This window comes from Nelumbo nucifera, chromosome 8, assembly GCF_055504915.1.
Source record: "Nelumbo nucifera cultivar China Antique chromosome 8, China Antique-T2T, whole genome shotgun sequence".
Classification (NCBI taxonomy): Eukaryota; Viridiplantae; Streptophyta; class Magnoliopsida; order Proteales; family Nelumbonaceae; genus Nelumbo; species Nelumbo nucifera.
Genome location: NC_142656.1, coordinates 44,735,235 through 44,796,724, shown reverse-complemented (window position 1 = coordinate 44,796,724; position 61,490 = coordinate 44,735,235). Strand labels below are relative to the sequence as shown.

The window sequence follows — 61,490 nt, the reverse complement described above, 5'->3', positions numbered from 1 at the left end:
GGCCTCTTTTAGTTAAAATTAAAAAAATAGAAAATAAATAAATGGCCAAAAACCATTTTTTTGGGTCAAACAGGTTGACAACTTGATCGTTCGGGTCAACGGGTCATTGATTAAGTCAACATTTTTTTGTCAAGATACAGGTTAAGGGTGAAACGGAATTGGTTGCTTCGACGGTTTATAGGCGGAATGCTTTGACCGTTCGGTTCAAATAGATAGCCCATTCCAATTTAAAAATAAAAAATAAAAAATAAAAAATAAAAAAAGTAATTAAAATAAAAAATGGCCAAAAAACAATGTTTGGGTCGAATGGGTTAACGGTTTGACCATCCAAGTCAACAGGTTAAGGGTGAAACGGAACTAGTTGCCTCGATGGTTTTTTGGGCTGACAAGTTTGAGTGGCCCATTCAAATTAAAAAGACAAAAAATAATTAAAATAAAAAAGGTCAAAAACCATTGTTCAAGTCAAACGAATCAACGATTCGACCGTCAGCAAGTCACTAACCAAGTCAACAATTTCCTCAATGGTTTTCGTGCTGAGCAATCCAACTATCCAGTTCAAATGAACGGTCTATTCCAAATTAAAAAATAAATAATTAAAATAAAAAGGCCAAAAACCATTTTCTAGGTCGAACGGCTAAACGGTTTGACCGCCAACGGGTCACGGACCAAGTCAATGGTTTTTTGGCCAAGATACAGATTATGGGTGAAACGGAACTGATTGCCTCGACAGTTTTCAAGCTAAAAAGTCCAACCACCCAGGTCAATGACGGTTTAAAAACCATGATATTCATCATAAATATAAAATATTTAAATTATAAAAAATCATTATCAATATGTGAACGATTATCCATTTCAAACAGTTCAATGATTATATAGTCTCGACCAAATGTCTATAGACCAAACTCAACTATATTTTACAAAACAATGGGCTAAGTGGTAATTAAATACAAAATGTAAACAATTTGAGATAAGTTCAATGGCATTTGGTAGAGGAGCCAAAGTTTTTTTTCTACGGGGACCAAAACCTAATTAAATGGATGAGGACAGGAGAATAAACATTGACTGGGCTTTGGGGGGCTAATCATTGGGTGGGGGAGAGGGGAAATTTACATGGAGATAGGTAGTATAAGTGGGGATTAAGGTTCCCCCTGGTCACCTTGGCTCTGCCCTTTCATTGGGGTTGTTTTACACCCCTTGCTTATGTTAGAGCCTTTTTCCCTCCTATATGACTGTATCCAAAATAAAGGGATAAGATTTGATTTTATGTACGAATGTCAAAAGAATCCTATATATCTTAAATATGCTTGACAAAGCCCGTGCATTACACGGGTCCCAACTAGTGATGCCTAAACCTTAGAAAGGATCCCACAGTTTACAATAATGACCTTTCTGCCAAGATTATAGTTGAAAACCTTTCAAAAAGAAAATAAAGAATATAGTTGAAGAAGCCCAACCCCTCCCCCCCCAACCCCCCCCCCCCCCCCCAAAAAAAAAACAAAAGAGTGCCGGTAGAATCCATATTTAAATTCTTGACTCATTTTAAGTGTTTGCCAGTTGTATAACAATAGTTCACATGAGCCATCTAAATATTTGTTTATTATACCTTTTTGATAGACTTCTAAAAACTTATATTTAATGTCATTGACGTAATTTTTTGGTTTACCAAAGATCACACATTGTTTTACATGGTTCTTTTGGGTTCCTTAGTGGATGTATGCCGATAAATATTAACCGACAATTCTGTTAGGAAAGCCATCCAGACAGAAGCAGATGGGCAAGGAAAGAATAATCAAAGAATACGGGGAGTCATCTGAAACTCAATATTTTTTTTCCAGATTAATGGAGTTCCCTAACATTCAATGAGTATATTTATCCAATGGATAGTCTTAAAATTGCCACATCACTAATTCACTATACGCAGTTGGGGCAGGTAAAGGTTTCTCCTTCGCTATCGTCTCCGGTCTAGAAACGTTAGAATCCGTGTTCATAGCCGACGCCTGACGATCATCTTATCTGAGTATTGGAGAATGGAGATCAATGAGCTAATAAGTAATAATTATAGTTTTAAGTTGCAGGATCAGAGCTTCTAAAATTCTGTGATCAGCCTGGTCGGTGGGGTATATTAACGTACAGCCTTAGGCCATCATCATGCTCGTGTCCTTACCATCCAATCCAATCAAAATGGCCATTTAATCCTCATAGCCGACGCGATTGGCTTCTGGTTGTGATTTAGCCACTAGCAGATAGTCAAGTGGCCACTTCTGATGGGGCACAAATCGATACTGGGACTTTACAGCGAGTTCAAATGCAGACAGTAACTAACCCGAAGTGCGTTAATGATTAAACTAGACCTGTGGCTTATTGTGAAGCCTTGAAAGAACCGAGTAGGTCCCAAGCACCTATCCTATCTGAAACTGGATGCAAGCCCACTTCAAACACCCAGATCTCTACTGAATCCTTCAAATCTAACAACTCACAAGAAACAAAGCCTCACCCACAGATCTCCAAAACAACAACCAATTTCTCAATCTTCATAACGGATCAAGCCAGTTAACTTTCACTCTAAATAAAACGTCCTTCCTTACTCTGTCCGACTGAATTACAAGTTAATAACAAATACAGGATGACGCCTTATCAACCGGCTGCCAATGTCACAAGCAAGATAAAACCGTAAGCTATGAATAATATAGAATTATTTGTATTTCTAGGATCCTGTCAATGTCACATCACATGTTCCGTACGAGGAAGGCCTTGATCTCATAGAAGGGGACAAGATGAGCACTCACCGACATCACTCGATATATCATTTCCTGCTTTATATTCCTCCCAGGATAGTGAGGCATGAAGATTGTCATGAGGAATCGTTATCATGTGGAGCATTTTGAATAAGCAACTGATCAGCCTCCGCATCACCATTCTACAAAAAAAAAATGGATTTTAGAACTAAATTAATAAGCTTAAAGTGGGAAAGGAGAACAAGTACTTGAAAAACCACCTATTCCTAGGGTAAAAGCTCTGGCAATGATAATTCAAATGACCATAAGCCAAATGCACCGGCAGCTTACCTCATTCTGGTTTGATGAAGGATTATGTGCAGGTGGCAAGGGTCCAGTTTTTGAGAGGTCTCTCAGTGTTCCCTGCAGGACAATTCAGGGAGAAATTAGAAGTTTGTGTTATACGAATATGTAGCTGCAAGGACATATGGTTCAGAGGCCAAGGCTTGTGTTGAATATATATATATATATTTGATCTATAACAGAATGTATTCATTGAAACCATTAAGAAAGATGGGATGGAGAGATAAACTCTCTTATCTCTCCCTAAAAAAGAACAAGTTACAAACAAGCCCAAAAAAATCGATTTCTTCCCACCCCTAGCTCTGCCAAAGAATCAGCAAAAGAACTAGCATCTCTTTTCACCCAATGTAAAGTGACCTCCATCCCCTGGAGCAGCATTCTAATCCACCTCTGATGAATATATTCCCACCATCCCTCATCCTCTTCCTTTTGCAGCCATCTAATACCAACTTTGCTTTCTGTATTCCTTTCATAACAGGAAGTATTTCAGCTCTTAGAGAATCACCTACCCTATTGGACTGGAGAAAAGAGCAATAACTTTTCCTTCCTCAGTTCTGAACACACCTCCCAATACCAGATGGTCCTAGGTTGCCTTCACTGCTACCATCAAAATTCAACTTAAAGAAGCCTCTTAAAAGTGGGGACAATTGAAGTCTATAAGTCACTTTAAGAGGAGCAGAACCCACAATTCCCTTCTACTTCCTCATCAACTCACCTGCTGGAATGTCTTCAAACAGCTTCAAGGTCTTTACTCAATGAACACTCTGATGGACATGGCTTCTATAATCGCCTCCCTACTCCTTTCTTTTTCCATGAATATTCTTTGATTCCTTTCTTCCCAGAGTGTCCAACAAACTGCCGCCCTTGTGCATCGCCATAGAATTCTACCTCTCTTATTCGACTATCTAAAAAAGTTAGAGGAGAATAGACTTCAAACATTAGGTGGGGGATTCCATTTACACACCCAAACAAAGAGAAACCATTAAAAAGGACAGGAGATTAATAAATGATAGCAGGACTCACCGCTAGCCTTACAGAGAGGGTACCAGGATGGTGAAAGACACCATCCAAGTCTGTTTCTTTGAAGCAAGTTACTTGTGTTGATTCTTTCCAGATATGCTTCCCAGCAAAAACCACCAATCCTAGGTGGAATAGGTGTAATCCATACCACTTTAACAGGAAAAGGCTCCCCCAAACTATCCCTCAGTTGTATCAAATTCAAGAAGAAGGAAGCACAGGTAAAGGAATCAAAGGGAGAAGGGGTCCAAATTCTGCAGTCACTTTTTGAAAGATCCAAACACAACTTTTTCAAGATTTTGAAGCAAGCTTGAGACACTACAAATTTCATCCTCCCGGAGGCCTCTTCTAAAACCCAAATCCCAGCCAACTCCAACAGTAGAGTCAGAGGGAACCAAAAAATATGAAATGGGCTCCCCCCCTCCAGTTAGAAAGGGCAAAAAGGGAAGGAAATTGTTCCTTTAAAGGAGAGCTACCCAACCAAACACGTTCCCAGAATTTAACTAGGTTTCTAGAGCAAGGGTTATACCTGATGAATGGCAAGACGGAAGGATGGCATGAATGGATTTCCACAGAGAGGCTCTTGTAGCTCTGGCCAAGATTCCAGAATCCCACTCGTTTGCCACAAGCCCATGGATTCTAACAACCTTTGCCCACAATTTATCTCTTTCCAAAGGCAACCTCCACAGCCATTTCCCTAACAAGGCAGTGTTTCTTTCCTAAACATTCCCAAGACCTAAGCCACAATGTTTCTTACTTCTGCATACCACTTCCCATTTAACTAACTCTATGTTCCTTTTTCTCCTCCCCTAGTTCCCACAAAAAATCCCTCGTTAGCTTATCAACCCTTTTACTTACCCCTACTGGAATCCAAAACACAAATAGAAAGTACACCAACAAATTAGCTAATGTGGATCTAATTAAAGTAATTCTACCCCCCAGAGACAAACAGTCTTCTTCCAAGAAGCCAATCTTTTCGTAAATCTTTCAATCACAGGCCTCCAAAAATTACTCCCTCTCAAGCTCCCCCCCCCCCCCCAAAGGGTAAACCCAAGTAATAAATTGGCAATTGTGAGACCAAACAACCCAGAATTTCTGCTCTCTAGAATCTCCCTCTTCCATATTTAAGCCCACAATGCAGCTCTTATCAAGATTAATCTTTAAATTGGACATTTGCTCAAAGGTTTTCACAACCCATTTTATATTTCTTACCCATCTAATGTCACCCTCTTCGCAAAAAAGTATTGTGACATCAGCAAATTGAAGGCAAGTGGTATCTCATTTCTTCCTATCCTCCAACCCCTAATAAAAGATCTGCCATCCGCTCTAGCAATCAACCTACCCAGAACATCTACTATCATAGTGAAGAGAAAGGGAGATAGTGGGTCTCCTTGTCTAAGCCCTCTTAGCACAAGAAAGTGGTCCACTACTGCTCCATTGACCAAAATTGAATAATGGCAAGTCCTAACACACCCTAAGATCCATTTACACCATCTATCCCCGAACCCACAATTCTTCATAAGCTCCAATAGGAATCCCTAGTCCACCAAATCATAGGCCTTTTCCAGATCCAATTTACAAACTCACTCTTTCCTTCCAACTCCTTTCATCTCCTCTACACTCTCATTTGCAATTAAAAGTTGATCAATAATTTGCCTATTTTGAACAAAAGCCCCTTGTTCTTGAGAAATTATAATTGGAAGGACCTCTCTCACTCTCAAAGAAAGCACCTTAGCAATGATCTTGTACAAATTATTAATCAAGTTGATTGGTCTAACCTCTTTCGAGTGCACAGCATCATTCTTTTTAGGTATCAACGCAATGAATGTAGAATTAAGCCTCGGATTGATCACTCCCCTCTCAAAAAATTCAAGAAACACCTTTTGAATATCAGCTTTCAAAATTTCCCAACAATCCTAGTAAAAAGCCATTGTAAAACCATCAAGACCAGGAGCTTTAGATCTATCCATAAAGAATATTGCAGCTTTTATCTCCTCCATATCAAAACATCTTTCCAACCAATTTTTATGCTCCTTAGAAATAGTAGGCCATTCCAAGCCATCAAGCCAGATTCTCCCTTCTAATGGCTTTCTAAAAATTGATTTGAAATGGCCCTCAAAAGCTCTGGCAATATCAAAATGTTGAGTGATTTACCATTCACCTCCAATTTTGATATAAAGCTTTTCCTTCTCCCATTTTCCAGTGCATGAAAGAATTTAGTGTTCCTATCCCCCTCTTGTAACCATTTGTTCCTAGCATTCTATCTCCGGCTAATCTCTTCCTTGAGCAAGATATCCTCTAGTTGCTTCCTCAATGCCCATCTCTCAACCTTATCTCCTTCCCCGAAAGAGCCCAAACCTTCTTTTGCACCCAAGTCATCAATTTTATTGATCAATTCTTGCTTCTTTTCTTCCAGTCTTCCAAAATGTTCGATATTCCACTCTTCAGTCTTGGTTTTTAATTCCTTCAACTTCTAGTGGAATTTCATGCCTTCCCAATTCACCCTTGGGTTACTTCCCTCCCACCACTCCTTGACCCTCTCAATAAAACCATTAGAACTTGACCACATATTATCAAATCTGAAAGGAGCAAGACCTCTACCTCTCACATCAGCCTTAAATAAGGAAATCGGCCAGTGATCCGACGTTACTCTTGGACGAGCTCTAGACATATTCCTCCAAATCCATTGTGAATAAGAATCTATCTAATTTGGTACAATTGGACCAAGTGAAATTACTATGAGAAAGAGTCGGTTCCTTAAGCTTTGACGTATCAATAAACTGATTGAAATTCCTCATACTCCGATTAATCCTCTGACTAGGGTTGTTTGTCTCATCTGTGAATCTAATGACAATGAAATCACCTCCCAGACACCAAGGTCCATCCCACAGACCCCTATATCCATTGGGACCGTAAACATTAGTCATCACCCATTCGAAGCCATCTATCACCTGCCTGAATTTGATTGAGATTATAAATTTACCCATTCCTCCACTCCAATTAGGGTCTCAATTCCAAATTGTCACTACTCCACTAGAAGCCCCCCATGAAGGTAAAACTCCCTAATTTAGTCCCCTTGCTCTCCAAATACTTCTGATCCATCTTATATCAACTTCAACAGCCTTAGACTCTTGGATTAACACAATATTTGGGTTCTCTCTTCTAAATACTTCCTTGATCATGGATCCTTTCCTAGTCCTTCCCAAACCTCTAACATTCCATTTAATTATCTTCACTTTTCCGACCATACTTATCCCTTCTTTCAAATCCTTCTATTTGTTCCCTCTGACCCTCCCCCTTCTCTCACTGAATTCCTTATCCCCCTCTACATCCCTTCTCAGCCTTTCTACTTCACTCGATTTCCTCTTCTTGACCTTTCTTTCCTCATTCTTTTTCTTTGGGTATTCGTTCTTTCCTCCTTATTCTTCTTTAGGTAAATTTTGAGATCATTCAGATTTTGAAACTTGCACCCCAATTTTTCCACAAATTCAGCCACTTAGTCGCTAGTCTCAAGAACTTCTTCTCTCACCCCTACTCCCTCCAAGTTACCCCCAAAATCTTGCAACACCGGTATTAGAGTCGGTCCTATTCTCCCTAACCTCCTCATTAACATCCTCCTCCGGTTCATTTCTTTTGAGGTCTTCAAGCAAACCTTCAATCATAACCCTCTTCCTCTTTTTGGCTCTCACCCCCAGCTTCTCTAACCGCCTGTACCCTATCAGCAGCTTGCAGCAATGTGGTTTCCTTAGAACCTGGAACATGAGCCACAAACACTGAACAACAATAAGTAGACAAAACTGAATTCACAATTTTACCTGGTTCCAAACGGGGAGAAAGCGCAGGAAGTTTTTCCTGCTCAGGGTTAGGGATCAGCATTATTCAACCTGATGGGTTTTAACTTGGGAAGCTTCTATTAAAAAATTAGCCTGCTGACTTCTTACTCTGGCCTGTTGTTCCACCATAACTAGGCTCTCTCTACTCGGCACCAAATGAACCTACACTATTTCATTACGAACCCCCTGCCTAGAAGCAATACTTGGTTCCGGTTTCTCAAAGTCTGAGCTTCGAAGAACTACCCCAACAGCCCCCTTGTTCTCCGCCACATTGACACCTCTAATGAGTGTTACTGGGCTCAAAGAGGAAGCTTCCTTCGATCCCAACTCATCCTCCCCAAATAGAATGTCTGTATTTAGGCCGCTCTCCTGTTTCTCACACGGTTAATGATCCTCCCCTTCATGTTTGTCAGCTGATTCGTCCTCTGCAACAGAATCTTCTTCATCTGAATGTATATAAGTTTCCCACCCCTTATCATCATCTTCAATGTCCTCCGATCTCGATCTTGAGTATCTACGGTTGAGGCAATCTGAAAGTGGCCACTTTGCATAAAAAGTGCCAAAGGTTAGGACCGTATCCACTCCAGATAGTTGAGACCAACATTATGTAATGCCCTTTTTACTTCTACTTTATCCATCTATTATACCATCAAGCCATTGGACCAACTACCACTATGTTACAGAGAGAGGGGCTCTGAGGCAATAAAACCCGATCAGTAGCTGGCCCAACTACATATTCAGATATTTAGTCTGTTGGGATGCCACAAAAAATTAAAAGAGATCATTGTAGTTGTCCTATATATACTGAGTTCACCATCTAAAATGGATGTGCTCCAATGTAAAATAAATCCATTCAGGTGAACAGTAAAGAAAATGCAAGTTCAAATGCTATGTGAAACTAAAATGCTATTATTTCATCTTATATAGCCTCTAAACAGTTTACAAGGGTTTCGAGAGTTAAAAGAACCTAAAATTTAAACAAAGCCATATAGGGAGGTACTTTGTCCTAAAGAATATGTCCTCTTCAGAGCTCATGTCAGTCATGTCTGCAGGGACAAAAGAGGGTGTCATGTTCATGTAAACCATGTATTTTTTCAAATGACACAAGAACTTTGTGCATTATTGGCACCATTGCCAGACTGAAATTCATAGCATATATAAGTTCAGGATGAGTATTAACCACATTGTAATACTTTTCATAAACAGAACAAGCAGTTAATATAGGTGTAGATGGACCATATACAATAGAAACAAGCTTCCAGTATCTACCTTGTTTGCCCACATGAGACCGCATGCATTGCAAAGGGTCCTTGGACCTTCAGGTCCACGACGCATCATTGGAGTAGACTTCTCACTAATGCCACAATGACGGCAGCTGAAAAATTTTTCAATGAGAATGTCAGTGGGAAAAAAAATCAAAGCATGGCATACAATGAAGTATACAGTCTAAATGAAAGCATCTTCATCATGCTACAAATGAATAGTGCAGCATAAATATGGACATTGCTCAAAGACAAGAAGTATTATGTGGGCCATCCTTCACAATCCATGTTCCAAATGGAAAAGACTATCCCAAAGTTCTCTAAGTGATTAAGTGTGCCATTCTTGGCTATCTATGTAACACCAAGACAGATCCTTCTACATTGTCTTCCAAATATTCAATGGCAGTACACTATGGAAATGGACATCATGCTCCCCTCTAGGCAGAAACATTACTAGCCTCTAATCATCATCACCATCCATGCCTATCCCAACTATATGGGGTCAGCTATATTGTCCTATTTTACTGATCCGTTCTATTTAAAGCCATACCCACTGTTAAGTTATTAGTGCTTAAATCATTTTCTCACTGCTTCTACCTGTCTTTTTTCATCTACCCCAAGCTCTTCTAGCCCCTTAAATGTGTAACAAATCACTTCTTCTAACTGGCGCAGTTGGTAGTCTTCTATGCACGTACCCAAACCATCTTAGTCTACTCTCTCTCTCTCATTTTATTGCTTATTGGAGCAACTCAGGTTCCTACAAATAACTTCATTTCTAATCCTATCCTTTCTAGTTTTTCCACTCATCCATCTTAGCATTCACATTTCTGCCACGACCATTTTCTGGACATGTTTCTTAACTGCCCAACATTAAATGGCACAAAACTTTGTGCAGGTACGGCTTATTTGTGCTTATTAGTTGTACAACGGCTTCAGCAATTAGCAATACTTTCTAATTTTTACTACAAAAATCTATATCTGCACAACAGAATGAAGCATGCCTAAAATGAAATGTTACTATTTCTGTAGAATAGAATGAAGCAAGTCTGGAAATTTGCAATTCTAATGGAGACTTCGAAGTGAAGAGTGTAGTCAATGTATTGATCAAAAAAAAAAGTGTATTCAATGTATTTTATTTTGATCATCTATTTCTGCACAAGTAGGTATTTTGGATGTCTATTGCCTATTAAGCCACCAATTAGGCAGCAAGCACACGTCCATGAAATACATCTATTTCTGCACAAGTAGGTATTTTGGAGGTCTATTGCCTAATAAGCCACCAATTAGGTAGCAAGCACACGCCTTTTGAAAAAGGCTGTGCCAAGGCTGTACCTAGGCCTAGGCAAGGCACATGCCTTGAAATGTGCCCTTTAAATCACTACGACAATGGTTGGAAAAGTAATTAGTTCACGAGACAAGAATCTGACTAACTACCTAGAGTGTGGTATTAACAAGAAAGACTATGGAATTACTAGATACAATAAAGAGAAGGATTAATATACATGTTTACAAGAAACTAACTGAAAGGGTGGAAACCGAAGAAATCGATGACCATGCACAATGGTACACCGAAGAAGTAAATAACAAATATGGAGTCAATAACAAAAGATAAAGATCTAAAAAATGAAATAAATGTTGAAAAGTTAAGACAGAATGATTTTAATTAGACTTGTTTAAGGTGAGGAAGCTAACATAAGTAGTGTTAATGCACCTAATTTGTTAAAAAAATGTTAAAAAGACAATTATAGAAAACATAGATGGACTCATTCAAGAAATTCCAAATGAGCAGAAGATTTTTAATGCAAGACATCCAAACAACCATGTGATGAAAGGATATACAAGACACAATAGTATGCACGGAGGATTTAGGTTTAGGGTACGAATGAAACAGGATATACAATTTACAATTTGCAACATCTTATGATATGGAAATAGCAAATACATACTTCAATAAGAAGGAAGATCAATAACATTTAAAGGAACTAAATTCAAGTCAAATAGATTTTTTTCTCACTTTTTTATTGGTAAATAAATTATTTCCTTGCTAGGAGAACAGAATGAATGATGTGTGAGGACTACAAAGTTGTTCCAAGGACAGCTTGACCACACAACAAAGATAAATGGTGGTAGATGTGCACATTAAAAGATGAAAGAAATAGAGAAAATAAAATAGCTGTCCAAGAATTAAGTGAGAAAATCTAAACAAAGAATAACATAAAAAATGATGATTTAGATATAGAATAACAAAAAACGAAGAATTAAGTGATAAAATAGGTATCCTAGAATTAAAGACAAGATAATAGAAAGAAAATGGAATTTAGATATAGAGTTTAACTACATGTGGATTGAAATATTAGCTGTATAAAATAGCAAAAGAGGTTTTAGAAATAGACAAAAGAAATGGCAAGGCACTAAAGAAACCTGGTGGTGGAATGAACAAGTTCAAAACATTATTACAAAGTGGAGGAAAGTGGTTGGAACTTCAACATAAAAAAAAATTATGATTCAAAGAAGATGGTTACAATCGGAGAGGGGCCCTCAAGAGTGGGAGGGGTATTTAGACATGAAGTCATGTAATTTCAATGTTCTCGAGCCCAATTACGGTGGGAGATTCATTTAAAGTTGAGCTTGTGCAGTGACATGAATTTAAGTAATTTTTTTATGTGTAAATAAATTACTCAATGATGGAGATTTGAAAGTAATGATAAAGTGGTTGCTGAATAGTGAGAGTTTTGTGGGACTCTGGAAACAAAATCATTAAGTTTAGATGGTTGACCAGATATATGCAAGTGAAAATCCAGTGGATACCAAATTCAGCTAATTGCATGGATGGTGCATATTAGCTAAGCAAGAGGTGGCAAGAAATCAGTTTTTTAGAATCAATTGTAAAGTAAATTGTAAGGCTGCAAGCTGGGCTGGGTTAGCCCAAACAAAATGGTCCCAACCCAAACCAGCTGGGTTAGTAGGGTCAGGTTGAATCTCAGGTTAGAGTAAGGGTTGAATAGTATGAACCCAACTTAACTTCAGGTTGGGTTAGGGTTAGGGTTGAATCCTTGACCGACCCAACCCGAACCCGACTTAACTTCATATTTGTATGTACAAAGATAGTGTACTCATATATTCATGTAATAAGATGAAAATTCTATAAAATAGTTGTAAGGCCGGCTATGTTGTATGGAACAGAGTGTTGGGCAATCAAGAAACATGTCCAGAAAATGAATGTCACAGAAATGTGAATGCAAAGATGGATAAGTGGAAAAACTAGAAAGGCTAGGATTGAGAATGAAGTTATCCATAGGAACCTGAGTAGCTCCAATTGGTGATAAAATGAAAGAGAGTAGATGAAGATGGTTTGGGCATGTGCATAGAACACCAACTGAACCAGTTAGAATAAGTGATTTGTTACACATTGAAGGGGCTAGAAGAGCTCGGGGTAGACCAATAAGGACATAGGTAGTAAGAAATGATTTAAGCACTAAAAATTTAACAATGGATATGGCTTTAAATATAACAGATTGGCGAAACATGATTCATGTAGCCAACCCCATATAGTAGTGAATTGTGACAAGGCATGGATGATGATGATGATGATTAATTAAAAATATAAACTTAAAATTTAAAATAAATGTTTTAAGAAAGCATATTGTCTCATATTAAAATACATAAACATAACATGTAAAACATATTTAAAATGAAAGCTTAAAATAAAACCAATTATCAAAAAAAAAATTTAAATAAAACCAATTATCAAAAGAAGAAAATTTAAAATAAAACCAAGCATAACATATAAAACAAATATTCAAACATGTAAACTCTTAATCTCTGTTTTTTGATAGATTTAATCTTTCTTTATTTTTTTCCCAATTGCATTATTTCAAATAGCTAATGTGATGTTAAACATTATGCATTCCTGATTCTACGAGACGCCGCCTTTGTACCAATCCCCTCGACACAAGCCCAAACAAGTCTATATCAAGGTGTTAAATTCTTAATCCCTACAAAAAAAAAAAATATGGTTTCATAACTTTCTTTTAAAAATATCTTTTATTAGGATGAATGAATGAGTTTCCATTATAACTGGTTAGACCCCATTATAAATTCCAAATAAAGTAAGAGTTCTCTATTTATTCACCAGCAAAGAACAATTATCAAGATCTAATACCCCCTTCCCAATCCTCCCCCCATCCTTTTACAAAACCTTAATAGAAGTTGGGTATTCCATACCCCTGCCCTCACATAATAAAATTATGTTGTTTGCAAATTATAGATTTTTTATCAACCTAGTTTTTGCTTTAGGCACAAAAACTTAATTTACAGCTTCTAAATTGGCTCAAGCTCAAATTCCAGAGTGAACTCATGATGTGCTTCCTCAAGAACCTCTTAATGCTACAATTTGCATACATGTATCTTGCATCTTAACTTCTTCAGCTTGCTTCACCATGTATCTTGAATATTATCCTTATTCTGGTCAAGAGTATGGGAGGAAAGGGAATGCAAGAATTTTCAGCGAGAAGTATAGGTCAAAAGAAGAACTAATGGGGCCATAAAGATAAGAATTGCACACTGGGTGAAAATAATTGAGCTCTTTCAAAGTTTCTCGGTTACTGAGATAGTAAGAGCTTGGAATGAATTGCGACACTCTTCTGAGAAAAAAGAAAGGAAGGTGATGGAGTGGAAGCCCCCAGGTCTCTCAACAATGTCAAGCTGAATTTTGATGGGAGCTCTATAGGAAACTCAGGTCTGGCAAGAATCGTTGGTGTGATCAGAGATTCCTCAAGCAAAGTATTGGCTATGTACTCAGGACCTTTAGGGAAGGCAATTCTTTAAATGCTGAACTATTAACTCTGCTACAGGGGTTAAAACTTGCCAAACAAGTAGATCTTAAGACCTTGGAGATAGAAGAGGACTCAAAAATATCGATATCATGGACCAATTCAAGGGGTAATGCTCCTTGGATTTTTAGACATCCCCTAAGGGAGATAGTAAGCCTATCAAGGGAACTCAATACCTTGTTCGTATGGATCAGGAGAGCTGCAAATGAGATGGTTGATAAGTCACCATCTGGTGTCTTTTTAAATTGCTTCAAATCTGTTCCCACCTCAAGGGCCAATGAAAAAGAATATTTAGATGATAAATTCTAAATGTCTCCAATTCCCTCCTAATGTCTATTTAGGCCATTCTAAAAATTAATCAATCTTTGTATGTCATCTTCAACCGTATATCACAACAAATGGCAAACCCTTTAAATATTTTCATATAATCTACCACACAGATATTAATTATCTCATAGATCAGGTAAGAAATTAGTCGATGGATATTTTCCTATAATTTGCTTTTCATCTGCTCCCATGTAATAGAATTTCCCTCTCTCGTGCATCTAAGACAATCTTCCATGCATATCTTCCAAGATTTAGCATTCCCTACCAAATTTGGTATGCACAATTCTAACTCTCCAATCACCAAGCATGTTGTTCCAATCAAATATCCTTCAAAATCTATTAATCAATCCAAGAATAACAGCAGGATTCTATCACACTTCAAATCTAGTGTCTCCTTCCTACAAATCTTGATAAAACTATTCATGTAGGCAACATTATAAGATCTAAATTCTTCTACCAACCATGGTCCCTTTATATGGTGTATAAAATATAATGCTGTTAATTCTGTACCTATATAATTATTACTATTAAAACCATAGCATGCAATTAGATAGAACATAGAAATTGCAACAAAGCATTAGCACCAATACCAAATAATGTAGAATTAACTATTTCAATACCAAATAAGATAGGATTTGTATGATTTAATTTATAAAGGTGATTGTAAGAGGGTAACAATTGACCAAGAAGGATTTAGGGATAATCATACAAAGGTAAAGATTGATAGGGGTCAGAAAGGTGTTGGATCAATTTGCTAAGAATTCTACATCAAGCATAATAGCCAGGGCAGCTAGGGCTTACACCAAGGATAAGGGACTTAACCTGGGCCCAAGTCTGGGCCAGCCTGCACCTAAACTTTCCACACATATGAATTATAACATACAAATATGCATAAAATTCCAGGCTAAGCGAGGCATATAAGTATTAGGCCCAGGCCTGACCGACAAATTTCTGGGCCTGGACACGGTAGGACCAGATCATTAATTCTATTTGGGATTATGAAAAATATAAAATTCAAAAACCAGATGGGGATTGATTTTTTTTTTTTTTTGAGTTGTGTGTGAAACTCTGTGATGTTTAGGATGAGGGATAGTATGGGACAATTAACTCGAGGCATATTTTCCAGATAAGGCTGAAAATTTCCTTTTGTCAGAAACTGCCAAAAATACAAAAAATAAATAAATAAGGCTTTAAATGGACTTTTAAGGGTGGTAGGATGAAAGGTAATGGAGGTCAACCTAATACTGGAGCATTTAGAGGTAGTTTGGCAATAAAAGAAAAATAATGGCTAAAATAAGAAAATTTAAATTTTGATCATAACTTAAAGGCATATCTAGATCCATTTCAGTATGTCAAGGATGTTGAATGATGACCTGAGTTGAAAAAAATGTGATTAGTTGATGGTTTATGAGAATCAATCACCTTAAGCACAATATGCAAAAAAAGGAAAGGAGAGGGGGGAGAGAGAGAGAGAGAGTTAATTATCATTCACATGTTTTACTCAAAAAACATGTTTATAGACACTTTAAGGGTGGCTGATCATACTAATAATACTAGAATTGAGAAAAGTAGAAAATACAGAATTGCCACTATCATACTACTAATAAAAAAAAAATCAATATCCTTGACTAGTCTAGGTTAACAACTTAAATTTTAAAAACAATTAAGGGCCTATTCGTTTGCTATAAAGTCTGACATGTGAAAGTGCAATAATTACATTAAGAGGTATATCGGCATTGGTGAACTTTTCGTTCCTCTGAACTCTGAATGCAGAGAATGTTGCTTTTTTTTTTTGGAAAAGGTAATGTAAATTTATTCAGCACAGAGAAACAAAAGCAAACTGCAATTCAGACCCAAGAAGGCAGTCTGAAAAGCAGCCAGGATTACAATCTCCACCAGGATCAAGACTGAAACAAAACGGGCAAGCTAAGATCTCTGAATTCCTCAGAAATGGAAATCCAAGAAATCAGCTTACCCACAGCTCTCTGAATTACATCATCAAGACCCCTAACCTATTACAGAATATTCACTATTCCTTTCAGCCAAAATGGACCACAGAACAGCAGTTGGGATTGCCTTCCACATTAGCTTCCCTCTCTTACTTAGACCCTTCAATTTCCAGCTACAAAGGTGTTCCTTAACTGATCTCGGCATGACCCACTTAGCACCCAAAGCATTCAGAAAATGCATCCAAATCTGAAAGGAGAATGGACAATGAAGACATATATGCTCTGTAGTTTCTGCAGCGGTCCCACAAAGAACACAATTTTAATCCAGAGATGTCCCTTCTCAACAGATTAGACCTGGAAAGACATTTGTCAAGGGCCATCGTCCAAACCAGAAAATTAGATTTTGAGGGGCTCATAGAATTCCAAATCTGAGTAGCTGGGAACTCAGAAAGCCCCACACTACATAATTTATCAACCATGGACTTCACAAAACAGGCAGAGAATGTTGTTCTGAATTCTGAATTCTGAAAATTATCATATATCCATTTTGACCCATATATGAGAGTTTTTGTTTATCTTTTTTGGGGTATCATTGGAAAACAAAAAGTTGTGTGATTGCACTTTAAGAGATAAGAGATAAGAGGAAACAAACAACCATTTTTCTCTTAAAGTTAAAAGATTCCTCTTAAGAGATAAGAGTTAAGAGGAAACAAACAGGCCCTAAGTATGGCTAGACAAATCAAAATATTAGACCAGACCCACACAAACATGGGAAATGACCAAAAGAGTCCTACCGAGTAAAAATACAAAAAATAGATAGAAAATTCCAGTTTTGAGTCTTTTAACTTCTTTGTTCCTTCTTTGAACTCTCTCGAGCCCTTTCTGTATTGGAAGTTTAGAAGTCATTTAATCAGAACTTCTTTGGCGGCCTACAGCCTACCCTAAATTCAGACAGTCTAACATAGAATATGGTGACCATTGGATTTATTTTAAGTTGGAATATGTTCTCATTTATATGAGACTAATGTAGTTTCTTGATGCTTCAAAAGCTATTCTCTTACCTACAAGACTCTCTTAAGTGTTTCATTTATTCTTGATCTACCATTTTCTACTTACTCATTTGATATAACCAAAACAGCTAATGTGCACAGTGAATGCCGTTTTTTACTATAAAATGCTATTTAGGCCCAGTTTGGAAAGAGTACAAATATGTACAAATACAAATATGTAAAGATACACTATAAAATGTGTTTTTGCACTATACATATTTGTATTTGTACTCTTTCCAAACCGGGTCTAAATAACATTTTATAGTAAAAAATGGCATTCACTGTGCACATTAGCTGTTTTGGTTGCATCAAATGAGTAGGTAGAAAATGGTAGATCAAGAATCAATGAAACACTTAAGAGAGTCTTGTAGGTAAGAGAATAGCTTTTGAAGAATCAAGAAACTACATTAGTCTCATATACAAATTTGTAGAGTACAAAACCTTTTATTTTGTATGCATTTGCACTGTACATATTTGTATTTGTACTCTTTCCAAACCGGGCCTAAGTAACAAATATAAACTTTTAAAACTTTTTTATAGGAAAATAAAGCAGATATGTGTGTATATATATGGCTATTTTAATGGTACTCCTTTTTTATCAGTATTTTAATGGTACTCTTCTATAGATATGTCTGCAATTTCATGTGTTCTTGTCTTGCCAAGTCACAAACCCAGACATGCATTCAAGTCTGATTCCTATTTTCATGTTTATGAAACATGGTTCTTTGTTCATTCTCCCATTGTTCTCTAGTTGTGAGGGAATTTCTTATTAATTTTGGGCATGGCAGTGGAATTTCTTGATGTTCCCACTTCCAAGTAGCAACTGGAAATAGGAATGCAACTTGCACAAGCTTGAGTTGAGCATTTCTTATATTTTGAAGGGGCCCAGCACAAAGGTTTGGGCTCAATGCAGTGGAAATTCCCCAAATCAGGAGACAAACATGTAACGTTAGTGTATCTTTATGGTGTTTAAGAAACTAAACATCAAGCAGGAGTTAAGAGCTTGGGAAACAAACTGCTGGAAGGTTGTCTGACCAATTACAGAATTTCATGAACAGATTTCAGAAGTGCAGCATGTTCTTCAATGCTCCCCAATGTCTTAAAAACCATAATTAGGAATTATTCTATTGTAAATATAGTTATAAAATAGAGATCGTTATATATATATATATATATATATAGAGAGAGAGAGAGAGAGAGAGAGAGAAAGAGAGATCAAGTGTGTTGTTATGTCATTTTGAATAATATGTTTGGGTGGAGAAGAGAGGAGGGAGAAGGGATGAGATAAAGGGATATAAAGAAAGAGTGGGACTAAGATAAGTGTACATAGTTCTTCATTGTTATTGACCAAAAATGAAACAAAAAAAAGAATGCACGTAGAGTCCATTGGATCCCTGGGGGCAGGGGAAATGTTGAAAATGGGGGTTCTGTGCTTGTTCTAAGTCACTTCTTTACATGGTCTACTCAACACTGGACATGGCCCAACAATATGATCATAAATGTAAGTACTAAGTACAGATCACAAAGTGTATTTAACACAAATCCAAGAGTAGTGTAATCTTGTACCAAGAGGGCCAATAGAGGATAAATTCCAATTAATATTCAATGATGAAATACAATTAAGTGAGAAACAGAAATAAGATAGAGTAAAACCAGTGAAGTTCCAACTTCATTTGCATCCACAAAAAAACAGAAGCATATTTTTTTCTTACTTATTGCACAAAATAAAATCATAGCAAGTTGTCCTCTTCAGAAATAGAAGCATGTATACTTACGCAGTCTCTTTTTGCTGGGCTCCATTACTCTCTGTACTCAAGTGTTGATTAGGATCTGAACTTGTTATTGGTGGCACATAATCATAATTAGTAGATTTTGAAGATGTGAACTGGCCCTTGTTTCGTTGCATTCTATAACATGAAATACAAGAACAGTTACTGACAAATGAAGGCCAGAAAACTGTATTTCTGCACTAAACAGTGCATCTGGCATACCTGCTTCCAATGCTTAAACATTGGCAGAAATTTTAGAATGCATCCTACAGCTTCAAACTATTTACTTCAGAAGATTTAACAAAATGTCTACTCTTTCAGGTTTAATACAAAATGAAATTATTACAACTATTTCAGGAGTTAAATTAAATTTTGGCCCATTTGTTCTTGAAATTATGGGGAAACGTTTAAGGGGTTCTATGTAATTGTAAAAGCTTTTTTTTATCAGAAATGGTAACTTTCATTAATAAAACAGTTAGATACTATAGTGTCAACCACTCATAGCATTAGTGTTGGCCCCATATAAAACTCAAATTTTACAATACAGCCCAAAACAAGTTTTCCCTGTGAGTCCCCTGCTTTGCCAAGTTACCAGCCACAGAATTGGCTGATCTCCTTACCCATTTGAAGATCACTCCCACTTCTCTTGCTAGGCAATGTATTTCTCTCATCTGTTGTCTAAGTGTCCATGCACCCAAGTTTTTTGCCTGCAGCCATCCTATTAGAAGCTTAGAATCTCCCTCTACCTCAAGGTTTTGATATCCACAATGCTTGGCCAATCTCATACCTTGAAGTAGAGACATAACTTCAGCCCTTAAGGAGTCTCCCACACCTATTCGGCCAGAATAAAGTGCTTGCATTCTGCCCTCCCCAATCCCTGAAAACTCCCCCAACCAGAGAGCCCCGGGTTTCCCAAAGAGCTTCCATCGAAATTCAATTTTACTCTTTGTTGTGCTGCAGGTGTCCAAAGGGGCTGAACCACATTTTGTGCAGCTGAAGAGTTGGCCGCTACTGACCAACCTCTCAGAATATATAATTGTGAAAACTTTCCAAAACAAATGAACTTTTTGAATTTTCAAATATGGAATGAAATTATAGTTTGGAATTTCAACGGATATCCTCACATGTGCATGCTCTGTAAGGCTTGTGGAGAATCCATTTCCCACTTATTAATCTCCTGTCCTTTTGTGTCCTGTATTTGGGAATATTTTTGTTCTCTATTTGGTTGTAGATGGGCCTCTCCACAAGTAGTAAGCTTATTCAACCCCAATTTCCTAGGCTCAAGGAAAAAAGAGAAAAGATCATATGGAGGACTGTGAGAGCTGATGTTCTGTGGACAATTTGGGAAGAAAGAAACAATAGAATTTTTAATGAAAAGAGCAAAGGAGGAACTGTTGGAAGCTATCATGCTCTGAGCTGCACACTGGATAAAAACTTTGGAGACTTTCAGAATCTTTTCAACCATTGATATTATCAGAGCCTGGCCTGAAGTCGCACAAACTGGAACCCACCCTAAAGAGGTAAGACAGGATTGGAGACCACCGACTGAAAGTAGGCTGAAACTGAACTTCAATAGTAACTCCTTGGGTAACCGGGGAAGAGCTGGTATTGGGGGAGTGATTAGAAACCACCAAGGCCTAGTGGTTGTGTTGTATTCTGGTCCAGCAAGTTTGGGAGATTCAATCATGGCAGAAACTTTGGCACTGCTACAAGGGTTGAGATTAGCACAACAGCATGGCCTCAGAAATGTGGATGTTGAAGGTGATCCACAGTTAGTAATTCATTGGGCAAAGCACCTCAAAGAAGCACCATGGAAATGCAGACATAGAGAGATTGATATGATTGCAAAAAACTTGAATACAAGCTTCAGCTGGGTGAGAAGGACTGTAAACGGGGTAGCAGATACATTGGCTAAACAGGGAGTAAATAGGCAAAGTATTTTCTGGGCATACTTGTAATTGGGTATTGAGGGGTTTTGGATGAGTTCGGCTTCAGTCAGGGCAAAGCCCATTCGGGCATCTTTTACTGCCTTGCATTGAGAATATCTCTGTACTTGTGTGCTTTATTTCATAGGGAGATATTCCCAATGTAAGGTTACAGAAGGCTGTTAGAATGGTGTGGGCACAGATTTGCCCTGATAGAAGCCGATCTCGTTTTGGATTTTGCCAACAGATGCATTAAGTTTAAATCTTTAATTATTATAATGAAATCCTTTTGCTGATCAAAAAAAAAAAAATCAACGGATATCCTAGTCTGCTTACTTTGTAAATTTGGGCAAAATCTTCATATGATTTTACATCTAAACAAAAATGGTATGTAATACATATTTGAATAGAATAAATGAAAAGTGGACAAGAACCCCATGTATTTTATTTGGATATATAACAGAAATTACAATTACAAGAATTTCCATTCTTGAAAGAAAACTCTTGAGTTTAGCCCAAATTGTTTAGAAATTCAATTTGTTCAATCTTTGGAAGTTGTCATGCTTAGTAATCTAACTCATCCAACATAGTTGTCAAGACAACACCTAGGCAACAAGGCACTCATGGAGGATCGCCAAGCTAATTCGTACATGGCATTATGAAATACTTTTTATATTCTTATTTTTTTGAGAATATAATAATAAACTAGACATTAATAAACTAAAATATTCAATTAGTGGGTTTATATGCTAATTTCCTTTTATTATTTTCTCATTTGTTAGAGCTCAATCAACACACATGTTGGTATATGCTGTCTTGAAACTTGAACCCTCAAAGACTTAAAAACCTGAACCAACAACCTAAGAAGAACTTAAATTCTGTCCAATAAATACATTCTTCTTCTTTTCCTAGGACAAAAACAGGGGCTTAGCCTGTATATTATTTAAATTTTCTTTTCCTTCTTTTACTTCTCATGAATATGTTGATTTTCTATATTTGAATATGACATTTATAATTTTTTATAAAAATTATAGATAATTATTAATGAATAATGGTTTCTGTTTGTACAGAACCTAGGGAACTATCCAAGGATTCATGTTTTTTCATTTAAAAAATTCCATCCTCTTGGTGACTAGGCATCAAGGGAGTTCCCTTGTCACCTAGCCTCACCTTGGTGTCTTGAAAACTATGTCATTCAATGTGTAATCTGCAGTGAAAGAGTAACTACACATAAATTCAGGTGGTTTTGTCATTTGTGCAATCCACCAACCTCATACCAGAATATTACATTGTTTCTACTCAATTGAGGAGAAAATACATTGCAAGTACAAAGCAACTATGACAACTTTGAGCCTTTGGCATACTTCCTTTTTCTATGACAACAAAGCCAAATGACATACAAAGAAGAGGGAATCAAGGAGGAAATCAAAGAAATAATTATCATGCATCATATACCTGAGGGCAACCTCCTTTCGAACGGTATAACGTATTTTCTTATCAAAATTACGCTCCTTTCGCTTCTCACGGAATCTAATCAATGAAGCTAATCTCTGGGGAACATTCAACCGCTGTGGAACATCAGACAACCCCTGGTTGAATGTTTCAGTAAACAAGGGTGGAAGAGATGAATAAAACACAGAAAACCACTGCTTATTCAAATCAAGATAGCAGAAAAAGAGATGTAAAATGATACCCTATTATTATGATGGGTTGTTATTGGAAGTGGAGGCACACTAGCAGGAACTTCACGACCTCCCAGTAATAAAAGCACAGCCTGTACCTGCATTTTTTGGATAATGTATTATCAACACGTGATTTTGAATTTCTTTAATGCATTTAATATAAAAGAAAAAGAACAACCCACACAGGATCAAACCATCTAAAATACAATACAGGTTCCCGAAGTCCAATTTATAAGGGCATTAATATTTACAAGAAATAAAACAAAACAAATGAGACATGAATTCTATATGGTAACCAGTACATTACAGTACCATGATATTAATAATAATCCTAAATGGCATAATACCATGGTTTCTTCCATATGAAAGCCAAAAACTGCAAAATGGATATCATAAGCATGAATGGGATTTTACTCCCATGCATCAAAACGTGATCACAGTGACCAATCAACAAAAGAAAAAAAAAAGAAGAAGAAGAAGAAAATCATGCAATGCACTTGAAGCATTTGCCTCGAACATGTAAAAACAACTAAAATAAAAGATATAAGTGATCCATTTTAGCTATGGCGTTAGTTAGGATCTAATAACAGAATCAGAATTTTAAACCGTTACATCCATAAATTCTTTGATGATATAGTAGTGCTTTCCACCATCAGTTCGGTTTTTCACTTAAGAAACGAATACATGGAAGAAAAAGAAAATAAAGGGCTTGGGACAACTCACCTTTTCCGCAGATACGGAGTCGAAGACATAGACTTCTCCCTGGAAAGAGAGAGTCAGCTGGTTCCCTCCATGACTCCGAGGTGGCATTGAGCCATGAGGATCAGAGAGAGCGCCATGGTCAGATGGAACGTCCGCCTCCATGCCCTCGCTCCCTGCACCATCATCTTGATCATCTTCCATCCCACTCCCATTGCTGTTATGATGCAGAGCTTGTTCGTGCTCTTGCATGTAATGCATTTGCATATGTTGACCTTCTGCAACGTGAATCTGGGGAGCACTACCGTGGACGCTGTCGATCTGCCCAGGAATATGCATGACAGCTTGCATACGATTCAGATAACTCGAAGAGTAATAGCTACTTCAGAGACCGTATTGATGCAATATATGGCCTTGTGCTGCTTTGACGTTGAAACTTCAATTAAACCAAAACCAAACAAACGAAAATTAAAACAAAATAAGCGTAGAAAACGTCTTCAAAATTACCATTCGAGGTGAAAAATTTCGGGAATCAAACACCAAGTTCGCAATCTCGACGAAGGAATCCGAGTTCCTCCTGATCCATAACTGGAGAGTTAAAAACCCAAACTTGTTGGTCGAAAATCCGTTTGCACTTCGCAGAGCTCCGAGATCAAAACCAAAGCCCTAATTAAAAATAGTAATATTCCAGTACGGTGACGAATTTCCTGAAGAACTGAAATATTAGATTCTTCTAAGTCAGGGTGAAAGGATTCCGACGGAGAAATATTGTGGGCAACAGAAGATCGAATTTTTTACTGTGATCTTGATGATGATCTCCGTAGATGCTCCACAGAACCGATAAATTTGCCCAGCAGATTGAACATGCAGAGGTCCTTTGGAGATCTCCGCCTAGACTCCGACGGAGCAAAATGTCTCCGGCAACCGAATGATCGGACCTGTGCCTAGGGTTTTGAAGAGCGCTTGAGTTTACAGGGAGAGAGAGTAAAAAAGGATAGTGTTTTTTATCGTAAGAAGATCAGCATGCGAATTGCGAACTGCGAAGAGAAAATAAGAAAATGGTGGATGATAACCCATGAAGTTTTTTTTAATTACAAACTGCCCTTCATTAAAAGAGAGATGACCTGATGGCCATCGCCATCGGCATCGCCCATCGGCGGCCAACGGGCCAAGGCCCAAGGGCCAAAGCCCAAACTCAGTCCACGAATTGACAATTAAAAGCACGTGGTTTCACGTGAGGAAAGGCAAGATTTTCCTGGGTGCACATGTGGTGTAAGATATCTCTGTCCGTGTATTTTATGGATTCCGAAAGATTGAAATTTTGTGGCTTTCATTGTTTTTCCTACATTTTTTCTCATGGAAAATATGTATAAGTGATATCTGCGACGGATAAATAATTTTTTATTTGAATAAATAATTGACAAGATGTATTGAGACAATTTTACTCATTTTAATAATAATTTTTTTATAAATAAAATAATTATTATACAATTTATTTACATAAAAAACAAATACTGGTAAATTTTGATTATTTGTTTTTAAATAATATCTCAAATTATTATCAAATAAACAATATTTACCCAAATAAATGAATTTATCCGATTAGGTGACTTTCCAAAAATTGAATGAAATTAAGCGAAATCCGATCCACGCCTCATACAGAGCGTCTCATACTAACCTCACAGTCTATCTTAACCACACATTGGAGACATTTTCCATACTCGCATTTATTATTTATGAAAAAATGTTATCAATACTGGAATGTGACTGTGAGGTCGGTGTGATGCGCGCAGATTTCAATCCCACAAGCGATATACTTTGTTGAATTGAAATTCAAGGAAAATCAGTTGATGATAATCAAGGCCCAAGCCCAAAACTTGTGCAAGAATTGATAATTAAAAGCACGTGGGCTCCACGTGTGATAAAAGGGACATGGGATTCTCCTGGGTGTATATGTGATACAGGATAACATGATATTGTTCTTGTGGGTCCGACCAAGTGATCACACTTTGATGAATTGAAATTGAAGGAAAATCGGTTGATGGTGATCAACATCATAAAAGAGTCAAGTCGATACAAGGAACTGGTTACACCGCAACAAGGAAGCGTTGCGGGCCCACAGCAGATTTTGGAATCTGGTGTGGGTTTGACGGGATCACATCTGCTCAGACTAATCGGTAATTTAAGGAAGCCTTGCGGGCCCACAGCAGAGGATTGGATCCAGAACCGGTGTGCTTAGATCCGTATCCAACTCCGAATAGGAAACATTTCTTTCAGTAGCTCAAGTCAGGGTGGTCTCCTATCTGGGCTTGTTACGTACTGGTTGTCTTTTCAGCTCGATTCCCAAAAGAACATTGGAACATGTGTAATGTTCGGCCCAAGCCCAAAACAAATTTATATGGAGCTGCATAACGAGGCCCGTAGATTATAAATATGCTTAGGCTTATTGTAGCAAACTATCTACATTTTATGGGGAAATAATTTAATGGGCAAATTTTTTAAATTTTTTTAACAATTGACTAGAAATAGATCAGGGGAGAAATATAAAATGATTCACAGCTCCGATTGTGTTGGAAAAAATAAAGGAGAAGAAATCGGGAGATATGAAGAGCTTTCATTTAGGTTTTTCTCCTAGAGAACTGAATGGAAACGGAGACAAGAGTGATGGATAAAGGCGAAGAAGAGAGGAAAAAAGAGAGGATGGATATACCTCCATCCGAGTTCGATTCAATTAAAAATACCTAACATCCAAACTCAAATGGGAGAGCAACTATCGCCGCTGGTTTGACATGCAGCGGCAATGGTTGGAATGAGGTCGGTGGTGGTGAGGAGCAAGGACAAGAGAGAGAGAGACTGTCTTCTTCACCACCACCAGGTCCAAATGAAGAAGACAATGAACAATATATTTGTTAATGGAGAGAGAGAGAGAGAGAGAGAGAGAATGGGAGAGAGGGAGAGAGAAATGGGAGAGTGAGAAGAGGTTTGGAATGACAGTTTTTCTCTTAAGGGCAAAGAAGACATTTCATCTTTCCTATTATGGTTTAATGATAATAGCAATTGTTAGAAACAATAGGGGTATTCTAAGACAATAGTTAAATAATAATAAGGGTAGTGTTAGCCAATTAACCAAACAGGAAGGGTAGTTTAAGAAATTTGCCCTAAATCAAGTAGGATCCAAGCCCCTCATTTCCGTCTAATTACAATATTTCTGGTAAAGCATGTGTTAAATATAAGGCCTACTTAGTTTCAGCCCATCTCCATAAATCAGAAAAGCAAATACAAGCAAGAGAATTAGAGAGACCACTGGAAATGACCAACAACCCTTGACTAGCAACATGAGTTAATCAATCAATAGCTTGATTGGCTTCACAAAAGACATGCCGGTACTTCACTCCATAATCCAAGAATGTGCAAACCTAATGACACTCCTTGATCATAGTCTTCAATCTCCACAACAACTCCACCTCCTTATTTAAGCAATCAATGAAAAGCTTAGAATCACCCTCAATGGTTATTGGATGGTTCCTAAAGTTGAGAGCATAGTTATGGGCTTCCCAAGCAGCCCAACCCTCAGCTAGGTTAATTGTAGAAGTACCAACTAGATAGGCCTCAAGGTCAAGTATTTCACCGCAATGGTTCTAGCAATATAAGCTATATGACACAAACCATTCGACTGTTCGAGTCACAAGAATCATCAAAATTAATTTTGATACCACCCACTGATGACACGTCCAACGAAAGGGTGTCCAAAATTTTCTAGGGGAAGTAGAAGACTAATTGTTTAGGTTGATTTTTAAATCCATGAAAAGATTGAATGCACTCTCCAATAAGATAGGGGAAGGAATCAACTTTCTGCTAAAAATATTATCATTTCTGTTTTTACATAAAAACCAAAGAATTATGGCACTTTTTCAACATTTGAACACATTTTATTGTTACTTCTATAATCCCATACCTATCCCATACCTATCCCACCAATCCCACTAGGGTTGTTCACGAGTTGGATTGGGTTAGTTTATTGAGATTTTTTCAACTGACTCGACCTGATCAGGTTACCTGAAATTGAAACCAAAATCGACCCTGTGTTAAGCAAAACCGACCTGGTCGGTTTGAGTCGGGTTGGGTCGGTTTGGGTCGATTTCGGCTCTAAGTTCAACCATGGTAATAAATTGGTAGATTAGAGAAAGATGACTGAAATTTGATGTAAAAAAGGACACCTAATTCTATTAGAAAAAGGATAATGAAATTGATAGGGGGCGGACCAAGTTAGAATAGAAGTTATCAAGAAAATAGAAAGTCGAACTGTATTAGAGAAAGAAGACTGAAATTTGTATATTTCAAGAAACCTTCTAATCTAAGTAAAAAATGACACCTAATTCTAATTGTAATTAGTTGCCTATTTGGTGTAAAAGACCATAAAAACTATGATCCTTTGATTATTTTCTTTAAACTTTTTCAAAAAAATTCCTTGTCTAGTTGTCTTACAATACTTGCCATTAATGTCATTCCTAACTAGAAGAATAGAAATTAAGTTAGGTTGTAACTAGGATAGAGACAACTTAGTTAAGTAGGATTGATTCGGGTTGGGTCGGTCTGGATTGGTCGGTTTGATCGGGTTGGGTCTTCTTATGAGCAGCCCTAAATCCCACATTGAATTATCAGCATCACCAGGACAAATAATACTTTGCATATCACGATTGAATTATCAACACCACTGGGGCAAATAATCCCATTGTAAGGGATTTGTTAAATGAACTTTATGAAGAAAGATTATCTTGACAATACAAAGCTTTGCAAGTTCAAATAAAAAATATTATTTTATTTAAAAAAATTAATTGTTAATTTTAACCTTCTTAATATATAAAAGTAATTAGGCCACCTTCTTAATTTTAACATGGTTCAAGCACACCATGTTTAATTTGTACTTTTCCCCTCCATGATCACGCGCCAATCCCAATTCTCCCTCCTTACATCTCTCTTCCGACTCCTTGTCTTCAACTTCAATTAGAGCACCATCAAATAGTTCAACTTACCCATAGAAATTATTCTCTCCTCCGACTCTTCATCTTCCGCTTGAATTAGAACCCCATCAGTTCGACTTTAATTGCCAACTGAGAGTTATAAATTCGCAGAGGATTAACTTTAATCCTTCCTTTGACTCTCTCACTCATTTATTGTTCATAGATTTAGGTTGTGGTGGTCAAACAAGTCATGATTTAGGTCGAGCAAGACAGGGGCATTGTGGTCGAACAAGTCAAATAGGGTGAAGACGTTGAGGTAACCAAAATTTCTATATCCATAGAGGTTAGAAATCTCTCATACTGGTTTTTGATTGCATATTTAGGTTATAAATCTCTTTGTTTGTCATGATTTCCAACATTAGGTCGAGCAAGACTGTAGCTGTGGTTGAGCAAGCTAGATAGGGGGAAGACATTCGAGTAATGTTTATCTTTATCTCTTGCCTAATTTAGGATATCTCTTTCTCTCTTGCCCAATTTAATGTTTATCTTTTTTGTTTGTTGTAGGAATGATCAAACTTAGACTTTCTCCATCCCATAAGGTTTGAACTATAACATATATCATCCACAAAGAGAGATTCAATCTTAGGTTAGTTTGTGTGCATCATCTATTTATTCTCTCTATATATACTGCTTCAACACCAATACAATTATTATATTTTGTTGATATAGAAATTCATAGAGAACTATATTATTTGATTATTTCAATAAAATACCATCGGGAATCAAACAATTAACTTAATAATTTATGTACTTTTGATAAGGCAATCTGTAGAGAACTAGCACCACCATGTTTGTGTTTAGGGGTGGCAATTTTTCACCCAACCCGCTGAACCCACCCAACCCACCCAACTCGCCCATTTACTTGGCAGGTTGTATGATCAACCCATCACCCAACCTGCCCATTTAAATGGGTTGGGTTGGGTTGTGGATAACCATTGGGTTAACCATTACAGACACAAGTATTAATTGCTTAGCCTTTTTTTTTTATTTTCTTCATTCAAATTAAATAATTTATAATTAATGCATTAATTTTCTATTAATTATTTGACTAAATTTAGTTTTGTCTTGAATCAACACACTTCACCCAACATAAATCCAAATCAATTTCACCCGACTCCAGAATAGTTCAACGCAGTCTGACCCGATCCAACATATACCGATTCAGGTCGAGCCGAATTCGAAATAGACTCAGGCGGGATGGTTTTGTACCGCTTACTTTGCCTGGTTTGGGTTGTCTGGTCCAATCAACACCGCACATCCCGACCTGACTCGATCCGAACCGATCCAAATCGACCCGAATCCGAAATGGTTCCGGTCGGGATGGTCCAGTGTCTATGTGCTTTTGTTTGGGCTAGACTGCCCGCTCCAACCAATATCCACATAACCTGACCCGATTTACTTACATGGACCCACTTTGGGTCAATTGGTTCGGTCCCAAACCCATGCACAAACCTAATATGGGCCGGTCCAAGTCAATCCACCATTGATTAGACCAATCCGATCCGACCGGACTGATCTAGATCTAAACAGTCCAACCGGTTTGAACCTAAGTGGTTCAATCAAACTCGAAATCTGAACATAGTGAAATGGCTTCGTATGTAAAAATAACATGCATATAATGTGATTTGAACCTTCACCACTTGTGTAAATAGTAACTGTTATCACCATCAAACTATAACCAACTTATTTGTTAAAAGAGAGTTAGTTTGTTTTTTAAGTCCATAAGTATAAGATTAATGGGTTTAGACGGGTTGGATTAGGTTAAAGCGGGTTTGGGTTGAACCCAACCCATTTAATTTTATATAACTGGGTCATTAATGGGTTGGCGGGTTAGATGGATTGGGTTGAAACTTAACCCAACCCAACCCGCCCAATTGCCACCGCTATTTGTGTTGATTGTTATCCAGTTAATTATTATATTTAATAAGATAATGTTGTATTGGATGTTATATGCAAACCCCATTTATACATGTCAAATGTAAATTTAATTGTTAAAGTTATGAATGCCTATGGAAAATAAACCCAAAAAAGATTTGTGGTTAAACTACATAGATGCATGCAAAAACGATTACTATTGAGATTCGCTAATGAAGAACAAAGTTTGTAATCTTCAATTAAAAAGAAAGGGATTTTTGGACTGCACTCCCCCTCATAAATCTTTTTTGCAGCCCCCTCCTAGTTTACTAGTAGCCCCCCCTATAAACCATATCCTGCCCATGAATTTGGCATCAATCCACGGGCAAGATTTAGTCCACCCCTAGGTGGAGCTAGGATTTTCTAGGGGTGGACTGAATCATAAAAACCCTAAAAGAAAACCTCATGGGTGGGGATAGTCAAGCTGAAGTGTTTTTCAAGAGGTTAAAAGAGAGATACGAGAGAGATACTCGGTTTCTCTCTTCAAATCTAAGGATTTTGGTACGAAAGGAATTGTTTATTGACATAAAAACATCAAGAAGGAGGGGAAGAGGGGCCACTTAGTCAAAAACCAAGGCCATGAGTTTGTTTCTGATTCTGATTCCAATTATCTAGTCTAATCCAAGGTTGACAACCTTGGCTAAATCATACATTCATACTCTTAGTCATGAGTCTGATTTTGATTCCTATGTCCATACCCATGTAAGAGTTGACACTTATACAGGGACACAAATGGTTCTAGAATCTAGGAAAAACCCAAAATAACCTTCATTAATACTTAAATTCTGATAAGCATCACTTAGGAGTACCCAAACAAAATCCCCAACTATCCCCTCTTTCAAGGTCTATACCATTGCCCTTATCTATCCTCTACTTCCATGCCAACAAGTTCAACATCTTCCTCAAACAAGGTCTATACCATTGAATAAACTTTCTTGCTAAATACTTAAACATATTAGCATATATTGTTAATTCTTCCCATGTATCAAACCAGGAGACTTTTCATCATAAAGCCCTCCAACCAATAAATCTTAACAGAGAAAAATTTTCACTTAAAATGGTGATGACTTGTCTTTAATGTTTCAAGAATAAAGTCAAACAAGTCATGAGAACAAGGAAGTTTTGGAAGGCTTATTCAAGCAGAAAATACTAACCTATTTTGGTTAGCATACAAAGCAAATGCAATCAAATAAACACCGATGAATCCATGGTCACATACTTCAAGAAAATGCTGATTCGTCTTGCATTGAGTAATTCATTCTCAGGCCCACCCTTGTACAGTTCAATACTGAAGTTTAGGGTTCCTTTAGCCTACCCTTCCTTTCTTAATTTTTCCACCATCCACATTGATTCCAATTTTCTTAATTCGGATTAGCTGAATGTGAGGATGTGTAACGGGCTATGGAACCAATGATAATGCCCCACAACAATAATAAAATGCATGGGCCCATAGTGAAAGGTTGAATGGTTAGGCCCATTTGTTTTATGACTGGTGTTGGTCGTTATCATTGGTTCCACATCCTGATAAACAACTATTGTGTTCAACTAATCCTATCTCCATTTTTCTCTACCAAAATAATGTACTTCAGGAGTAGATCTTCCAGGCATTAAAAAATAGAGGAAAATATCTCTTCTTTGCCTCCCCCTCTAGCATCCTGCCTTCTCTTGCTTCACTAAATAAAAATCATCCAAGTACCCATCAAATTCCTTTTCCCTTATTGCTAGAACTTCAATTTCTCACAATATCTCTAAAAAAGAGGATTACTATTTCGGTTTGAGCAAAAGATTCCTCGAACAACTCTTCACCATTAGTCTCTCTGAGATTCCAATCCAATCAGAGATTATACCATTGTAAAATTGCAATATGACTCAAGTAAGCATCTTACAAAGTTATAACCACCCAATCAAAACAAAAGTAATTACCAATTGGAACATTAGCTATTAGGTTTCCCCCAAATAATACATTTCCAAGAAAATGTCAACCCACAATGTTTCCCAACATTTATTCTTCTTTCTTACATGAGCACCTTCTACAACATTATTCAAAAAATAAAAAATAAAAAAAAAACACTTGTTTCACTCAGACCATCTTCAAGCCCATGTCATAGATGAGAGATACATCACTTGACACTAATCAAGTTGGAGGATTTCTCAGAAGAAGAAGATGGTACAAACAAGAGTCCACTCTAACTAAAAGACCTAAGCTGGGCAAAAAAGCATCAGGGCTTCACAAAAGCAGAGGCATAGTAACATAAACTCTTTTATGGATAACAAAATGTTCACTGCTAAAACAAGAATTGTATGACAATCTTATTATTAATAATCATTATCTAGTGAATAATGATGCTAGCTTACTTATTATTGATTTCCCTTGCTTTTGATAATTGTCCAGATTAATAAATTATATGGTAGACCTATTTGAATAAAGTGTTAGTTCTTGCATTTGATTGGGCCATCACCTTTCTTCAGGTTATAGCAAGTTACCAGCAAGAGTTTTGCTTGAATAGTTAGATATAATAGGGATGATTGAATCAATTAGAGCTAAGTAGGGGTGTTCATGGTCTGGTTGGGTTCGGTTTGGAGATCTTAGACCAAATCAATAAATTATGGTTTGAGAAATTCTCAAACCAAACTGAATTGTTTCATTACATAAATCAAACTATTTTATTATGGTTTGGTTTGGTTTGTAACAACTAGACTTACAGTAAAGATGAAGTCTTTGTGCTAGTGTACAACAACTTGATCCCTAGAGCATTAAAAGGTGTTTTATGCACTGGTTTCTATAGTGGACTAACGATTAGTCTATTCTAACTAACATTTTCATTTAGGTAATAATTATGGATCCATAAGCTTTGAAAGGTGTTTTATTCACTGGTCTCTCTATACAAATACATTGTGCATAAAAGATATGGATAAGAGTTGGATGACTAGGCCAAAGTATCTACTTAAGTCATAGAATTGATAACCTTTAACATAAGATTTTCTTTATGTTACACATGTCCTTAGTAATACATTTTATTTAATGATAACCATAGGTAAAGTGCTGAATATTGGAAAAAAGTACAAAATTTCATAGAATTTCCTAAGAACCATTTTGATGTCGATGGAAAGATTTATTGTCCATGCAACCGGTGTTTAAATGTATACATGAAGTCTAAAGAAGATGTTGAAGCTGATTTGCTTTGGAATGGAATCATGTCGGGTTACACGAATTGAAATTTACATGGTAAGAGCTATACTTCATTATCACATGGTCCTTCAACTCAAGATGAGCATTCCTGTGTTGATATGCATGTGTTATTACATGGTGTGTTTAGAATGATATCAAAAGATATGGATAGACCTACAACATATGTAGCCTTTCAAGAGGGTCTGAATTCAGAAGCTAAAAGCTTCTTCCAATTATTACAAAATGTTAAAGAACCCTTATATTCAAGATGTGATATATTGACAAAGCTTTCTTTTATTGTGAAATTATTTCAAATCAAGTGCATGCATGGGTGGTCTAACAAATCACTTGATGATTTGCTTAAGTTGTTGGGAATTGCCATTCCAAAGGGTAAGGCATTGCCAATGAATTTTTACAAGACAAATAAGATTATTCGGGAGTTGGGTCTCACTTATACTAAGGTCGATTCATGTTGGAATGATTGTCAACTATACTACAAGGGTAAAGTTGAGGATGAAGTATGTTCACATTGCCATGTCTTTAAGTGGAAAGACACTACTAATGGTTTTGATGACGAGGAAATGTACACAATTACAAGTAAAGTAAAAAAAGATCCCTACTAAGACATTGTGACATTTTTCTCTAATTCCAAGGCTACAATAGTTGTTTGTGGAAGCACAAACTGCAAAAAATATGAAATGGCCTGTTGAGGGTCGGACTCAAGATGGAATAATGAGACATCCAGCAGATTCACTTGCATAGAGATCTTTAGACGAGCGATATCTGAATTTTACATTTGATTGTCACAATGTATGTTTTGACATAACATCTGATGGATTTAATCCATTTGGAACTATGAATATATCACATAGTACATAGCCAATTGTGGTGATGCCATATAACCTACCACCATTGTTGTGCATGAAATCAGAATACTTTATCTTGCCTGTGTATACTTGGTCCGATTAGTCCTAATAATGATATTGATGTGTGTTTGCAACCATTGATAAAGGAGTTGCAGATATTGTAGAACGAGGGAGTCATCACATATGATGCATAGTCAAAGTCAAAATTTTAATTGCATGCAACTGTACTTTGGACAATCAATGACTTCTCAGTATATGCAATGATGTGAAGATGGAGTACAAAAGGTGAACTTGCTTGTCCTTATTGTCATAAGGAGACAAACTCTTTGTGATTGAATAATATTAATAAGTATTGTTACATGGGGCATCGTCGATTCTTGAGCAATGAACCAATGATCATAGATTTAGGCATGATAAAAGAGGGTTGATGGAGGGTGATTTGGCCTGACCTCGCAGCATGGGTACACGTGGGCGTGACCTTGCTCAAACAGTGATTCAGCATGACAGCGCAACGAGCGTGAGCATAACTCGGAGGGAAAGTCCCACCGAGTTCAACTCGACAACTCGGCGAGTAAACTACTCACCAGGAGCCACCTTACCCGCACCTCCTCCCCGGGGTTAAGGCACTTCGGGGGGTCCCGAGTTCGGGGCGCCCTGACCCCTTTTAAGACCCGAGCTCCTCCTAATGGACCTCGGGCCACTCCCAGGCAAGAACGCACCGATCCTTCTCCGGACACCCCGAGGCCCAGGCACCTCGGGTCAGCTAGCTCGGCACAACCGGCTACAGGCAGCCTGTCACTCAAAGGATAGCCCGGCTCAGGGTAGTTCGGTATACCACAGGAGAACTTCCTACTCGACCGCCGTACCCGACAAATCTATGGACAGCAGGCATGTCCCTCTCGTCGCGCCTGCCACCTTTAGAAAGGTGTCCCGCACCTGACAGATACGTACCCTGCAACGATGGCCCCGCGCGTGCCACCTCAACCTTGCCTGTAACGGTTGTGGCAGATTGACAGTGGCGGTTATACCTACCCTGTCAGAAGTCATAGGGCCTGAAGCAATGGAATTCGGTTATAAGGGGCTTATTCTCAAGGAACAAGGTATTTTCGAATCACCTATGTAACCTGCACTCTTAGCCTTCGTTCTCCTTTTGCTTCTTGCACACAATACTAACTTAAGCATTAGAGAATTCCTACCGGAAAACATCCCAGGAGTTCTTCCTCTTTCCTCTAGTCTCAAGTACCTCTCAGGAGCCACGCGAGCACCAGCTAGGAGTAACTAGATTGCGCTACATCAAGGGTTTAATGATAAGCAAGAATGAAGAGAGGCACTAAAGCAATTATGTGGGGGTGAGTTGTTAGATGAGGTTAATAAGATAAATGTGACATTTGTGAAGCTGCCTAAAAAGATATCCAACACTAAGAAGAGGAGTTGAACCTAAGCAAGGAGAAAAGCACCTAAGAATGGTGGTCTAGTCCAAATAAAGGGAAAAACGCCTAAGAAGAGGAAACAAGTCCAATCAAATGAAAAAATACCTAAGAAGAGACAACACAATTGGAAAAATAAGAACATCTTCTTTAACTTACCATATTAGGCAAGTAATTTAGTGTGCCACAACATTGATATTATGTATATTGAGAAGAATGTGTTAGATAATATCCTTGGGACATTATTGAACATGGAGAAAAGGCAAAATGCCACTTGAAATCACGTTTGGATTTTCGTGTAATGAATATCAGATATTCACTTCATTCATAGGTTATGCCGTTTGGTAAATCATACTTGACCCCTGCAAGTTTTACAATGACATCAAAAGAGAATGAGATATTTTGTACAGTCATAAAGGGTGTAAAAGTTCCTTATAGGTATGCTAATTATATTTCATAGTACACTAATGTTCAAAAGAAGTAAATTTTAGGTCTTAAAAGCCATGATTGCCACATTTTAATGTAACTACTCCCAATATCCATACATAGGACATTGTATCAGAATGCGGTCACTGCCTTTGTTGAATTAAGTAGGTTTTTTCAATATTTATGTTCCAAGGTTTCAAGTGAAAATGATTTTAGGGTTTTTGAGCAACGAATAATACCCATACTTTATTGCATGGAAAAGATCTTTCCACCTTCATTATTTGATATCATAGTACATCTAAATGTGCACTTAGCAAGTGAGGCAAGATTGACAGTCCTACTACAATATTGTTTGATATACCTAGTTGGGAGGTGTGTATACATTTTCTCAATTCATTTGTTTTATTAATATATTTTAATAAAAACTATAGTTTAAAAGAATATTCTAAAACTTGTTCTTTAGATATCTATGAAAGTTAAAGTCATATGTACAAAATAAAAATCGACCTAAATGATCAATTGCAGAGAGATATCTAGTAGAGGAATGTGTAGTATTTTGTTCTTGTTACATGCATGATGATGAGATGAGATTTGATAGAAATGTTCGTAATGATTATTCTAGAGAAGATGGAGAAGGTCGATCATATGGGATGGGTGTGCCATTTTATTTAAATCTTAATAATTTAAATAAGACACATAGATATGTTTTGTTTAATACCAATTCACTCAGCCCATTTATCAAGTACGTATTTATAACCTCCTTATAACTTAATAGATTGTTAAATCCAATGTTTTTTTTTCATTAATTAATGTCAATGTATCTTATGCAGAGAACATAAGTTGGAGATTCAAAATGTGTATCCTCGAAGAACACCTATGTTTAAAGAATAAATCCATAATAGTGACTTCCCTAATTGGTTCAAGGAATGAGTTTATTCTACCATGAGCGATGAAATATCTACAGAAATTAAGAGCCTTGCTTAGGGTCCTGATGTAGTGGCTCAAAGATTTAGTAGATGTATCGTTAATGGTTTTCGATTTTGCACAACAACTCGTGATGAAGATAAAAAAACTCAAAATTGTAGGGTTATCGTTACTACACGAACATCAAGCTTTTCGCGTGCTAGTGATAGGAATCTAGTGGCAGGGGATTTGAACTAGTATGGTCGACTGACAGAGATTATAGAGTTGAACTATGTAGGGTACAAGAGAATTGTGTTGTTTAAGTGTGATTGAGCTAATGTAAAATAAGGAAAAGGGGTTAAAAGGGATGAGTTTGGATTTGCTCTTGTGAATTTTAACCATCTATGTCATAGAGAAATCAATAATACAGATGAACCATATATATTGGCAAACCATAATAATCTATTATGTATGTCTAGTTTATATGAAACTAAAATTAAAAGGAAATTGGTTCATCACCACCTATTGAACATAGTAGTAGTAATAGTAGTAATAATCTATTATGTGATTCTTAATAAGTAGTGGCATTGTGTACTCATCTTCCTCTACATCAAGTTCATCTTTTAGTGAAATTAATCTTTATTTGCAAAAAAAAAAAATGTAAGTTTCCTCACATATGAGGAAATAGAAAATTTTGATATTTTAGGATATGCTTGCTGCCATGATTAACATATGCTTGCAAAAAAAAATGTAAGTTTCCTCACATAATTAACATATGCTTGCCGCCATGATACTTAATCTATTAACCCCATTGGTGTCCGCAATAGCATCAAAATCTTCTTTTAGCATATCGGAAATCTCATTACTGAGCCACTCCTTTCTCCCATTAGTAAACCTATTATTGACACTAGGCCTACTAATGAGTCCACTAGTGATGCGGCTTGTCAGCTCATTGACCAATCAAGGCTCATTACTTTTCTAGTGCAACCATCTTCCATGTCACTCTCGCCTTTATTAGGTCCACTCATTCTAGGAAACCTCCATCTTATTTGAAAGATTATGTTTGTAATGCCATTTATCCCTTAGCCAACTTGGTTTCTTATGACAAGTTTCTTCTACTTATTAGTAGGCCTTCATTAACAATGTTTTCTCTACCATTGAACCCAAAAATTTTTCTCAGGCTGGTCTCGACCCCAATTGGCATAAGCCCATGGTAGATGAGTTGGCCACCTTGGAACGGAATAATACTTGGATACATGTTGATCTGTCATTGGACAAACAAGCCAATATGATCCAATGGGTATATATATATATAAGATCAAGTTTAAGGAAGATGGCACAATAAAGCACTACAAGGAATGCATTGTAACCAAGGGATACACTCAAATCAAGTGCATGGATTATCACCATTTATGCCTCTATTGCCAAGTTGGTCATAGTATGTAGTGTTCTGGCTATAGCAAACACCAAAAGTTGGGAGCATCGTTAGCTTGATGTCAATAACACATTTCTTTACGGTGACCTCCAAGAGGAGGTGTACATGTAGATTCCACCTCGGTTTTTCATTGCCAATGATCAACAAATTTGCAAATTAAACATGCCTTTCTATCAGGGGTGGCAAATGGGTGGGTTGGGTTGGGTAAGGGTTGAATACCAACCCACCATGACCCATCATCAATCTTTGTTAAAGAGTCATAACCCACCCTAACCCTAACCCACCCTGACCCACACATATTGACCCACTTGACCCATCCATATTGACCTTTAACCACCCTCACCCATACTAGCCCACCTACCCTCATTTATAAATACAAAAATGGGTCGGGATGACACATATACCCAAAATAGTAAAATTTGAGAGAATAATCTCTCTCAAGACTATCACGTGACAAAAATGAGCCATGTCAACTCGTATACTCAAAAATGCAAAAACTGCAAAAAAAAAACAAAAAATTTATAGAAAAAAATGCAAAAAAAACAAAAAATTGTAGGAAATGCATGAAAAACACCAAAAAATGCAAAATTTATGCAGAAAAGCACCAAAAAACTGTAGAAAATGAAAAATAATGCAAAACTTTCATAAAAGTACTTTCTTAAAAGCACTTTCATTCGTAAAAGTACTTTTATAAAAGTGTTGTTGTAAAGTACTCTAACAAAAGTGATTTTATGTTTTCATAAAAGTGTCTTCGTAAAAGTACTTTAATAAAAGTACTTTCATGTAAAAGTGCTTTTATGCTTTCATAAAAGTATTTTTGAAAAAGTACTTTTATAAAAGTGCTTTCGTGTAAAAGTATTTTTGTAAAAGTGTTTTCGTAATTCCTTTTCATAAAATTGCTTTTGTGAAAGTGCTTTTGTATAAAATTGCATGTGAACTCGAAAGTTAATAAAATCTATTTTACTTCACTTTTAATCTCAAAATGAAATGTGGCATGGTGGTCTGGGAGTTTGATGAGATGTGGCCACTGTAGGAGGCATGAGTTTGAATCACTACAACATATGCAACGTGAAGGTCTAACTTCTAAAGGGCGAAGACCTAGTTGATAGGAATATCGTTGAACTACCCTTTGAGGATATTAGCCATAATGATAATTCTAGAGGAAACAATGGCCTTGCAGTTATGTAAGCCTGTTCAGTAGTTGTTGGTGCATAGAAATTCTTTTAGTTGTGCCTGGATTCTATGAAGCTAAGTTTGGGTTAAAGTTTTAAAAGAATTTTGTTTATTAGGCCATGCTTGGGAGTGCATAAAAATAAGTGCTTATTTAAAATAAATGTTTATTTGGGCCATTAAGCACTTATTGGTATTTGGGAAATAAGCCTGAAATAAGTGCTTATTTTAAAAATAAGGGATTGTTTTTTAAGCCCAAATTTCCAGCTTTTTTTAAGTGTTTATACAATAAGCACTTATTCTTTTTTTTTATCTTCCAAAATTATCCCTAATTGAATTTTAAAGTGCCACTTATAAAATTATTCCTAGTTGAATTTTATAAAAGTACTTTTACGAAAGCACTTTTACAAAAGCACTTTTATAACAGTACTTTTACGAAAGCACTTTTATGAAAGCATTTTTATAAAAGCACTTTTATAAAAGTATTATTATTAAATCACTTTTATAAAAGAACTTGAAAGCATTTTTACAAAAGAACTTTCATAAAAGTACTTTTATAAAAGTGCTTTTGTAAAAAACGCTTTCAAAAAAGTACATTTATAAATTCTTTTAATTCAATACTATAATTAATAATATTAATTAATTAATACCATTAAATATTAAAAATTATGAAAAATAATGCAATTATAAATACTGTAGTTAAAAATGTTAATTAATTAATACTGTAATTTTATAATACTCTATTACAATCACATATTAATATTATACTGTAATTAAAATTATATTGTAATTAACTAAACACAAAAAAAAACTGCAATTAATTAAATATATATTATATTAATTAATACTGTATTGATTAATTAAATGAAATACCGTATTTAGTTAACAATAATTTAACATTAATTAACAGTAATTTAGTTAAAAGTAATTAAATTACATTTTACATTAATTAACAGTTATTAGTTAAATGAAATATTGTATTATTCAAATACTGTTAATTATTATTATTATTATTTTGTTTTTATGGATATAAATTTGCAACAACAAATTGAAAACTGCAAAATAAAATTTAATTACACTTCAATCACATAAACAAAGCAAACATTTTCAAATAGATGGCAACAACAAAAATAAAAATAATCTACACCATTTTTAAATAAAGAAACCGAGCATTTTAAATACAAAATGTTAATAAATAAATGCTGTAATTAATAATATTAATTAAATAATACTGTTAATTGTTAAAAATACTGTAATTATGCAAGAAAATACTATTAATTAATAATACTGTTTTTCAACAAATACTGTAATTATTAAATTACTGTATTTATTTAAACTACACTAGTTTCTGGAAATTATCATATTTTCAAAAATATATTGGTAGTTTCTTGGCTAAAACTAATATTATGTAAATTTTTGGTAATTACAATTTAAAAATATTTAGTTATAGCTTAAAAATAAATACTGTGAATTATATTACTGTTACTTAATTACTATTAATTAATGTTAAATGTAATTCAATGTAATTTTATACTACTTATAGCTAAACTTATAATCACTGTTAATTACAGTTTAAAAATCATTTATATCTTGTAATTTTATGCTATTTATAGCATAATAGACATCACTAATGTATTTTACATTATTTATAGCATAATAGCATAAAATTACATTTAATTACAATTTTAATATTTTGAAACATTAATAGTATTTGTATAATTGATGGATATTTTTATTATGTTTTGGTTACTTATTCCAAATTATATCACTAAATTGCATTTAATACTGCATTCCAGTAAATACTGTAATTATTAAAATACCAAATTATTAATAATATTTTAATTTTTAAATTAATGTATTTATTGAAGAAATATATTTACCATGAAATATAATTGAAAAATAATTATTTAGTTACATTTTAAAAAATAATTACTATTAATTGTTGTTAATTAATACTATTTTTTATAAATATTGTTAATTAACAATACTCTATTTATTGAGAATACTGTTAACTATTAAAAATACTGTAATTATGAAGAATACAGTTAATTATTAACAAAATACTATATTTATTGACAATACTTTTAATTATTAACAATACTATAATATTAAAAATACTATTTTTCAATAAATACTGTATTTATTATATTACTGTGTTTATTTAAATTACATCAATTTTTGGAAATTATCCTATTTTCAGAAATATATTGGGAATTTCTTGGCTAAAACTTATTAAATGTAGTTTTCTAGTAATTACAGTTTAAAAATAATTTAGTTACAGCTTAAAAATAAATACTGTGAATTATATTACTGTTAATTAATAACTAGTGTTAATTAATTACTGTTAATTAATGTTAAATGTAATTTTCTGGTAATTAAATGTAATTTTATGCTATTTATAGCTTAGCTTATAATTACTGTTAATTATTAATAATACTGTAATTATTAAATTACTGTATTTATTGAAAAAATATAATTACTGTTAAATACAGTTGAAAAACAAATATTTAGTTATTGTTAAAAATGTAAAAATAATTATTGAAATCATATTTATAAAATTACAATAAATAATTTTTGAAAAGAAAATAAATATTAATTATAGTATATATAAATATATAATGAATATACACTATTATTGTAAAATTGTTACTAATAAATATAATTTTGTTGATATGACATAAGTGAAATTAGTTATTTACAATATTATTTAGTTATTGAAATAATATTGTTATTTAAATTCTTAAAATATTAATTATTTATTAAATTTAATAATCCATAAAATTATATTTGTACTATTATTACATAATTTGTTATTAATTTTGTAAAGTATTAATTTATTATTAATATAAATGTTGATGCTTGGATTGGCCAAGGATAACAAGGTAATTTTGTTCCCGAGCTTCAGTGGGGATGGCCGAAGGCTTCGAAGGTCCGAAGGAGGGGAAGCCAAGGCTGAGGGCTATTGTCTGAGGCAGAAGGTCTTCTTTGGATGCTATAGGAGCTGAAGGCTGGCACCCAGTATAGTGTGCGATGGGTTCAAAGGAGGTCCTGCAAGGACAAAGGTGTCAAAGGCCTCGGGTGGAAACCCGAGGCGAAGACTCCGACGATCAAGTTAGTACAAGCGTAAGGAGAGTCCAAAGTCTGGAGCCGAAGGGTTCGGGTGAGGACTTAAATAACACTTAAGTTCTCGAGAGGGCAATAGCATTTGGAGGTTACACAAGCTTTGGAGGGAGTTCAGAGAGTCTAGCCCCTTACCTTGTAGGGGGTGCTTCATGTTTATAGTTGGAGTTGCCTGGGAGTAGACCTAAGAATTGGGTTGGGTCAAGGTAATTCGGGTTGATTTCGGGTCGGGTTGACTTTCAGGTTGGGTTGTCAAATGCTAGACCCTAACCCTAAATGTTCGGGTTAGGGTTGACCCATAGATCAATTCGGGTCATCCCAAAAAATAATTGAAATTAAAAAAAATAAAGAAAAATTATATGAAAATGTCAAAATTAAAAGAACTAACCTTAAATTTCCAAATATAAAATAAAAAACTTAATCATTTAACAATTTAAAGAGAAAACAATAAAAAGTAAAGACTAAATAGAAAAAAATTAAAGAGTGCAAACTTCTAAAAATGCATAAATAATCCCAATTAGACTTGATAATCGGGTTAGCGGGTTGACCCATGACCCGACCCAACCCAACCCAGTTCTTTGGGTTGGGTCGGGTCGTTTTCACATTTGGGTAGCTAAATATGAGACCCTAACCCTGTTTTTTTGGGTTGGGTTCGCGGGTTGGGTCTACTTTTTGCCAGGTCTACCTGGGAGTAGTTGGGCCTGGCTGGTCCAGATACGAGGCTTACGAGGGCCTGGCGAGATCCTCTGCTAGAGCCACGCGGTGCTCTTAGATTGGGTTCGTTTGATCTGTGCCTGAGCCCTGAGTGTCCCCATAGTATGCTCAGGTTGGTGCCCTTTGGTTAGACACATGTCAGCTCCGTACTGGCCGGCCAAATGAGCCTACATCACTTGCCCCTACTTCTGAGGCCGAGGTGGGGGTTAAGGAGAGGCCTCGGCTTCGTCCGAAGGAAGTGTCAATGGCAGTAGGTGCCATTGGGCCTTGTTTGGCAGAGTATACCTTGCTGTGGCATTGCCTTCATCTCGCTTCTACATCCACTTGATTTTCAACTCGTGGAGGAGTGAAGCTGCGGATGCCTCGATTTCGGCCTCATCTAGGTAGCTTGGGGCGAAAGGGGCTTGGCGGAGCCGACTCCACGCCTCCTACTTATGTGGTGACAGTCTAGGGCCGTGTGTGGCACGGGATCATACTCGATATGAGTATGACACAGGGAGAGCTTCCCCTAAGGGGGATAGTCACCTTCGAGTAAACCGGTTTGTGCGCCCGCCTAGTCCATTTGCACTAGCCGGTGGGTTGTGGTGAGTGGACCTGCTAGTTTGCCCAGCGTTGTTTTGTCTCCTCGAGGCTGGGTGTCAGTTGTCAGGCGTTGTTTCATCTTCTCGAGACTAGGCGCCAGTTAAGCATCATTTCGTCTCCCCCAGACTAAGCGCCAATCAAGAGTCGTTTCGTCTCCCGAGGTCGAGTGACGGGTGTCACGTTCTGGATGGGCAGTAGAGGCAGGAGACTTGCGGTCGTTGGATTGGGCAAGATCTGGGCCATCCATTCTTTTATAAATAGGGGGCTTAGTCGCAGTTCTCTCGTCATTTGTCTCTAGGCGCCCTGGTTATTGAGTGAACAGCTCCCAGACTTTTCCATTCTTCAACAGACTTCATCTCCTCTCTTTCTTCTCTCCAACTTTTAGGTAATTCCTTGCAACCTGTCTTTCTAAGACTATGGTCCTGAGTGCTATGAACTTCTAAATGCTTCCGAGGGGAGCTCTCCTCGGACCCCTTCCCCTCTCTCTTCCTTGGGTCCCTTAGCTGTTGTTCCTTTTCGGCAGAAGGTGATAGTGCTGAGGGAAAGAGTAGCCTCAAGGGATGCCAAGGGCAGCCACTAAGGCGATGACTCTCCCCGTGAGAGTGCCGCGTCAGTATTGCAGAGGGAGCCCGAGGGATCCCCTTAGGCCGAGGGGGAGGGGGTCCTGGAGACCATCCTGGGACCCGTAGATGGGAGCACTGCTCGAAGGGTGGTTGCAGCTAATCGCTAAAGACTTCGATATGATTGGAGCTGAGGTCCCTGGCGAGCTGTAACCCTGCGAGAAGGGCCTCGTACTTGGCTTTGTTGTTGGATGTTAGGAATTCGAATCTCAGTGCGTATTCTATGACAACGTCATCAACGGTGAGGAGGATGAGGCCCGCTCCACTTCCTTTGGCATTGCACGATCTGTCGACAAAGAGTCTCCATGCTAGATGGGCTTCCTCGGCTGGACTCGCTTCTTCTGGCTCATCTTCGAGGGGTCGGCAGAGGGGTCTGCTAAGGGTGCACTCCATTACAAAATCAGCTAAGGCTTGCGCTTTGATTGCGGGCCTCGGCTGGTACTAGATGTCGAACTCAGACAGCTCGACTGCCCACTTAAGAAGGCGTCCCGAGGTCTCAGGCCTGGCGAGGACGACCTTAAGGGTTTTGTTTGTCAAAACCACAATGGTGTGAGCTTGAAAATATGGCCTAAGCTTTCTGGCCAAGATAACAAGGGCGAAGGCTAACTTTTCCACTTCGGGGTACCTGGTCTTAGAGTCGTAGAGGACCTTGCTGACATAGTATATTGGTCTCTGGACTCCGTCATCTTTTATCAGGACCGAGTTGATGGCCTCGTAAATCCATGTAAACAATGGATTCGATCCAATTAGAAATTGAGTAGAAATAAATGAATGCAAATCCCACCTGAAACTTGAAACTATGCCACGAGCCCAATGTATTGGACTAAGACTCTTGTGCTCTGATTTGAATCATTAGATTGTTCAGAAAAATAGGAGAAATACACAAAGGTGTGAAAAGATTATTAAGGAATTTTTTGAAAATTTTTAAAAACTTTTCCTTGATTTCCTATTTCTCTCTTATTTTCTAATTAATCAAACAGAGCCTTAATTTCACAATCTTTGCTCCCCTAGTAGTCTTTGGTTAAGAGATCTGAACAGATCAGATAGAATGAAATTCAATTATATACTATCAAACTAACCATGAAATACATGATTGCTCTAAACCATGCACCAACCTCAAATGTTAAGACTTAAACCGGATTACCATTAAAAAATAGGGCACCCTTCTTGATGAGAGCATTAAACCGGATTATCAGTTAGTACAAGGTTCGTTAGAACACCATTCAAATAGTCTTTACAGTTTTGCAATAGGACCTATATACTTTATTTCATGGGAGATATCTTTAGTGACAGTACACTTTATCTTGGGAACATCAATATTGTCTGAGAGACTTGAGCACATGTCTCCATACAAAGCTTCAAATAAACTATCTTTTGTTCACTGACCAAGTTAGTAGTACTCTGCAAGACCAACATTTATTTGATTATTACATTACCTCAAACATACATTGTGTTGGATTTTAATCTCATAAGAGATTAAATCCAATGGGTTTGATTGGCCAATTACATGAGAAATTGCACCTGCACACTTGATTGGAAAAATAGCTTTTCTTTTACAAAACCCAATTTTGAACTTGTCCCACATTGGAAAGTTATAAGCTTTGTTTTCAGTATTTTAATAGGAGCTGATTTACATTCCTTAGAAATAGAAGATGAGAGTATGGGGGTTTGATACCGTGCAATGTGTGTGCATGCGCATGCAAGGCGCAATGAGGCACACTTTGCTCGCACATTGCGCGCACCCGCGTGGCTTGCGAAGGTTAACTTTGGTTTTGGTGCAATGCTGACCGTTGATGAGATCAACGGTCACCATTCGATCGGGTGTGATCAAGAGGCACAATTCAAAGTTAACAGTCATTAACTGTAAACTACCTTTTAAATAATCACAATGTTTAAAATTGTGACTGTTCAAGGTGCCTTCTCTGAACCAACACCTACCTTTTCTTCATACCTCTTCATAAACTATTTAAGGAGCTTGAATCAAACTTCAAAAACACACATTTTCGAAACCCACTTTTTCTCTCTCTCTCTCTCAATCCGGTCTGCTACAGTCTCACAGAAGGTTTCTTCGGAGATTTTTCAACTTTACTGGTTGCAGATTCTCGCCCAAGGCTCTATTGTATCTTAAGAACGGATTTTCCTATAACCCAATAGCAAACTCAGTGAAACTGAGTAGGGGCAAATAACATTCTAAAGACAATGTCTTTAGACACGCCTCAGAGGCTTCTCCTCCAAAGTTACAGTGACCCCATTTACCAACAATTTTAGAACGTTATTCTGTAATGGAGGTGGAAGCAAGCATGACTTCGGTCAAGATGATGAACCAAGATCTTGTTCAACTGGACCAGTTTGATGGAGCAAACTTTAGCCGATGGCAAGACAAGATGATCTTCTTTCTGACCACACTAAAACTATACTATTTGCTGGAACCGAATATGCAATCACTTCCTAAACCCACTGACAAAGACTCAGAAAAACTAAAGAAGAAAATAGAAAAATGAGAAGATGACTCACTTCTGTGCTGAGAAGACATACTGAATGCCTTATCAGACCGACTCTACAACTTCTACAAGGAACTTACATTTCCAAAAGAAATCTGGAAGACCCTGGAATTCAAATACAAGGTGCAAGAAGTAGGTACAAATAAGTATCTTATTGCAGAATACTTTGACTTCACCATGAATGACTATAAACCCATACTAGAGCAAGTTCATGAACTACAGGTGATAGTCAACAAAATTCGATCCTTTGACATCATCCTTCCTGAATCTTTCCAAGTGGGAGTAATCATTGCCAAACTTCCACCCTCTTGGAAGGATTACAGGAAGAAGCTTCTACACAAGGTTGAAGAACTTACCTTGGAGCAAATTCAACAACACCTTCGTATTGAAGAAGATTCTCGGATTAGAGACAGTAAGGATAAGACCCTGGCCGGTATGCTGAACTCTAAGGTCAATTTTGTGGAAAACGGATCGAAGAAGATTAAACCTGCATTACAAGTAAAGAAGAAGTATGGGAACTTCAAGAAGAGCAACAATAAGAAATGATCCTGCTATGTTTATGGAAAGAAGAGGCATTATGCCCGAGTCTGCCGACATTGGAAAGGCAGAACCAAGTCTGCAAACATGGTAGAAGACAATCTACTGGCCATGATTACTGAAGTCAACATGGCAGAATTGTCTTCTGGATGGTGGTTTGACTAAGGCGCCACAGATGGAAAATCAAGCATGCGCCAAAGTTGTTGGAAGAGGCAGTGTAGAGTTAAACTTCACCTCTGGAAAGATACTAACTCTCCTGAATGTTCTCCATGTTCCTGACATTAGAAAGAACTTGGTCTTAATAAATCTTGTCTGTAAGAGGGGATTCAAAGTTGTTTTTGAATCCGACAAACTAATCTTATCCAAGAATGGGATGTTTGTTGGAAAGGGATATTGTTGTAATGGTATATTCAAATTAAGTATTAATGAAGGAAAAGTTTCTGCTTATATTGTTGATTCTTTCTCTTTATGGCATGATATATTACCACACTTGAATTTTAAATCCATAAAGAACATGAGTGGTGCATATTTGCTACACTAGCAAGTGCACTAGCCGCACAAGTAATAGAGTGATGAATAGAGTATCACTCCCACGAGGACTTTTACAGCAACTACTAATAATATATTAGCCATCTATTATCTGATCAGTTGAAATTTAAATCTAATTCAAATATAAAATTCTAACTGCAAAACTAGCACTAACAAATTTGATCAAGCACCTTGCAAGCAAATTGAGAAGACAAACTAACTATGCACAAAATTGATTCAACAATTAGATCTCTAGGTCATTCGATTAGATTAGGATTCAACCTTGGTTTGGTGAAACCCCAAGGCAATGAACAACCTCTCTCAAGCACATGTTCATTCTATGCATGAGTGATGATTCTTCTATCTCTAGCAAGAATCTAATCTCCATGCATGCATTAAGATCTAGAAATTCTAGGGCATCATTTCAGATTTGAATGATCACCAACCGAATTGTGCAAGTTATCTCTAACATTGCACTCAATTCGGTTCTTGATTAGAATTTCTGAAATCTTAAAGTCTTTCTCAAGCACTCTAGGATTTCCAAGGAACAAATCGGCCAAACTGAGTTAAAGTTACCTGAATTATCTCTCAATCAATTCAGATATTACAATTTCATGATCTGAAATTACAGATCTGAGATTACAAAATAGCAATTCAGACCTTTTAAGTTCATGATCTGAAATTACAGATCTGAGATTACAAGATAGCAGCTCGGCTAATAGTTCTACAATTGAATTTATAATCAAGAAACATCAAAATTGAATCTAATTCATTCGAATAACCCTAGAGAACTAATTACAGATCTGAATTTACATAAAACATCATTCAATTACAGCAAGAAAAATTGAATTAATGGAGAAAATAAACATGAAATCCCTAGCTGAATTCAATTACCACTTGTGCAGAAATCAAGGAAGAAGGCAACCTAGATTGATCTCCTCCAATGGCTTCTTCTTCAAATTCAAAATCAGCTTCTTCTTCTCTTGAATATTCTTGAATCTTCTTCTCTCTTCTCCTCTTTTGTGCCTATCTTTCTCTTCTCCTCCAAAAGGATTTTCGCCCAAAAGGTTTTTGACCCCTTTTTCCTCTTTCTCTCCCCCTTTTATAGTTTTTTCTTCAGCCTTCTCTCCAGCTGTGTGGTTCCAGATAATTCAGGACTGATTTTGACATCGATGCAGTCCGTGTCTATCAAAACTCAAAACCTAACTTTTCCTTTTCTTTCCAATGCATCTTGAATCATCTCAATCGGAGTCCGGATGAGAGAGTTATGCCTAAATTACGACGCGATGACAAAACTGTCCCGAATTACCCGATTGGCCTTGTTTTTCACTTAATGCCTCATTTCTCTCTTCAAGAAAGTTTGCTGCCTTTAGTCTCCTTGGGTTGCACTTTGGGCTGCTCTTGAGTTGTAAATGGGCCTCACTCCTTGTTGGGCCGAATGGGCTCTTTTGGAAGGCTGTGGCTAGGCTCTCTCTTTGGGCATCTCCCAAAGAGGGCAGCATGGTTTCATGGGCCAAATGACCCTCCTTTGACCTCTCAGCTGGGCTTTTGTTCCAACTGGGCTGAAGTGTTTCACTTTAGTTCATTTTTCTTGATTTTATGCTCTCTTTCTCCTAAGTTGGTCTTCCTTGATCATTTCCTAAAATTAAGCTGAACTGGGGTAAAACTTTACACAAATCAACACCAAAATCATGCATAAAACATCCGAATTTATATGTAATTTATGCATACATCAATGAGAAAACTTGGTATAATTGCTTCAGTAATGAATCAACTGAAAAATGTGAGATATGCGTAAAATATAAAATGGGTAAGAAACATTTCCCTAGTGTTGAGAGAAATTATCAACTTGTAGAATTAATTCATTATGATATTTGTGAACTCAATAGTGTATTAACTAAAGGAGGTAAGAGATACTTCATAACATTTATAGATGACTTTTCTAGGTATACCTATGTCTACCTTATGAGAACTAAGGATGAAGCTTTTGACTTGTTTAAATTGTACAAGATTGAAGTTGAAAATCAAATAGAAGAGAAAATTAAAATCCTTAGAAGTGATAGGGGTGCTGAATACTTTAAAAATGAGTTTAATTCTTTTTGTAAAGAATTTGGAATAATACATTAATGTTATGCTCCCTATATCCCTCAACATGATAAACTACATGTTGTTAAAAGTTAATGCACCCTTAAACCTGTGGGGAAAGCATTCCTAACAGCCTGACATTTACATAACAAAATTGTTTCTAGAGTTAATAACAAATGCCCATATTAATAACTAATTTAGCATATCTAAAAGTGTGGGGGTGTTTAGCATATTATAGAGTTCTAGATCCTAAAATAACTAAGTTAGGACTCAAAGCTAAGAGAAATATGTTTGTTGGATATGCAGAACATAGCAAGGCCTATAGGCTTCTAGACTTAGAGTCCAACATTATAATTGAAACTAGAGATGTTGAATTCTTTGAAAATAAATTGTGTTCTGAATCTACAGAAAATGAATCCATAGAAAATACAGAGAACTTGAAAGAGAAACTTGATCTCAATACTTGTTGATAATAATGAGACTGAAAGAAGAAATGACACAACTGTAACACCTACAATAGGGCCTAGAAGAAGTCAAAGACAAAGAACAGAGAAACACTTAGGTTAAAATTTTATCTCTACTCAGTCAATTGTATTTTTGGTTGAGGCTAATAGGGAGAAGATTTCAAATAAGATACCCATTGTCCTGAACATTGAAAATGATCCAAAAACCTACAATGAGGCCATGACCTCTAGAGATGCTGCATTTTGGAAGGAAGCTATAAATGATGAAATGGATTCAATAATGTCAAATAACACATGGGTACTAATATACCTACCTCTAGGATCAAAACCAATAAAATGTAAATGGGTGTTTAGAAGAAAATACAACACTGATGAAACAGTACAAACTTTTAAGGCTAGATTGGTAGCCAAAGGATTTAGTCAAAAGGAAGGGATTGATTACTTTGACACGTATGCACCAGTGGGTAGAACAACTTCTATTAGAACACTCGTAGCATTAGCATCCATTTATCACTTATCTATTCATCAAATGGATGTTAAAACTACTTTCTTAAATGGTGATTTAATATGGAACAACCAAAAGGATTTGTTCTTCCTGGAAATGAGAAGAAAGTCTGTAAACTGGTTAAATCACTATATGGATTAAAACAAGCACTTAAATAGTGACATAAAAAATTTGATTCTTGCAATCTAGCTTTTGGTTTTAAACATAATAGTGTTGATAGATGCATCTACTCAAAATTCACTAAAAATTATGGAGTAATTGTATGTCTTTATGTTGATGATATGCTTATTGTGGGTACAAATATGGTTGGCATAAATGAAACTAAAAACTACTTATCCTTTGTCTTCAAGATGAAAGATTTAGGAGAAGTAGATACCATTTTGGGAATAAAAGTTAAAAAGCAATTGCACAACTTGGGTATGGTAGTGCAATTGAAAGCTTGATGTATGCTATGCTTTGTACTAGACCTGATATTGCATTTGCAGTAAGTAAAATTAGTCAGTTTACAAGTAATCCCGGTGCAGAGCACTAGAAGGCAATCAGGAGAGTTCTTGGGTATCTCAAGAGAACCTTGGAACTTGACTTGTTTTACTGTGATTATCCCGCTGTACTAGAAGGATACACTGATACAAGTTGGATTACCGGTAATGGAGATAACAAGTCCAATTTGGATGGATTTTCGTCCTTGGTGGGGGTGCGATATCTTGGGCGTCCAAGAGACAAACTTGTATATCTCACTCAATCATGGAATTCGAATTCATAGCCTTGGCGGCTGCTGGAAAAAGAGGCTGAATGGATTTGGAATTTATTATTGGATATAAAACTTTGGCTTAGTCCTATGCCTCAAATTTCCATTTACTGTGATAGTGAGGCAATTCTGTCAAGAGCCTACAATGGTACCTATAATGGTAAGTGCAGACATATAAGTCTGAGACACGAATTTGTTAGGCAACTGATTCAAGATGGAGTTATCACTATAACCTATGTGAGGTCAAGTAAAAACTTGGTTGATCCTCTTACCAAGGGCTTGGCCAGAGAATTGGTAAGAATGACAACCAAAGAAATGTGATTAAAACCCTTTACTTAGTCACCTGTAATGGTAACCCGACCTGAACTGAAAAACCATTAGTATCGGGTTTAATGGATAACAACAAGTTACAACAATGTGACTGTAAGCACTGACATTGAGAAATTTCCCATCACAACATAAACAATGTTGTCCATTATGATGAGAAGTTGTGTTAAACTCTTAATAAAGTTATGAAATGTGTCAAATAACGGAACACATAGTGGAACTTCACCTATCTGAACATAGAAGTGGTGCCGCTTTTCATGAGAGTTTGGGTTTGCTCTCGGGATTGTTAATGAAACCAGGAAAGAAGCACATGGCCATAACAGTGCTGAGTAAAACTTGAAACTCTTGCAGAGACTGGACATTTTTGTGTGTATGGGTGACTTCGGTCTATGTTGAAAGTAATTGGTTTAAGATCTTACCACCAATAAATTTGACAAAGCTCTAAGATATCTATACTAACAAAAGGTTTAAGTTGATAAACACCTTTTGTATGCATAACTGGACACGTGATTGAAAAATTAGCTTTTCTCTTACAAAACCCAGTTTTGAACTTGTCCCACATTAGAAAATTATAAGCTTTGTTTTTAGTATTTTAATAGGAGCTGATTTACACTCCTTAGAAATAGAAGATGAGAGTATGGGGGTTTAATACCGCGCAATGCGCACGCGTGTGTGTGCGAGGTGCAATGAGGCGCTTTAGAGGCGCACTTTGCTCGCACATTGTGTGCATCCGCATGGTTCACGAAGGACAACTTTAGTTTTGGTGCAATGCTTACTGTTAATGAGATCAATGGTCACCATTCGATCGGGTGTGATCAAGAGACACCATTCACAGTTAATAGTCATTAAATATTAACTATTAACTACTTTTTAAACAGTCACAATGTTTGAAATTGTGACTTTTCAAGGTGCCTTTTCTGAACCAGCACCTACATTTTGTTCATACCTCTTCATAAACTATTTAAGGAGCATGAATCAGAATTCAAAAACATATATTTTCGAAATCCACTTTCTCTCTCTCTCTCAGTCCGGTCTGTTATAGTCTCACAGAAGGTTTCTTCGGAGATTCTTCAACCTTGCTTGTTGTAGATTCTCACCCAAGGCTCTGTTGTATCCTGTGAACGGATTTGTGTGTAACCCAATAGCAAACTCAGTGAAACTAAGTGGGGGCAAGTAACGTTCTAAAGACATCGTTTTCAGATGCGCCTCAGAGCTTCTCCTCCAAAGTTACAGTGACCCTATTTACCAACACATTGTCCTTTCCAAAACATCAAATGAAAGACCCAACATTGAATGAACCTGAATGGACCCACTTTGGAGATTTGCAAGATGAAATGCAACTATGCAATGCTTTCTTAGGTCCCATTTGATTCGCCGGAATAGAGGTTCGGAATCAGAATCGGAATGGCCTATTCTGATTCCAGTTGTTTTGTTGGACATAATGAATCAGAATCCCATTTTCATTCTTGTTGGATTGGCATTCCCCCATTCAAGGGAATGACCATTCTCTGCCTCTCCCTTGGGAATGAAATCTCATTTCTGTTGATTCTAATTTCCATTCCCATTTTTATCTGAACCAAATATACTATGGGAATAGACTATTTTGATTCCAATTCCAAAAGATTTCGATTTTGATTTTGGTTTTGATTCCGATTCCAACTGTGAATCAAACGGACCCTCATTTCTTTTAAAGTTTTAATTACTAATTGAAATGCTTGATGGAAGTAGACTTATTCATGAGCTGGGCTTTGAGCCCAATTTTACACTCTCTTGGGCTTGGACTTTGGGCCGAATCAGCCCATTAAAATTTTGACAAAAGCCAAGCCCGAACCCAGCCCATAAACAGGTCTAGATGGAAGTAGAGAATATAAGAGCAACTCCCATAGTAGATGATGCCTTAGAACTAGCACATGCCTTCTTTCCTAGACGAATAATAAAATACCACATCAGCTTTGTCTACGCAGGTAGAGCCTCTGTACATATCAGGTTGACATGGACAAATGGTTTCAAGCTAGAGTGAGACTGTGGAGAGACCAATTAATAGACGAAGGAAACATGAAAAGTAGTCAAAAAAAAAGGACAAGGAGCAATGGCACATGCAGATGCAGCTAAGAGTCTGAGACAAGTCCTCCAAGCTAGCTACTTTATCAAAACATCTCTCTCCCCTTCTTATATGCATGCATGTGGGATCCATTTAAATCTTTAAGGTGGGGCTCCCTGTTAGGGGTGTCAATTGAACTGGAAGTGGTCCAATCCGGTCCAGTCCAACGTGAGTCCATTACAAATAGATCTGGTCCAGTCCAGTCCAATGAATATTTTGGACCAATCCATTGACTGTTCAATCTATTCAAATTCCTGATAATTTATATTGGTTTCAACTCAAACATGGTTCATTGACACCTATGTTCTTATCTTCTATCAATGGACCAGATATTGGCTCAATCCAATATAAATTCATTATGGACGGACCAGGTCCAATCCAATATGTCATATTGGTTTGTGCAGTCCGTCCAAATTTAATGTCTTATTGGTCTGTCCAGTCTATCCAAATGGATTTTGATTTGGATTGAGTACAACCCAAAACCGGTCCATTGACACCCCAACTCCCTATTGAGGGTCCCTTCTAAAAATAAAACTATGGGGACCTATGCGATGTGTGGGCTTTGTTAAGCGAAAGAGAAATAATAGAAATGCATCAAAGATACACAATTGTTTTATATTTTAACTTTTTAAATAATTAATAACTATTTACATTTTATATAATACTTTTAATAATTTTTACAAAAATACTAATTTGACCCAATTCGACTTGTGTTGGTTGGTTTATAATATTTCCGATCAGCTTTGGTTCAACAATTCCCAACCTGACTAGGTTGGGTAAGTTTTATTTTGGCCATTTGTAAACTGAACTAACTTGCATATTATATATTAATATTTTATATTTTAAATATATTTTTAATAGGGATTGTGGGAAAACTCCCATATTCCTTAGTCTAAAATAGATTATATCATAAATTTAATTCTTTAATTTATTTTTTAAAAATGCCACTATAATTGTTTAAATTTAAACTTAATTTTTTAGTTTAAATCTTTTGAACAACCAACCAAACTAAAAATTGACCTAAACCTTTACGATCCAAGTTGGTCGATTTTCACTATTGGTTAGTGACCAAGTCGATTTGGTTGGCCAAACAACCTGCAATCAAATGAACCAATTAGTGAACACTCATAATTTTAGCTAAGTTAATATTCTAATATCTAATAAATAATAATAGTTTAATCTCCAATAGTTATTGTAAATCTATAGCGAAAATACACAATTATTGAAAATAAATTTATAATGAAAATACAATACAAAACTAATAAAAATACAATAAATACTAAAATTATATTAAATTAGTCAATAAATAGTGTATTCTAAAATAATAGTTTAATCTTTAATTAATAAATTATAACTAAAATACATGATTACTAAAAATAAATTTATAACAAAACTACAATAAATACAATATGTTAAATTTAAAAAGTTAAATAATAGTAGTTTAATCTCCAACAATTAAAGAAGATTTTCTATTAAATAACATAACAAAAAAAGATTTATACATAATTATTGAAAATATGTTTATCACAAAAAACAATAAATACTTACTAAAAATATAATAAATATTAATTATAATATTTATAAATATAAAATAAATATAGATTCAGATTTTAAAATTATTATTAATAAATATTAATTTTTTGAAATATATTTTCTAGAATTATTAATTGATATAAGTGAAATTACTTTACAATATTACAAATTATTCAAGAATATAATATTAAATTGAATCTATCAAATCTAATAATCTACATTTATATAAAAAAATTTAATTTTAGAAATTTATAGAAATAAAAATGTTAATAATGAAATAATGATTTTAGTAGTTAAAAATTGTGAATTTGCATATGATATGTATCTTAGAAATTTTAATAATGTGATATAATTAGGTTGAGATTATATATTTTATAAATCATTAATTGATATTTTAATTTACATTTGATAATTTAATACTTAGCTGACTTCTTTGTTAATGTAAAAATGTAAAAATAGTAAAATAGAAAATAACTGATATAATAATTAAAATATAATAAGAGTACATGTTTTGCATTTTAGATTCTTGATTAATACATTATCAATAAAAATGTTTGATATCTATGCATCCTGTTATATTAATTTTAATATATTCTTTCATATACATCATTAAAATATATATTTTATCTGGATTTATATATTATTTGTTGTTATTTGCATCGTTTCCGAACACTGTCATAGGAAATATTATCCCAACTTCAAGACCTGTAGACTATCCTCATCCATGTGGCTTACATTGAGAATCTTTGGGTTTAAGTCTTGTTTTGGGTAAATATGTTATCCGGGAGAGTACCAATAGCACGTACTAAAAATCATAATAGCCTATGGCAAGGTAAGAGGTTAATAAGCTGATTTCGACATTGAAAGTGGAGGTATTGTCCCCAAATGAGGAAGACTAATGACAATTGGGCCATTTTGTCTTGCGAATATTTGAACTAGAAGATCAGTTAGATCAGATGGAGTAGTAGTAGAAGGAGCAACTAGATCGAATGAAGTAGAAGTAGGATCACCTGTTCTACTGGATGCAAAGCCAATTTGTGTTGACCCTATGTATTTTGATGATAACAAACGTATTTATATCTAAATTATCTGACACGATATCCAATATTTAACTCATAAAAAATACTTAATTGACACTAAATTAATTTGAATTTTATTATAGATGATAATAAAACCAAACACTATATTCATTATCAAGTCCACTTGGATAAGGTTGAGGGTTGAGTTAGTCCGTTGTAAAATTGTAATTCACATGCACGGGGTGGAGTACTGATTTACTAACTGAATTTGACACGGATTTCGATTTATGCGGTGGAAAGATCCATAAAAACCCCTAATTAATAAAATATGTGGACAAGAGTCTTGAAATTTTCAGTGCTGCTCCCTCCGGGCCCCACGGCCTTTTTTTCAATCTCACTGAGGGCCCCAACCTTCTCCCTAATTTTGGTCCCTTCATCCTTCGACAAAATCAGATCCAGAGCGTTCACTACTCCATCCCTCGTAAACACCCCACCCTCAATCTCGACCCCAATCCTCCATACATCGGATACCATCCGTCCGTTCAGCTTTTGATCTCCGTACAACGGACGATAGACCATCGGTACTCCACCGGCGATGCTCTCCGTCACCGAGTTCCACCCACAGTGCGACACGAAGACGCCAACGGCCGGATGCTCGAGAATGAGCTTTTGTGGGGCCCACGGGACTAGTACTCCCTTCCCTCTGGTTCTTTCCACGAACCCAGTTGGGAGGTGCTCCTGGAACTTCTCTCTGAGCGACCACAGAAACGGTGCGCCCTTTGCCTCCAAGCCTTCCGCAATGGCGGCCAGCTCTTCCGGCTGGGGTGTCGTCATCGTGCCGAAGCTCAAGTACACCACTGAGTGGGTCCGTTGCTGGTCCAACCACGGGAGACAACCGGTTTCATCCGGACCGGATGGAGGTGGAGTCAAGATGGCAAAGGGCCCCACTGTGAGGCATTTATATAGTTTCGACTTCAGATCATCAAAAATGGTGGGCTCCAGCTCCCGAAAGGAATTAACGACAACTGCGGCAGCACGTGGCAGCATCTTCCCCATTTGACACAACATACTGGCGAAGGGCGAGTCCAAGTTCCCGGTAATGATCCCTTCCGGCAAGTCCCCAACACGCAACGGTGGCAGCCCCGGAATGGATTCCAGCGGCTGGTCCTCATTCCCGACTATACTTGCTTTAGTGCCAACCGTTGATCCACATTTTTCACCAGTGGAGCCCACATGAGTCATGTGGCGGATGAAATCAGTGTAGTAGTGAGTCGAAAGAGAGCAGAGCCCAGCCGTCCAAAGTGGGACCCAGGGAACACCGAGCTCATCGGCAATATCAGCCGCGAACCACAGAAAAGCATCGCTCAACACGCATGTGAACTGCCTTGAAGTTGCCCTGGCCTCCTCCAGAGCCTTCTTGAAGTTATCCGGCGATGCTTTGAGAAACAACCCGATAGCTTCTACTGGGTACCTCGGAAGTTGGTCGCCGGCGGGAATCCCGTCTGCAACATCATAGTTTCTGATGTTATCGTGGAGGTGGTCTCTGCCGAAGACAGAGCAGTTCGACTTTGCCGTACTGAAGAAGGAGAAGGTTACGTCTGGGGCAGCAACTGCTAACCTGCGGGTGAGGTTGAGGAGAGCGGCTGCGTGGGCACCGAACGGGAAAGCCAAGACGGCTACATGAGGTTTAGTAGTTTTGCTTTGGTGAAGAACTTCAGCCATCGTAGAGCAGAGCGCAGCTGAGTTGAGTGATGGTCGGAGCTCAGTCCAAAGAAATGGTCCGAAATGCATGCGTAGATTGAAGTAACTCTGCAGCAGCAGATATATAGACCATATCGGCATTAAATTATCGGTGCTTATTCCCAGCTATCATTAATAAAAAAGAAGGCTTTGATTTATTATTAGTGGTTGTAGCGGTAGCGATGTGAGGGTAGTGTAAATAAAGAAATAAATTATATATCTCCATTAGGTTGCAATTTGGCAGGTCCATTACCGATTCAACCCAAAATTTTATACAGGTTAGACTTAGATTTTCGGTCTTTCGATTGGGTTCATTGACCAACCCAAGCTCAGATCGGGCCCAAGCCAAACCCGAGTGCATCAAGTTACAGGGCGGGCTGGGCTCGGGTTGAAAAAATCGGGTTTAATTTCAGCCTTGAGCCTTAAGTCTAAATGTTTGAGCCGGGCCTGGGCCTGGGCCTGGGATGACCATAAACATGGTCAAATATGCCCAACTTACACCTAGACCTGTTTATGGGCCTGGCTGGGCCAGGCTCGGGCCAGGTTTTCACTTGTCATTAATGAAAATATACTAGGCCCGAGCCCAAGCCCGGCCCGTCCAACGGGCCTATAACTTGGGCCTGAGCCCGGCCCTGGTAAAAAGCCCGAAACTCGAGCATGAGCCCGAGCCCGAAGCCTGACCTAATTGAAAAAAACAGATAGTATTTTTTTTCTATTTAAATGAACAATAGGCCTACAAGATGGTATTTTTCCCTTTCTTTTATATTTTAAAACATAATTTTACATTCTTAAATAAAAAAATTTATTCATCGGGCCGGGCCGGGCTTTTTGGCCCGACTTTAAACCTGCAAGCCTATAAGCATATTCAAGTCCGTCCGAAAATCGGGCCGGGCCGAGCCGGCTCGTCAGGCCACCCGGCCCATGAACAAGTCTACTTACACCCCTATCTCCTATAAACAGAGAGAGTTGTAGCATGCTCTATAGACGCTCCACATAACACTCTGATCGTGCATTGGAAACATCTTTGAAATGTTTCTAATACATGGTTGGCATGTGCTGTAAAGTACCTGTAGAGTATAAATGTGAAGTCCTAAGGATGGGAGATGCATGGAAAAAGAAGCGATGGACTGTGGGGTGGATATAGAACGTACTTAGTGGGGACACTTGGATATGCTAGTTGCCATATTTTATGCAACCAATCACGTGAATACATGAGTACCGTTCCATATACATGAGCGAACTTCATAGGACCAACAAAGGCATGAGCAACCTAATTCGCCTACCTTTTGACAAAATAAAAAAGAAACGTTAATATCATGAACTTCACTGACCCAATGACCCCTGTGATATGATCGAATTGTTGATTCATTCAATAATTTTTGGCCGGTTTTTTATAATTATTTTTTGATAAGCCATATATTTAAACCAAACAATCGAATCATTAATCCAAAAACCAATAGCCAAAATGGTTTCGATTCTGAATTAATTTTTAAAACCTTATGAAAACCTCATTGCACAAATGAATATCACAGAGAACTAGCAACCTCATAACGGACGGGAATCTTTTCGAACTCACAATATCGTGCTAGCAAGAGGAAAATAGATTCTCGCTAGATCAAGTGCGATCCAGTAATGAACTATCTCTCTCCCAAATTGAAGAAAATACGATCTTGCTAAGACAAGCGAGATCTAAAATTTGAGGCTAACAGCTACTATGATCTCATGACAATTGGCAAAATGGGTCATACACGACTCATATTAAAGATTGCATTGCTTGGGAGCGTTCTCAAGGTAAGACACACGACTACCTACCTCAGGGAGACCATGCTTGGTTGTACTTAATTTCTATGCATACACGCGTCAATCCTTGAGTGGCCTCTAAGAACATGTTTCTAGCATGTTTGTTAAAGTAACAAAGATTGTAGAATATACAATTCCATGCATGTATAGCTTGGCTCCCTAACTCTATAAACACCGGGTGAGGACCTTGAGAGAGGGATCCTTTCCCTAAGCCATTTTCACCCTAATTCCCTTCTGATAGTTTTTTTTCACCTTTAGGCTGTGTTTGGAAATGATGCAAAGGGAGTGTAAATCCTGGTTTAGGGTAATTTGCACTTATGTTCACTTTCGCCTATGTTTGGCAATATTACATTTATGTATTGACAAATGATAGAAATAGGGGTGGCCACAAGCCAAGCTCTTTACGAGATACTCGAGTTTGGCTTGGCTCAATTTCAACCGAGCTTCAAGTTGAGCTCTAGCCCAATTTATAGGCTCGTTTATTAATTGAGTTGAGCTCGAATATATATATATATATATATATATATATAATAAAGATCTAGAAAATAATATATAATAAAAATATTATAATTTTTTATTTTTAAATATCAAATAAAGAATATTTTTTATTTTTATAAAACATTTTTTCTCAAATCGAGCTCAAGCCCTGTACTACCTTGGTGAGTCGAGCTCGAGCCTCGTACTATTCGGCTTGGCTTGGCTCGAATCCACCCCTAAACAAAAGACACATTTTCCAATGCATATTTACATTGATAATAAGATGTAAAAGTACATTAATAAAAAAGAAGTAAATTTGCATTCAAGTGTGCATTTG

At 36.7% G+C, this 61,490-nt stretch overlaps 1 protein-coding gene and 1 pseudogene across 5 annotated transcripts; both read right to left on the bottom strand.

Moving 5' to 3' along the window:
- Positions 1-2,503: 2,503 nt before the first annotated feature.
- ZML2 (ZIM-LIKE 2) lies at positions 2,504-24,473 on the bottom strand. Of its 4 annotated transcripts, none has more exons than XM_010278393.3 (8): positions 23,929-24,473; positions 23,446-23,840; positions 22,734-22,820; positions 22,496-22,608; positions 19,122-19,253; positions 9,197-9,302; positions 3,066-3,137; positions 2,504-2,917 (listed from the first exon to the last, which is right to left on the bottom strand). In XM_010278393.3, the coding sequence occupies exons 2-8, from the start codon at positions 23,770-23,772 to the stop codon at positions 2,852-2,854; spliced, it is 903 nt and encodes a 300-aa protein (XP_010276695.1). In that variant the 5' UTR covers positions 23,773-23,840; positions 23,929-24,473; the 3' UTR covers positions 2,504-2,851. The 4 variants fall into 4 exon arrangements, with proteins under 4 accessions (XP_010276695.1, XP_010276694.1, XP_088749671.1 ...); XM_010278392.3 differs by having other exon boundaries at positions 22,496-22,629; positions 23,929-24,472; XM_088893545.1 differs by lacking the exon at positions 19,122-19,253 and having other exon boundaries at positions 22,496-22,629; positions 23,929-24,472.
- A 32,774-nt stretch (positions 24,474-57,247) lies between these two features.
- On the bottom strand, positions 57,248-58,997 carry LOC104611375 (anthocyanidin 3-O-glucosyltransferase 7 pseudogene; annotated as a pseudogene). Its single transcript, XR_016079327.1, has one exon. The product of XR_016079327.1 is annotated as an anthocyanidin 3-O-glucosyltransferase 7 pseudogene (transcript).
- Between the last annotated feature and the right edge of the window lie 2,493 nt (positions 58,998-61,490).

Excerpts from the sequence above, each read along its gene's own strand:
- ZML2 (XM_010278392.3), bottom strand. The coding sequence starts at position 23,772 with ATGCAAGCTGTCATGCATATTCCTGGGCAGATCGACAGCGTCCACGGT. Across the intron at positions 22,630-22,733 it reads CAACCCATCATAATAATAGG|GGGTTGTCTGATGTTCCACA; the intron begins GTATCATTTTAC and ends ACATTCAACCAG. Across the intron at positions 9,303-19,121 it reads GCCCAGCAAAAAGAGACTGC|CTGCCGTCATTGTGGCATTA; the intron begins GTAAGTATACAT and ends AAAATTTTTCAG.